Raw genomic sequence first — 59,451 nt, 5'->3', positions numbered from 1 at the left:
CGCCATTGAAACGCCAATGAATTCACTTCGGCCTATCGGATGAAGATAAAAATTGATTCGGTCATATTACGCGTTCTCATTGACTTCGTTCGGTAGCTTATTAACTAAAGTATCGTACTAAACGCATAATTGACTTGTTAACTCTGAGATCATGGATTTATTAGAAGTTTTCTGCTCGATAGGCCCAAAATGGGCGATTAGGCCGAAGTAGTTCTCTACCCTATCAGAGATTTTTTAAGTGTCTCAGAAATTATTGCAAAGCCTTCCGGTGCTCATAGCTGGAGACCTAGTTCTCCAATAACATCTGAGGGTGCTGCAATGATGTGACAATTACCCCATAGATTTCAGAAGTGTTCGGCAATTAATTCGACATATGTTGAGTTATGTTTGACTATTGACGAACATAAATAAGACTATTTATTCTACTAAATAAACCAGCTCTTCAGCTACATAAGTGTTACACAATGATAAAATTTTCAATTAGTCCTGACATTGGTTAAAACGTAAAACAGAAAACAATATTGAACTACCCATTATAGAAAACCAAAACCTTACCATGCGGCTCACACGGTTTCAATGACTCCCCGTTTTTTTTGCCGCTCTTCGCCCGCAATGAACGAAGTTTCCTCGGAGGTGGGACTTAATTCCACGGGTATGGTGATCGTCGTGGAGTTCGAGTTGACGGCTACCACAGTTGGAACGGTGGATTCCTTCGACGTTACGACAGTACTGCTACTACTACTAACAACCGATTGACCGCTAGTGTTGGAAACAACGGCCACAGGCTCTAGGCTCAACCGAGACGGGGTGTGGGACCGTGATGGAACATTCGACGAGTTACGCGAGACGGGACTTGAATTCTGCGAGCGGCGAAAGTCTTCCAGTGGAATCTCCTCCGAACGTGGTCTCGGAATACGTGGGCTAGATTCTCGGGATCTGGGCGTTCCTCCGGCTCGGTTGCGGGAGGTTTCACGAGATTTAGCCACATTGACGGCTATCGGTTGGCTGGACTCCCGATCCCGACGAGCTGTGTTGGAACTTTTCCGACGGGCTCCCGTAGAGTCGCTACAACAATACAACAATTAGCAACATTATTTTATTAATCGGGATTGTTTTTCGTTCAACTTATACAATAAAGGAAATGTCTAGGATAGGTAACTTTCACATCCGGTTGTCCTCGAAGGTCATCATAAAGTACAGTAAATTATTGAGTTCCTCCTGAAGAAAAGAGGGAAAGTACAACTCACTCTATTTAGACTATAGGATTTAGCCGTATTTCTAGAAATGGCAAATTAAGAATGATGTATACAGCTTTTTTGTGGATGTTAAAATTATAATGACGTGTCATATCTTGAACATTTCCATCTGGTAATTATTTCGGGTTCAATTTGATCAGTTGTGTAAAACGGCCTATTTTGTAGATTGCGATTTTACTTATGATTTCAAATAAAAATATAAACTGAAAATTAAATTTACAGTGATCTTTTGCAAAACATTACCCATCAATCGAGCGACTTGCGTTGAGTTGTACTCTGCTAACACTTCCGGAGGGCATGCTGTCCCGTCTCAAGGCAGACGCGACCCCTGGGACGCGGTTCGCCGTCGAAAACAACGGACGATGTTCCCGAGGTTGTCTGGCGCTGTTTGGCCGCAACATTCCACTGGGTCCCGTTGAGCTGGAAGATGTTAGTGACTGAAACGGAGCGTCGTTCAGTTGGCCAGGTATCTCCAACAGCTGCGCGATCTGGAACATTTTCTTTTGCCGTGCCTTACTGCGACCTTTGGTAAGCCTTTGCTTCGCTGCCATACAACGGATGTGGTCATCGAACATGAACTTGGCGGACAGTATCGGTGTACGGTTGTTTGTGGCACCACCACGATGAATGGTGAGATGTAAACTTCTGGAATCCTCCTTATCGCCGTTCACTTCGACGTCCTGCAGGAATCCAACGAATTTGGCTACACCCCATCCTAAACGTTTACTATCCGGCTCTACCAATATCAACTGAAGGATGTCCATAACTAAAAATCGTCGATACTTTGTCGCATCACGCATCACCACGGTACATGCTATCAGGTCACTGTTATCTGAAATGAAAAAAAAAATCTTCACATCTCCTGAACAATAATTCGAGCACAAGAGCATCTTACTCAAATCAAGAGCGTTGTCAATTTGCACACAGTGATTGGGATTCGTAAGGGGCAACAGAAGCTCCTTTTCGCCGCTGATGCTTTGACACATTCGGCGAAGCAAGAAAAACACACGGATGGCACGGCGCGCCTTCTCCACTTCACCGCAAGGCAATCGCCTGTTGAACTTAATTCCAGTCAGCGGAGTCCCCGTTGGTGGCAGCAATATGGTGGAATCGTTGCACAGGAATTCCACGTTCAGAATCGACTTTACCATTTCGTTGTATCTAAGAATTATGAACATTTGAAAACACAAGGCCAATCCGTGTTCGAAGCTCTACTCACTCATCTTCGAACAGGTCCAGGAAGATGTCTTCCGATTTATAGAAATTCCTTAGAACAGTCATACTCTGATTGCGAGCTAACATGATGGAGAGCCTATGTAGTTCATTGATGTTAACGTTGGTGGTGCCAACGCCGACGATTTGGGACAGCAGTTTCAGCGTTAGCTCAATCGTAACCAATCGAATGCGGCAGGCTAAAATAAACGTACAATTCCAACTTAAACATCAACGGACTGATTTATTAATTACGATACTTACAAGGCTGACTGGAGAGCGTGATTATTTGCAAAAGTTTCTCTATAAGTATGATATTGTACTTGGAACATCCCGATGGTGACGAACGATTCAGGACAATCTCCAGCCATTCCGCATTAACTCCTGGAAAAATTTTATCAATTTTAATTTTCATTCTTGATTCGGATTGGAATAAGTTCGACAATATCATTAGTAAACATTATAATAGGACAAAGAGAAATATCAACCAACCATCTACCGTTCGATTGCCCGAAGTTTGAGTTCCATAAAGGGGGTGCATGTTCAGGTTTTGAGCAGACAGTTATGCATAGCAGTGTGGATAGCGTGGATGACAAGCGAGAATGGAATTATTTTTAGCTATATATACTTGATTCATGAGTTTCTATTAGGTATGTTATTAGGAACTGAGTCTAATGATAAAATAGGAATTGGATGATAATGGCACATACCTTTGTTGTTCGCCAAGGCATACAATAAGCAAAGCGCCAAAAGAGCTAGATAGTCATTCTCAGCGCAGTCCAACGATGAAAGAACCATATCCAGGAACGGTCTGTTTGTTTCAGGTGTACGATATGCATTGAGCAGCAGTTTTTCCTTTTCCTCGTCGGTGATGTTGACTTTTTCTATTTCGTCCGACAGCGTTGGAGGGCTTGGTGATTCTGTAAACACATTCAACAGAAGATATGTAGTAGATAACCTTGAAAATCTTCATTATATAATTACCCGAAATTTGTTGATCATGATTGGTGGACGTGCTGCTGCTACTGCCCTCCTCAGCACTGTGATCATAGTGGTAGCTGCTCGAGGACGCCACCGAACTTTCCAGTGCTTCTTCCAAGCTTTCGACGGGTTGACCAAACCCTAGTGCCACTACCTCGCGATTTTCAATGTACGAGTTCAGAATTTGAGCTGCCCCTTCTTTGAACACCGTGTGATCAGCATTCAGAATGACCCAGGTCAGTGCATTGATAAGTGGCCTATGAGTTATCACTAGGAAAACGAGTGAGAGCAGGAATAACGCGACCACGCTGGACACGCGTGGATTGTTCATCTCCTTAATATCGATATCGACAACCTTATTCAGCACAGCCGCCAGGTTTCTGGTCACGACAGCCATCGAAATAGGTGGCGAAGGGGTCAGAGAAAAAATATACAAAGGAACGAGCAATTTGTGAAGCAAATGCTCCGTCAGGACCGCATTCAGATCCGGTATATCCAGGCAAAGAATATCGTTCAGATAGTGCAAATGGTCAAGATGCTCTGCAACTAGATTTGCCAAACGATGCTGAGATTGGTGGCTAAAATAAAGAAATATTTTTTCTTCTTCTGATTGATGCATGCCGACGCAAACTTACTCGGTATCATTCCTCACGCATGAATCCAACTCCAGAATATGCTTCCCAATAAACCAAACCAGATTACTGAAGTAAGGAGCAGCAGTTTTGTCGCGAATAAACTGAAGCATGTTGGGATTCTGCACTCTATACACATTCAAAGTAATCGTGCGAACAGCTATACGCACCATCGACTCAGGATGGTTGAAGAACTTGATTGCTTCGGTATATAGAGGGAAGTCATTCGTATGCTCATTGTAGAAGAAGTGTATCGTGTGCGTGTTCAGCTTCAGGCTAAGCGTCTTGAGGAAAAGTATATAATAACCCATCACATCTTCATCGGAAAAGTCGAATTTGTGGACGATGATTGAGTTCACTAGGTTGTTACTAAGAAGATAATCTGAAAAGACAAATCATTCTCATATTCGGTTTCCCTTTGATAACAATGCCTACTTACAAAGGGACGTTTCATTTCGAATGTTTTCAAAAAGAATATTCAGTGTTTGCAGTAACTGAACGCAGACGAAACTAGATCCACCGCTTTTCTGGCGCATTATGTGTAAGAAATATGAAAGCATATTTTTCTCCAAGAAGAAACTGCAAAGCAATAAAATTTTGCTATCAGCTGAAGGTCACTTGGCTCGATGTTTCCATTCCATATACTTACTCGAACACGGATGAATCATTCTGGTCACCCCAAATGAGGATCTCGGCTATGCATCGAAGAGATTCCACCAGTAAACCGCGATTGTTCTCCGATACGGTAGTGTTCCGCTCCAAAACGCTGTACAAATATTTGAGATGATCCAGTGAGAGGCGATTTTTAGGACGGTTCCAGCCTCCTCCGAACCAACTTCGACTGCGAAACATTTTGCTTTGTTTGGATTTTATCGCTTCCGCGTTTGCATTGACTTTTAAAACAGCGCGCGAACCACAATGATGAACTGTTTTGGACTATTTAATCAACATTAAACATGATTGCTACACTATTTTTTTCCGATTTTAAATATTGTAACTAAATTCTTCCAAATCACAATTTTGCATGAAAATTTACTTCTTGCATTGACATAAGCTGTCATATGGCCTTAAACAACACAATCGGATAGTGGGAGAGTATGTGACAAATGGTAACATTAAATTTTTTTCAAGATTTTAACTAATTTTATTGAATCGTCAGACTATGTGAATCGATTAAATTTCAATATTTAAAAATGCCTTAATATAGATTTCAAAACTTTATATACTAATATGTAAACTATAAATTCACATTGCGTTGCAAAAAAAAAAAAAAACTCTTGATCTTCTCGTCGAAAAATATTAGATCATACGCCCTTTTTGTATAAATGTGAGAGCTATAGCTGGGTAGTGGGTAACGATCGTAACGCTCATATGATAACGCCTTTCTAGCATGCGGATTTTGACATTTCAAAATGTCACATTCTTTTTTGGCTTTATTATTCTTCATTCGCAAATCGTTTATCCCAAACATTCTTTTCCCAATTTTATCAGGTTTAAGATAAATTTAACCATCAAAACACACTTTCATTATGGCTTTGGCAATGCAGAAAAGGAACAATGTAAGTAAAACGGTGTTATAATCATCTAAATATTAATTTCCGACTGATGAATATGGCTCTATCTATTCCATAGGTGCGATTACCTCCTGAGGTGAACCGGGTATTGTATGTGCGTAATCTCCCCTACAAGATCACCTCCGATGAAATGTACGATATTTTCGGGAAATATGGAGCCATTCGGCAGATAAGAGTGTAAGTTAGATTAATTCATTCGGATTGATTCCAACTAAAAATAAAACAAAATGTTTTCAGGGGCAATACACCGGAAACTCGTGGAACTGCCTTCGTCGTTTATGAGGACATCTTCGATGCCAAGAACGCCTGTGACCATTTGTCTGGGTTTAACGTGTGTAACCGGTACCTGGTCGTGCTGTACTACCAATCGACGAAGGCCTTCAAACGATTGGATGTTGACAAGAAGCAAGAGGAACTGGACCAGATGAAGGCTAAGTATAATATCAATTCGGACGATTTGCGGAAATAGATACGTAGCGTAACATATTCTCAACTAAGATAGATATGTGTAAGTTGTATTACAATATAAATTAACTAAAAATACAATATCATTTAAGGAGGTACATTTGCTTGAATAATTATGAACAATCCGAAAGAGTATAGTTCACTAAACTGCAGCTATTTTGTTTAGTTTATTTCTACAAGCTCATCTAACGTAACAGTCTTGAATATTTTTCAAACAAGTTAACTTGAAAATTGAAAGTGATCGACTCAACACATGGTTTTGCAGCTTTTCCCCAGACCCGTCTATTTTGATATTTAAGTTATCTTTATTGAGGATGTCTACAATCGATTTTTCAAAGTTGATATCGATTTTTTATTAATTTAATTCAAGAGATGAACTAGCCTATGGCTAAAAATCTCTATAATAAAGTAAAAAAAAAAAAAAAAATAATTTAATTCTTTTTATAAGGCATTTAAAAAACGGAACGGCTAAATTACCAAAGGAAAAAATAAAATCGCCCAAATCTTTTTATGGTGACGGCGACTTTCTAAATCAGATTAAAAAATGATAAACAAAATAGTATTTCACAATCCCAAAAATATGTCTTTATTTAAACTAAAGCGATTTTAATTCCATCGTCCTCAAATTTTGCTAAACATCCTACCAATCTTGGGCTTTATTTATTTGTTTCTTTTCGCGTTATGTGTACTTTGGACCCATTCCTTCCAATTCATCCAGCTGATTTTGTCTGCAAAAAACCACGCACTGCTTGATGCAAAAAAAGGTGAGTTTTAATACCTGCAGAAGATTTTGAATGCTCAAATATAGAATTGAGGTTGAATAATCTAAATAGTCGCAATAGTTCTTAATAACTTGGTGTCAATATTTAAATAGAGTGCAATTAATTATATGATTTGAGTAGTAGATATACTGAAGATCCGAGAGATGTCGCCCCTTCAGTGGTAGGAAAATCATTTTTGCAGTATGGAGAATATCAGAAAATCCACGATTTGTGACTAAACATGCTTTCACAGAAGGAAACAAATAAACGAGTGTTTACCTTATCACCATAGTAATGTACTCGTGCAATTTTTGTGCATCTAAAACTGCCCATAAAGACGATAATGAATAAAAACTGAAAATTCTCATGCATTTCCAAATGGTTTCCTACCATTCCCATACATTCGAAGTGACTGGCCCTCTGGATGTGGATGATGTCAAAAACAACAAAACATGAACTGGCTTCATACAAATAAAAAAATGCTCACATATACACGGCCAATCATACCAACTAAGCGACTGAGATTAATTGACTCAGAGAATTGTCTTTCCAAACGAAATTTACCTAGTTTTGGGAAAAAAAACTGCAGTTACTCGCAAGCTAAAGGCCCAAGCGCAATGTGGGCGGAAGCGGAACGGAAACGGAAAGTTTGACAGTTGTCACAAATTACCTCAAGATGCCTAACCGAAGTCGATTTGGTTCTAACTAGTTTTCAATCCGACAAGTAGGCTTTCTCAGATCGGGCTTTTCCGCTGCCGCTGCCGTTCCGCTTCCGCTGTCATTGCGCTTGGGCCTTAAGAGTAACTGTAGTTTTTTTTCTCCAAATCTGAGTTATTTCGTACACTCAAAGGTAAATTAAATAAAAAAAAAAGCTTAAAAAGTGTGCAGATTACCGCTTCACCTTATTGAGTCCGAGCCATGATTACTTCGGCAGTAGTCATGCATGATTAAATTCAAAATAATCTTTCCAGCATTAAATTTTATTCTTTTTCAATACTGATATATAATCAAAAAAGATTAAAATTCAATCAAAAATTATTAAAATAGAATCAAAAATGATTAAAATTTATTCAAAAAAAGGTAATCTACAATCTAATCAACCATGATTAAACCGGGATTAATATCAGATGCTTAATTTTTAGAAACATATAATTAATTTGTAATCATTCGATATGATTAAACTGAGTTTAATGTCAAATTGATTAAATTTCAAGCAAAATGTAAATAGTTCAAAAATTATTTATCACTGATAGTTTACATTTGACTACACGCTAAGATAAGATTACCTAAAATTAGGTTTTAATTTTACCTAAAATTAGGTTTTGATACTAATACCCAGAATATAGGTAAAATTTACCGATAAATAACGTTACTTTTTATTTATATTATGAGTAAAGAGCCTTTTCAAATATTTACTTTATTTTTTACCTAAAATTAGGTGAAAATTTAGTCACTATGCAACGAGCAGCAACGCTGATGGCAAGTGTTTGTGTGAATTGTAGTGAAAGTTACCAAAGTAATGTGAAGACGAGTGTGAAGAATTTTTGAATGAAACCGAAAATCAAATAATTCAATTAAATTTCAACGACGACTTATACGAATAGTGAGTATAATTACCTATTAATAATCCTAAGCAAATAACAAAAAAATGACTAGTGCTGCAAACAAAAACTAACCTCACTTATGTGTTCGAACCAGAGTTCGTACGCAAGACTATCAAATCATGGTAAAATATAATTTTTTTGCTTATATTATCCATTTCTAGCTATTAGAGGCCAATCCCACCTCAGCATCCCGCAGGCACCCGTCGTGTCTTCTTGCTGGCATCTCAAGTGCTTGTTCCTGTTCCGGCTGCTGCAATCCTTCCGGAAAGGTACTCGAGTTGTCGACGGCTTGCGGAAACCAGCCAGGAAAGCAGAGTGGTCGATCAGTGATATTCATATCAAACGACCGTCAATCAAAAATCACAATTAAAATGTATTTTGCAACGATTTTGAATATACTTGCGTGTTTTTATAATTCTGAGTGGGTACAAAATGTACCATCAAATCCGAAAAATATCTTAAAAATAGCATCTGCAGCGCTCGCGATAGCATTGCAAAAACCAATAATACAGAAAAAAAAACGTAATTTTCGGTAAAAAGTAACGTTACAAAATAGGTAATTAACGATTCTCAACCATCAATACCTAATTTAAGGTAATCGATGTTTACCGATTATTTAGGTATGTGCACTTTTGTTCGATTATCGTTATTTTTACCGACTTTTAGTATAGTCGCTATATTCATAGTCTGGCGGATAGAATCTCGGGAACCAATTGCGACTATAACTGTTGAGACGCCGCTTGGACACCCCTAGTTAACGAGCATAGCTGCAGCATGACAGCTCGCGCGCTGGAGTGTTAGTAGTAGAAAGTACAAAACAATACAGATGATAGTGGAGATAGTACATAAGGAAAACAAAACAAAACAGATAGAAAAGGATAAGTTCGCCATTGCAACAAAAGTCGGTTGTTTACGGTGCAATTTGTAGCAATTAAATTCAACAGTAAAAGTGGTTTATTGAGTTCAATTTCGCAATTAGCTAACAGATAGTGCAACAAGAATCGGTCGGTTCAAATCGTGGTTCAAAGCTGTAAGTAGTGAGAAGAAGTGAGATTAATTCATTTACTTACCTGATTGTGTTTCTCCCAGAAAACCCACCAAACAGATTACGGTGAGGGTAGCGGTACTCAAGTTCGCCAAATTGAGGGAAATCAGAAAACGGAGTCTAGTGGTAAAGGAAACCACTTTGTTGTGAGTAATTTACTTAATTATTATTATGATTATTTATTGATGATAAATAAATTACAGTTTAAGCGTTGCATCAAAAAAAAAGTTGCTGCTTTAAAAATTTGGTTTCCCTTCGGGAACAATAACTTTTAGGTATTCCTGTCTTAGCATGTACGGCAAAAATAGTTACTTACTCGTGAGTATTTTCTACCCAAAATTAAGTTCAATTGACTCACATTTGAAAATATCTGCTACTCACTACCTAGTAGCTTATTGAACGATAGTCATGAGAAAATCGAATCTCTCGTTCCGTTTTTGACAACACCAAAAAGTGAGAGTGGGAAGTCAAAATACCCAAAATTAAGTTAAAAGAACTTAAATTTAGGGTATTTTTTTTCTATGCAGCATCGATTTATTGTTTCCTCTCCGTTATTTTCTCGCTTTTCGGCAGGCGTTTTGAAAATACTTTAAAAGTGTTACACCCGTTACCACTTTACTAAAGCCCTACAGTAAAAGTATGGACGTCTGTCAAAAGTTGTTCCAATCGAACCGTCAAAATGCACTGCTTTGCTCGATTGGAACAGCTTTTTTCAGTTTTGTGGTGACAGTCGTCCATACTTTTACTGTAGGGCTTTACACTTTACCTTCTCAAACCGTCAAACGCGCCATTTGTCAATCAGTCAAAGCCGGTGGCGTCCACTAAAGTTGGTTCGAGTTCTGTTTAGTAAAAGTATTTTTTTAAGGCAATTATAATAATTGATTGCTGCTAGTGCAAAAGATTTTCCTAAATTTACGAACTCTGTGTGCTTCCTGTCGGTCACCATCACCATTCACCATCGATCGGCCGGTTTTGGTAAGTGCTTGAAATCTGCATTCGCGCTCAAGGCTCAACTCGAAGCGGTGGGATTCATTGTCTCTTGGTTGAAATCGGAAAGTTTTATAAACAATAAATACTTGCATTGAATAGTAGTGATTGTTCGCCGGGTTGTATGCAGTGGAGTAGCGTGAATGGGTGACCCATGGAAGCAGTTATTCTTCAAATGTTTCGCTCGGTTTACAATCAACTGAAATTCGGGAACGTAAGTGGAGGTGGGTCGGCCACACATTCAGAAATTTTAAAGGAGGTGCTGGATTGAAACCCGCCAGACATCGCAGATGATGCAGACCAAGAGGCTCTGCTAATGGCGGCGGAGAAAGTCGACGGGAATTTGGCCTGAGCCCAGGTTCAAGCAAAAGCCAGCAGTCACCCAGGAAGGGAATCTTTCTTGTTTGGTCTCATGCTCCAGTATCCAGTATGAACAGTATGAACATTCTTTAAATGGCCTAAAATAGAGCTATCACCTTCTACTCCAGGTCTAAAAATGTGTGTGTATAACAATACGCAAACAATAACTCACTCACTGATTCATGCATTCAGAACTGAGCATAGTACATTCTCCACTTTCTGTTGATATTGGCTTCTGATTATATCGACGATGGAAATCGGTGTTCGATTATTCATAAGCTATCTACGTAGATCATTTACAGTCCCTGTATTGACAGGCCCTGTATTGAATAAAATAGTAAAATAACTCGACATTCGAAACGGAATTTTTTCCAAAAAAAAAAAGCTGGGACGATTTCTTTCAAATAATACGAAGTAAATATAATAGTAGAGAGATGAAGCAGCCTATGGCTGAAAGTCTCTTTAATAAAAAAAAAAGATAAGGTAAGATAATATGATAGTAGTTTGTCATTTATTTGTATATAATGAATCTTTATGCATTTTGTTTCATTTTGTTAAGGCAAAGCATTTACATAAAATATATTAGTTGTTCTACGATGCAAGATTTTACGAGTGAGTTGCCGTTTTATGATTCAATACTGCAAATTGATCGCATCTGATATATTTGTTGTTGTTGTTGTTGCTTGTTTCGTGTTGATGATATTGATGCATGTGATGAATATTATAATTTTTTTACCTTTCCTTTTCATCAGGGATGTACATATTAGAAGGGAACAAATATTTAGAATATAAAAAAAACAGCAATGAAAGCATTGCAATAAGTCGTATCTTGCGCTTTAATTTTGTGTTATCGTGTTCATCGTTTTTTTTTTTATTTGATACGATTTGCTTTACCGCAAAAAGCTCGCATTGAAACTCACCAGAATTCAATAGCGGTTCTTAAGATGAATTTTGTCAAATAGTGTATAGCGAAAACGATCTATGTAGAGTTTAAGTTTAAGTGTAGTTAAAAGCGGTAAAAGTCTTTTGGTTCTGATTTGTTCTAAAAGGGGAGAAAATGCTCGTTATTTCTTTGTTTTGTTTTGTTTTATTTTGTTATGCACTAAGAGGTGGTACTGAATTCGTTATAGATGGGTATTTTTCAATATGTAGGTGTTATAATTATGAATGGGATATTCAACTACTGAAACTACTGGAGAAAACATAATTTATAGGTTCTTAGACTGCCTAGATTGGTGGAGTACCAAATTCACTAACAAAAATGAACTTTTAAATGCAATAATGGTTTAGCTAGATTGTACGATTTAGAATAACCACACACCGATTTATGTCACGTTGTACACTGCCACTTTGTTGAATTTGAGTTTGAATCATCAAATCATTGCCGACAGGGGGTTGAATCTCATGATCTTGGACAGCAATATCCAGAGGAACGAAGTAAAGGCGCATAGAACCACACCACCCCAGCCTAGATTGAGGCTCCAGGCGGTGACAATGACCCGTGCATTCAGCAATGGTTGCGCGTACATGTAGTCGGGCTTCACAGCGACCACGCCGTCGATGGAGACGCCATAGTCGATCTCAATGAGTGGCCGTCCTTGCTGGCGCTTGAAATGTATAATCATCAACGTGAACAGTGCAAACAGTGCTGGAAGAGGGAGAGAGGAAGAGAAAAACAATCCAGTTAATAGATGCATGTTAGACATTGTGCGCAATCACAAAAATGGAGCAATTTATAGTGCTCCATAAAGATAATGCTAAAGCTCTGCGAGGAGCTTTAGCGAGCAAGAGATTTAGAATGTAACTGCTTGTCTCATCGTGCCTTTATGACATCATTTTACTAGTCCAATTTTCATAAACATGAGCAAGAATACATTTGTTCCGTTCTAGAGCTAGGAATACTGCACACAGCATTATAGAGATTGGCGATATGCTTTTACAGTGTTCCTCCGTTAGAGGCAATGACATTTATATAAGGTCTGGGCCAACAGGCAGCTTGCTGGTGTTAGAAGCAAAAATGTTGTAAACATTGCTGAACATCTGCGAACAGATAGATATACGTCACTGCCAACATACTGAGAACAGATAGATATACGTCACTGCCAACAGCTGTTTCGTGTAAAAAGATAAACATTGCAATATAATACGAACACCACTAACCATTTGCACATTTCACTAACACCAATAAGCCCTTTGGCCCAGACCTTATATAAACGTCATTGCGTTAGAGGAAGCTGTGGTAATGGCGTGTATGTTTGTCTTCAAATCGATGAGAGCCATATTTTGCCGAACACAACAATAGGGGGGATAGGGGTAAGAAGACCATTAATAATAAGAGGGGATAAGAAGACCATTAATAAGAGTTATTAAAACAGCGTTGTTTATGAAATCTTTTAATAATATGATTTTGAAATCATGTTGTAATCAAAATTCCGCTAAATAAGATCCTTAATCGTTGACAATTTGCGGAAAATTTAAACAAACTGGAAATCCGTAAAATTGTTAGAAGCAAAGGTTTGTTAAAAGAGTCCTCATTCATATCACACTTCGCAATTTCACCTTGAGATAAACTAGCCCGTTAGCTAAATATCTCAATAATAAAGTAAAAAAAAAAAAAAAAAAAATTAGAGATGAACTAGCCTAAGGCTAAAAATCTCAAATAAAGAATTAAAAAAAAAAAAAAGTTAAAAAAAATCGCAGTTTCAAAAACAGAATCAAGATTTAGGGGCTTATAGATCTCAAAATTTCAGACAATAGATAGGGCTCCGCGCTAGTCCTTCGTATCTCAGCTTATCTTCGTCGTACACCCCTAAAATCGCTCATTTTACGGGTTATCGGAAATGTTTCATTGTCAATCGTAATTAATCTTGTAAGCAAAGATGTTTGTGCAAAAACATGAGTGAAAACGCTTTGCTATTATAGTTTTAGCACATAGAACGGAAATAGGCGCCATGATACGACAAAATAGCGCGGCTCCCTACTAGCTTCTTTACAGAAAACAATCAGATAAAGATTTCACGGACATTTACAAGAACCTTAATACCTATTTTGGTTTGTGAAATTCCGCATTGCGCGAAGAATGATGGTACAAGGATTCACTATATATTTTTTTATTGAAAATTGTTTTTTAAATACATGGTTTTTAAAACCAGGAAATTTTAAAATCATTGACCAGGAAAGCCAGGAAAAAACCAGGAATTTCAAAATGGAAATTCACTTGCCACAAACATCTAATTGTTCGAATCAAATTGATTTGGTAGTAGGTTCAATGTCACCATTGTAATGATTAATGACAAATTAACTTTTTTTGGAATCATAAGACAACCAAGGCTAAAGCACAGGAAGCTTACTATGCCCCTCCTTCACCTATCGTCAGACCTTGGCAAACGACGAAATCTACATCTACATAAAATGTTTTTTGGAATTATGTTATTTGTGCTTGTCAATAACCGGAAGAGAATGTAAAGTATGTGTTTGATACAATCTGCGATATTATAATTTGTGAGAGCTCACTCTGAGGGAGCGTCCACGAATCTTAAAATCGCTGACTGTGACTCTCTGGAAGTGAAACTATAATAAATAAATAAATCTAAAAGATCATCGTTTTCTGAACACAATGATATTTTGTTCTATCTCATAGACTTTCATCTCGATTTTTAAATCAAGATTTAAAGCAAAATAGTAGCTTCCCTGTTTGCCTAAGGCAACAAATTGACAGCTCGATCCCATACCTAAGTCCCACCGAGGGGCGCTATTATGCGATTTCCTTCAATTGAGACCTGTAGACCTGTACCTGTACAAGGATGGGCATGAATGAATTTGCAAGAAAAACTATCAGCATGGAGAACATGATCAAGCTCGCGTGTGATAATTTTGTTCGGTCAGACATTTTTATAGATGCTGGTATTTTTGAAGATAATTGGAAAAAACTTCCTTTTTGCAAATCATCTTGCTTTCTTCTTCTTCTTCTTCTTCTTCTTCTTCTTCTTCTTCTTCTTCTTCTTCTTCTTCACATTTCAAACTTATTGCATATAGCATATTAGCTTATTGCGTGCTCTCAACTTAGTGTTCTAGATGCACTTCCACAGTTATTAATTGAGAGCTTTCGATGCCTGTACCATTTTTGCATTGGTATAATTGTGTGGCAAGTCCAATCATACTTCTATGCCCAGGGAAGTCGAGAAACCGAAAAATTCCTAGACCGGACCGGGAATTGAACCCAGCCACCTCCAGCATGGTCTTGCTTTGTAGCTGCGCCTTTACCGACTGAGCTACGGGAAGCCCCAAAAATCATCTGGCTTTACCATTTCTGAAAGAAACACTTCCGAACAACACTTCAGTGCCAACATTTCATTAGGGCGAAACTTCCAATCGCCGATTTCTCTCAAATAACAACTAACTTCTGCAAATTAACGAAGCCAGCTGGTAGAGCCATTCTAGATAGAGCTGGAATTAGGGCGTAACAGCTTTTGTAAACAATGACTTCTATCGATGTTTTCTAGGAATTCAAGGCACGAACCATCGGATAATGGAAGTTATTTCCTACCCGATGAGGATGTTGGTTTGCGTGAGCGAGCCTTGAATTTCTAGAAATCATCAAGAAAAGTAATTGCTTACAAAAGCTGTTAGGCCCTAATTCCAGCTCTATCTAGCATTGTTTACCAAAGCAATTTCGCCCTTTTGAAATGTTGGCACTGCATTGATCAACGTGAAGGCTTGAAGTAATTTACAAAGGGCTTTATTGATATCTTCCGTTTGTACAGGGCGGGTAGTAGGTCACTTTTGAGTGACTTGGTCACTATTTTCAAGTCAGTCACTAAAAGGCCACTTTTTTCATCATAAAGTCACTAATGTCACTGTTCCTTAAAACTCAGTCACTAAAGTCACTTTTTTTTACGACCAATGTAGAGAGTAAAGTATTTGAGTTCAAAATCTCACATCAAATCACGGCTTGATTTGGTAACAAATTTGTGTTAGAAAGATTCATTAAAATTCTGTGTGTAAATTCTGATGGACCAGAAGAGTTGCGAACAGACGAAAATGTTTTTTATCTCGAAATTTAACACCATTATTTTTGTCCTTGATTTGTTTTCCGTACTGAGTATTAATTCTACCGATGCCAGAGAAAAAATTGTATTGTATTTTTTTTCCGTTCTAATAATCCGGTAATATGGAAACAAATTTCCAGGTCCAGGTTAAAAAAAATCTCATCATAAAATGTTTTCTATGTTTCAGAAGCATTTAAATTTTTCAAGGACTATAAACGTACATTCTATATGTTTAAAATATAGAACATTATTTCAGGCCGCACAAGTTTTTAAATTGGTTTGTCTTGGAGAGCTCGAATTTTAAAGTCCCAGCAATAAAAAAAATGGTTCAGAAATGTATCCCTAAATCCCTAATTTTTCACGATCGAGATTTCAAGTCTTAGATGCATTCATTTTTTGTTTTATTTCCGTGATCTATCCATCTGAGATAATTTTCCTCGCTCCATAATAATGAGATTTTTTCTTAAACTGCTATCTAGAAAAGTTGTCTAGGTCCCAGAGTTATGATTTTTTTTTTCTATGGTTCTATTCTTGAGAGGAATGGAGACGACCAGTCCGCTATAAAGGCTACAAAGATAAGAACGATTTTTTTTTTATTAAAATACTCATGGCTAACTTAGATCTACATTTAATTCTAGACTGCAGTTATTTACGTTACTATCCTAGTTCTTTCAAGTTGACTGTCCTAAAATTGTCAAAATTTGTCTAAATCTTTGAATTTGAACATTTTAACCTGTGCTTCAATTTTGCGATCCATCACCAATTCGCGATTTGCACCTAATATCATCTTAGTATATTGTTTGTTCCAGTGCGTTGGGGGGGTCATGTCCTTGGGTACGAAAGTGACCCCGTTGGCTTCGTACCACTCCAGGACAACATTTGAATAGTGACACGAACCTATATTCGGCCAGAAGATCGTAGGGCCCTCGTGTTGCTTCAACAGAGGAAGTAGACGCTTCTATAGACACTCCTTGTCCCGGTAGTCACGAACGGCGCACTCCGTTTGCCACATGAGCAGATCGCTTACCAAACCATGTATTTCTTGGCAATCTTTAAAAGTTTCTGCTTCCATACTTACTCCGGAACATTACCAGTTTATTCAAGATTTTGCACTGCTCTATTTCTAAACCCGTCCTCGTAAAATGTTGCTTTAAACAAATAATTACCCGGAAAAACATAAAATTCATTAATACATAATATACATACATGATTATTCAATTTGTGTACCATTAGTGTAAACGGATAAAAATACTCTTATACCTTTTGGAAAATTTATATTGCTAATTATTCATAAAATGTATAAGTCAACTAATAAGCAGACGCCTTGCAAAAAAGTGAATGAAGATTATGTGTCATGTATAAATTGTCCCACATACCGTTTATGCATTTTTATTATACCTATGTAGTTTTTCTTATGACATGCATAAGGCTGATGTTTTTACCAAAATGTATGGGTGAAACACATGAATATAATAATTAATTTTTGTTTCGCGTACAATTTCATCTGTATATGTATTTTCTATAAATGTAATTAATTTTGTTTGGTCTAGAATCTTGAATGAAAATAACTATCCTCACCAGTGCTGATAAAAATCCTTTCTTCTACACTCAATTTAGCTGAATATGAAGAAAACCTTAACAGATAGACCAACTACCTGCATGAATTTGAATTTTGATATAAAGAAGTTCCCTTGATCTAGGCAACCTCTGAGTATCAAAAATAACATTTGTTTTTCTTCATTCGTGGCTGGATTCTCATTATCGCCTCTGTTGTTGTAAATATTGATATTCGTCTTCATCTTGGTCGGGATGAAATTGAGGATCAAATGCAAAATGATTATTTTCATTTTAAACAAATATAGCGCTGAAGAACGTGGTTTTTAGACATAAGTCGACGGCAAATTATTGCCTCAAGCTGAACTGATGATAATATCGATGATTAAGGCAGTGTGGTCGACAATATTCAAAATAATCATCTTGCCCAAAATTTCGTTGATTATTTTGCTTTTGAGGATCACTTCTGATTTTGACAATTTTAGGTTTGATAATCGAGCACTGGTGAATATCAACAAACGCGTATTCGTTGATGTATAATAAACTCATTTGTTCATTTTTCTCGTTTTCGATGTTCAAAACAAACGCAATTCATCGACACTGGGTTGAAGCGCTACTCCTTGCGTGTGATGGTAAATGATAAAAACAGACACTGATCCTCACATCAATGAAACAATTTCTTGATTTCGTTAATAATTAAAGTATATGGCTCAAAACTTCTTATACAAATGTTAAACTTTAACTTTTAATAGCTTTAATTATGATGATGATGGTCCCATCTCTTACCCCTACAAAGGTTTGAGCTGGAGAAGTTGAAAAAATGTCAAGAGAACTTCATTGAAAGCTTCGATCAGCTAGAGCACTGTTGAATAATTCTTGATCATAAAATATCTTAGATAAGTGATTTAAAAATTTGTAAAGTTGGAAATCTTCAAATAATACTTGGTAATGTTAATGTTGGTTCGCTGCCTGCTGTTTCCGTGATTTCCAGGAATAGCGTCCAACCTCGTGCTACCATATGTCATAAACAAGACGTAATCATTTATTACCAGAACATCGGTGGAATGAATTCTGGTGTTAACGACTACCGCTTAGCTGTATCGGACCGTTGCTATGATGTCATCGTTCTAACCGAGACTTGGCTCAATTATCGAACGCTCTCCAGCCAGGCGTTTGGACGCGAGTATGAAGTCTTTCGCTGCAACCGACATCCTAAAAACAGTCGGAAATCTAATGGAGGTGGTGTTCTTGTGGCTGTCCGTTCCGATTTGAATACGAGAGCTTTAGAAAATGACGCGTGGGACTGTGTGGAACAAGCATGGGTACTTATGTGCGGTGTACATTGCTCCTGACCGTGTCCGTAACAACGAACTTATCGAAACCCATTGTCGGTCCGTTTTCGCCGTAATGGAAACTGCAACTCCAGTCGATGAGATAATTGTTCTGGGTGACTTCAATCTAGCTGGTGTTTCGTGGAAACCAACTCACAGTGGCTTTTTCTATCCAGACCCTGTACGCTCTGTATTTCATATAGGATCAGTTAGCCTTCTCGATAGCTATAGTGCAGCAATGCTATCTCAAATCAATGACGTAGTTAACGAGAACAATCGAAGCTTAGACCTCTGTTTCGTTAGCGCTCAGGACACTGCTCCAGTTATCTCCACGGCACCTTCTCCACTAGTAAAGCAAGTTACTCGCCATCCTCCTTTGGTTGTCGCTGTCCAAGATAGTGACGTTCGGGATTTTGAAGACATTTCCACAAACGTGTCATACGATTTTCGGAAAGCTGATCATAGAAGTATGATCGACGTGCTGTCTAGCATAGACTGGGGAAGCGTCCTGGACCCTGATAACGTTGAAACCGCTGCGCAAACTTTTTCACATGGAAATTCACCAATTATCGTACGCTGTCGCTGAAACATCATTACGTTAGGCTCAATCATGAGTTCAAGCGAGTTAGTCATCGATGCTATTCACGATATCAACATGGGATTCAGAGTAAACTCAAGTCACACCCGAAGTCCTTCTGGAATTACGTTAACGAGTAGCGCAAAGCGTCTGGCCTACCATCGTCAATGATGTTCAACGGAGAGGTTGCTTCCACCTCTCAGAAGATCTGTCGCTTGTTTTCAGACAAGTTTGCCAGCGTATTCTCTGATGAGCTATCTAGACCAACAACTGAAACAGGCGGAACAATCAAACGTAAACAATGACTTCAAACGCAAATTCATCGAGAATCAACCCACTCCCACGCAAACTAACCATGCCATGCAAAAAAGAAAGTTGGCTCTATCAGATGGTGGTGTTGCGTTTAAAGCCATAGTTTACGTTTGGTTGTTCCGCCTATTTCAATTGTTAGTCTAGATATTAACCGACGACCACGTTACCCTAGTAATGTACCACTCTCCGGTCAAGCCGTTGGGTGCAATTGACATCGAAGTCGAGATGATTTCCACTACCGCACAACAACTTAAGTCGTCCTTCAACCCAGGACCCGATGGTGTCCCATCAGTATTCCTGAAGAAGCATATCACCAGCTTGCTGACACCGTTGCAGCATCTATTCCGCATGTCCATCTCGAGTGGTATATATAGTGGGAAACAAACGGGACGTGGATAATTACCGTGGAATCACATCGTTGAGCTCAGTTTCGAAGTTATTCGAGTTAGTCATCATGGAGCCCCTGCTCTCTCATTGTAAGCAATATCTAAGTAGTGATCAACATGGCTTCGTTTCCGGTCGTTCTACTACCACTAATCTACTTTGTCTGACATCGTATGTCACGGAAAGCATGACAGAACGGGCTCAAACAGACGTAATTTACACCGACTTGTCGGCTGCATTCGATAAACTGAACCATGCAATTGCGATTGCTAAGTTAGATAGACTCGGGGTAAATGGCAACCTCCTGCGATGGTTTCCCTCTTATTTCAGTGATCGCCAGCTTATGGTAACCGCTGGTGAATGTCAGTCTGTTGCTAACCCAGCCACGTCAGGGATACCGCAAGGAAGCCACCTAGGCCCGTTGATTTTCCTGTTGTTCCTCGTCTATCATATGCAGATAATCTTAAAATCTATATCCGGACCCGTTCTATCGATGACTGTCACTTCCTCCAATGCCAGCTCAAAGCATTTGCTAACTGGTGCAACTTGAACCGAATGGAGGTCAACCCCGCGCAGTGTTCAGTTATCACCTTCTCTCGCAAGAAGGAACCGATCATGTTCAATTATGTACTTCAGGAAACAACTATCAGCCGTGTCAACCACGTAAAAGACCTGGAAGTTATTCTGGATTCCCAGTTAACGTATAAGCAACACATCTCGTTCATTGTCGACAAGGCGTCAAGATCTTTGGGATTCATTTTCAGGATTGCAAAGAATTTTACCGATATACATTGTCTCAAATCGCTATACTGTTCCCTGGTGCGGTACACTCTGGAATATTGCTCTGCAGTATGGAACCCAAGCTATAACAATGGTGCTGAAAGAGTTGAGTCCATTCAGCGTCGATTTCTTCGACGCCCTGCTCATCGTGGATAGTTTACAGGGTAGAATTGATTATTCTACAATCCTGGAGAAGATCAACGTGAACGTCCAACCCCGAGTGCTACGAAATAACGCTATGTTAAGATTGCCTCAGCATCGTACTAACTATACACAGAAAAAAATTCTGAATTTTAACTGTCGCGTAAAATCTCCCTTCGTTTAATTTTGAGCTACGCTTGACATAAACAGCGAAATCGTTTACAAGCTTGCATACAATATTGCTTATTTATGCGATATTGCGCTTAAATTTAAACGAAATATCGCGTAAATTTATGCCAAATCTAGCGTTAATTTTATGTGCGCTATATCTCGCAGAAATTTACATGAATTTTTCGAACGGTGTAGCATGAACGGTGCGATAGACGGCCTTCAACGTGTGTTCAATCGAGTTTCTTCAGTGTTCGATTTCAACCTGACACGAGAGATGCTACGCCGCCGGTTTTCCCTTACTTTCTCTGACGCAGTAAACCGTTGAATGACCATGTATTTTATTGTATTGTGTTTTTTCGTAAGCTGGACTATGTATTTTAATGTTATTCACTTAAACATCATTGTGGCTACAATCAGCCTGTTGATGTAAACTAATAAATAAATTAAAATAAACTAAACAATATGATTAAAACCCTGCTTAATCTAATCTGAAGCCTTGAATGAATATCCAGAGGACTTTAAAAGTTACAGAAGCAGTTGAACAGATGAAAATCTTCAAAATAACATTTGATTAACCTGTACACGGCGAATGAGAACGACCCAAATTTGAGTTTAGTTCACTCATAATCGCCAAAAGTGCAGGAACTCAGCGATGAGTAAAATTTGTCTCATTGGTTCCTGTGGAAAACCTGAAAAATTTGCCGGAAAATGAGGAAATTGACGAAAATTTTATTCAGTCTCGGAGTAGTACCAATAGACTGAGTGAATCCAATCTTTACTTTTCTCAAGTTCGGGAATTTTTCCCTGGAAAATCCTGGGAAAACATGAGGCAAATTTACTCATCGCTGAGTTCCTGCACTTTTGGCGATTATGAGTGAGTTAAACTCAAATTTGGGTCGTTCTCATTCGCCGTGTACTATTGAAAGTATATCCAGAGGACTTAATTGAATTATTCGGCCATTTGGAGGATTTAAGACTACACTGGAGTCGCTTTTTACGCGGTTTTTTTTACACTTTTTTTTTATGCGGATTTCGGAATTTACACAGTTTTTTTACGCGGATTTCGGAATTTACGCGGTTTTTTTACGCGGATTTTGGTTTTTTTACGTGGATTTTAGAATTTGCGCGGTTTATCGTTATACACTAGAGTCGCTTTTTACGCGGTTTTTTACACGGTTTTTTTACACGGTTTTTTTACGCGGGTTTTTTTACGTGGATTTCGGAATTTACGCGGTTTTTTTTCGCGGATTCCGGAATTTACGCGGTTTTTTACGCAGTAAGCGACTCCAGTGTACACAGAAAAAAATTCTGAATTTTAACTGTCGCGTAAAATCTCCCTTCGTTTAATTTTGAGCTACACTTGACATAAACAGCGAAATCGTTTACAAGCTTGCATACAATATTGCTTATTTATGCGATATTGCGCTTAAATTTAAACGAAATATCGCGTACATTTATGCCAAATCTAGCGTTAAATTTATGTGCGCTATATCTCGCAGAAATTTACATGAATTTTTCGAACGGTGTACTTCTTAATTTGAATATCTATACAGTTGGAAATGGTCAGAATAATACCTTGAATTAACATTCAGAATACTATTGATATTAACTATTAAAATCTCTCTATTGTTCGCTTGTTCGATCGACGCTTGAGTATTGTTCAGCGGTTTGGAACCCAAACTACAACAACGGTGCCGAGAGAATTGAACCTAGAACTTCTCCGAACTAGAAGAGGCACAAACAGAGCCCTAACCGTGGCCGATATCCTGCAAGGAAGGACAGATTGCGAGGCTATCCTGAGGCAAATTGCCATTTGCGGAAAAATAGTTAGACTTTTCTGTCCTAGAAAAAAGATTCCAGTTTTTGTCGCACAGTGATATCGTTTTGAAAATTCATCAAAGCTACCAAAACTGACATTTTTTTTCACAGGTAATGACTTACTAATTTATAGCAATCGGTGATGTCGAGTTGCTGTTTTCCAGAAAATAATAGTTTGCTGGATCATTTTCAGTTATCCTTTAGTCTGGAAGAGTTAATCGAAATTTGGCGTGCATTAAGTTTCGAATATCATTTTCCGACATGATGGATGTGGTTCTTGGGCGAGCTCCATCGTCGAGCTTAAAGGATAACCAATTTTATAGGCTGTGTAATTGTAACCATTTTAGACCACCCTAACGAACTAGCATTATTTCCTGGAACATTCCCAACATGCTGATTGTTGCAAAAAACCTGCTGACAGCCTTGTTACAGCTGATGATTTTGTGCAAATTAACTGCAAAAGGATCATCGATTTTATAGGCCAAGTAGAGTAATATAGCATATTGGTATTCTATTTGCATGTTTCGTGCAGTTTGTCTGATGGTTATTTCTACCTGTCATGCTAGAAAGATAGTCCACGCCGGTTGCATGTCAGTCGTATATGTTCGTGTCCTAAATATAAAACTCTGGCCCCGCTTTTCGTATCCTTTTACAAGGTATAGACTCGTCGGTTCTATATTCTATATTGTATTGTCTGTGAGATTTTCTCAGTGCCCAACAGTCTTTGCCATCAGTCATCGTTGTTGGTGAGACAGAAAAAAGGGTGCATGTCAGTTCGCATGTTACAAAAAGGATGTTTGTATTTATTTCACGTGGGCCAGCGCTACTATTTTTAGAGTTGAGTTGATCGCTAGACCACTATATGTGTACTTACCGGCCAACAGGTACATGAAGCCAGTGACCAATACGGCGCTAATCTGTCGTTGACATACGCCGAAGGCCCCAATCAAAGCAGCACTGCCTAGTATGATAAGGCACACCAATGAGCACGAGATCGATAAATTCTGCATTCCTGGATGTTGCGTTGGTTGGCAAAATAGAGAATCATACAGGTTAGACCAAGTTGACTTAGGTTGTGATAATGAAAGCAAAAGTGTGAGAAGGAATAAAAAGGTTACTAGCACTAGTGCACGTGTTGAGGCGGTTGTGAAATGAAATCACATTGTGAGAGTGTAAATTGCAGTGAGCTGGTGGGCTATATTCGTGTTTTTGAGAAAGCGGCATTTTGTTTTTGTAGCTAAATGAAGCAATGGTGGTGATGCCCTATGCCCAATGGATAATGTTGAAGCATTTTGTCGGTCCTATGGCACCGGTAAGCAACACTATTCATCTTTCAATATATATTTGTTGAAAAACTGCTTCAGACGGCAGTTTTGAGTTTTTTACTTTTTGAGAGTGAAGATTGAAAACATGCCTTTTTTCAGCCACGGGCAACTCCAATAAGAAAATTGCAGATTGTAAAATTTTAAGAAACTTCATGAAAAGACAATGATTATCACTTAGAATAAACAGTAGGGTCAATGTGAGTTGATTGCTTGATTGTTTGCAAAGGTCTTGTGTAAGTGACGAACCAGTCTAGGCTGGCTCTAAATCTATCTTATAAAGAAAACTAACTAACTAAGGTTTTGTGTAGCAATAAAGTTCCAATCAATTATCAATAAATATCTAATGCTGTCTGGCATTTTTTTAAAACTTTATTAGTGAGATTTTGAGCTCATTGGCTAGTTCATCTCGTAATGCCTGGTATTTCTTATATTCTACCGATAGCGCAAATGTTACATTTACAGAACAGTGCATTGTTATGTTAATTGATTATTGATTGTGAGTGGGAATGTTTTTTTTTGTTGGCGCGTATGGTTGCAGCTTGATGTACATGCCGTCTGTATAAGCTCTAGATTTGGCGAAGCAAAACTTTACTCTGTGGTACAACGGATGTGAATAAACAGTAATCTCCTCATTGAGAAATATATATGAAAAACCTTGACACTGGCCACTGGCCTTAACGATTTCACACTATATGATAGACAAACATGTACATGTGGTTTCATTTCTCCAAATCTATTGGAGGATTTCAACGGATTAAGTGACAGTGAAGAGAAAAGGAAGGAGAAACATAGTCACTGAGACGATAATATGACAACAGAGATAGTGACAGATTCGAAACAAGTTAACACGTTTTTCACACGCAGTTGTACCTACTTAAATGCGGATGTAATGAGGGCTGGAACTCACTGTGTTGCCATTCAGCACGGGAATTTTCTTCGTTGGCTTGTGAGCTGTCGGTGTTATCAGCGAGATAGTTGACGCACTGATCTACCTGTGGAAAGCCGTCGCTCGACAACGAACGGATTTCCTCCGGTGTGAGATCAATACATAGCGTCCAGATGCCACCATTCATCGGCACCAGAAAAACGTTTGCTCTTTTGTCAATGGATGGTTTGTTGTTTTTCAGTACATAGCGAGGGATATCGAATTCTGGAAATATATTTAGATACCGATTATTCAAGTCTATGTAAAAAAATTCAGAAGATTTAATTTCAAGTATTCTAAATTCGGATGCACTCATTCTGTTGATTATAACTTTAAGATCAGAGAGGTTTCTATAACATTTCCCCCAACGTCAATAGACCGAATGTCACTAACCCGAACGAAACACAAGCCCGAATCGATGGAATTTGAGCCCAGTATTTGTAACTTTGTAGAACGCTCACAAAGTTTCTGAAATGTCTGATATTCTGATTTCCCATCAAACATTCAAATACTAGAATTCAGAAATATTTAAAAGAAGAAGGAAGAATCTTCTCTAAAATTAATTAGATTCTGACTGATTGACTTTTAAATCCCAGATCTCACAAATTCTACCAAAGTTCTTTTGTAAGTTTCGCAGTACAGTAAAACTCGAAAGAACTGTTCTTGTTTTAAATAAGAAAAACCCCCTAAAATTATAATTTTCGGACAAGTTGAATTCGGGTAGGTCTTACATTCGAACTAGTGTCATTCGGGCTTGATCCATTTGTAAAAATAATCTATTTTTGGCGATGTAACCAAATTTTCGAGGACTACAAAAATACAGTGCCTTTCCGCTTTTGGCAACACAGGGTTCTGTCTTCTTTGTTTTCTATACAGATCCATTGTGATTAACTGGACCATTCATTAGCGAATACATTAGCGATGCCTCGTATTTCATTAAAGATTGTCCAGAAGGCACTAGGCCTGATAACGCTGTGCAACCGCTTTTCTCAGACAGATTTATGCAACGATATTTGACTTTCTTATAGTCTTCGGAGTTAAAGTCTAGAGTATGCTTTTGCCGTAACACCTCAGGTTTTTTAGGTACCGTCCTCTGCATAAAACTGAACCGCCCTACAGACGTGTACGACAACAGCGAACTTGCAACCCAGAGGTGCTCCGCATTTTGAAACACATCGCCTGATATTAGAAATATCACCGAAATCGAGATAGCGTTTTCAAATGTTCTTGACAAATATTCCTTGAGTTATTTTCTACAAATGGCCCTAAAACTCTAAGAATTGTTCGAAAACATGTTTAGTACATTAGAACTAATTGGGGGTAGTGATCTGAATTAGAGCGACATTCGTAAAATGGTAATTTCATATTCACAAAAATGACGTTTCTCAAATAGCAGCGCTTGGGTCGGGTGCTACCGTGCTGCTATATTTAGTGACCCGGTGCTAACCGAGAGGCTGATTGCTATTTTACTCACCCGTATAGCATCGCTTGCTTATCGTGTGCTTTGTGAAACATTTCATATTCGTCGTCGCCGTCGGTACCGGGTTTGATAACTCAACCATATATGGTATGATGTGATAGGAGGGGCTCGGGGCCCTTAAAGTGACTGCTTTTTCTTACTGAGAAGAGCATCATGAGCTTAATCTCAAGCCCCTCCACATTCAAGGTTTTTTTTAATTTGTTTTCATTTGCTTTATTTGTTAATATCAATACATGGTTATAACAACAACTCGGTCACAAGTGGTGTGTCGTGATATAAGGAGCTCGTTTAACTAGTGGAAAACGTTTCTGCTTATTAAGAAGAAGACCGATTGTTCAGACATCAATTCAGTTTATCGTTTACCAAAACAAATCCTGCTGCAAACCCAACCCTTTTATCCAACATCCCAGTGTCACGTCAACACCTAGTTTGAGATAATCAGTATTTACCCATTAGGTCGTATGAATAAAAGCGTTTACTTTACTTTTCCCGTAAGAAAAGCACGGGAAAGTAAAGTAAACTCTTTTTATTCATACGGCCCATTGAGGATGAATGCTAGTCCTAGCATTGTCTATTGGTTTTCTGTATAATTACAGCTGATCTATCAATAGTGGAGTATCATCCGCGGGCGGTCAACCATGTTCATTCGAAAAATGGTAATTTTATACTTATCAAAGTAACCCTGCTGGTCTTAAAACAAGAACGAGCAGCAAATAAAAGAAGGAAATATACGACTAGCTCTTATTAAACTCGAAGTATTGCAGATTTCACACCTCTTTAGATTCCTGCGCTAAAAATAAGTAGGGTAAACGCTCCTATAGTTGCGGTACGTCTCCATACACAACTATAGGAACCTAACGCTTCTAACGTTACGCAACTATAGGAGCGTTTCCCCTACACAGGCAATCAAAGTGTTTGTTACTTCATGTGTGAAGTTTACGATTCCAGAGTTGATAGAAAATGCTATACTAATATCAACATGAAGGTTTAGTGTGATAATTGATTAGCTAGAGAAAGTTCTGAAGAGGATAGATTGATAGTTTCGTTAGATTACGGCAGTGTTAAAATTGAACAGAAGTTGAAATTGAGCGAAGGGCCATTGATACGACAATACTAATCGATGGGTGAGGGGACTTGAGGTATTTCCTCAAATCCACAGGCAAAAGAGTGCGCGTTTGACTTGCTCATATACTGTCTGAGGGTTCTGTAGACCATGATTTAGACTTGTTGAATGCTATAAAACCTCAATAAAACTTACAATGTTACTTGGGAATTGAGAGTGCATTTTAACGAGAGTTCTGAGAAGAATTCTATGATGATTGGATGAGTATTCTAGTTCCAATTCTAATAAGAATTCAAAATTAGTTCTGAAATTTTGCTTAAAAGGGGCTCTATTGAAAATTCCATGAAAATCCCGTTAACTCCAAAGATGGTCTCTGCGGATCTGGGGTGATTTCTGACAATACTTCCAAGAAAATTCTAAAGAGTTCGAAATAAATTCCGAGAAGAATTCCAATGGAATCGAATTTTCAGGGTTCAATCTCAAAGGAATTCTGAGAAGAGTTTCAACATTTGTGATTTGAATTTATGAAATTTCTGAGGTTAATTGCATGGAAATTCTTAGGATGGATATATGGAAGGAGCCTTCAGGGAGTTCCTAGATGAATCAATAAATAATCGAAAATCTACTTTAACTAATCATGTGTTATTACTTCATGCGTGAATTAAACGATTTACATAGTCGGAGATACTTAACGTTAAATATCAGACTTAAAGTGGAAATTGTATACGATCAATTATGAGATTCAATTATAGAGTTGATGGTTCCGTTATAGTACGGCAGTGTGAAAATTGTATTTGTATATAGAATGCGAATAAAGGACAATTTTGAGAAAGGTACGAATCGGGTAGTTGTTTACGTCAGGTGGCGACTTGAGCGTGAAACAATCGATAGAACTGTTTCCGCACATCAGAGGTACATGAGCAAATCGGCGATCATCCCTTTTGTCAGTGGTGGCAAGGGTGAAACACCCCTCACCATCCCTCATTAACGGATGAGCTTGGTAAAGGAGATGCTCTACCCTATTCGTACCTTCCTCAAAATTGTCCTTTGTTCACTTTCTTCTTTATGTATACAAATTTCACACTGCCACACTATAACGGAACTATAAACTCTTTACTTTCATCTCCTCATCTATCGTATAAAATGTCCACATTAATTCTGATATTTGATGTTAAGTATTTCCAACTACGAAAATAATCTATTTCCAAGAATTTTGTTGATTGTTCTGCAAAGAATTTCAAGAATGCAATCTTATGTTTGTAAAAGCTAATTTGCCTCTAAGTTAAGAGAAAGGGAATCATTCTAAAAAAGTTCTTGAGATCATTCTGTGAAAAGTTCATAGCAAATTATCAAAGTTATCTACCTAGACATATAAAATATTTAAAGATTTCGAACGCAGAATCAAATTAAAGATCATAAAATGGGAATTACTATTTGCTAGTCATCATGTACAACGTAAGCAAAAGTAAATTATTCAAATCACTTCAAATGCTCTTCACAGGAAATTCCGTTGTGAGATTCGATTAAATTAGAGGAATTTATGAAATTTGATTTTAAGTTCCATGACATATCAAACCGTATTTAAATTTCTAAGTTACCATATTAATGGTTGCTTATTTAGTATTTACAAGTCACTATTTGGTCACTATTTCCGTAATTTTAGTCACTAAAATCACTACTATTATATCACATCAGCACTACCAGCCCTGCACATATTTACACCGAAAATGGTGACAAAATCACGAAACAGTACACTGTGGCAAATAAACTTAAGAATTCCATAAGGCATGACTTATGAACCTGGACAATTTTGATTTCATAAGACGCTTATGAATTCCATATACACGACTTGAATGATTATCGTAGTACATTAGGTGGTTTTTATACATCCTTATAAGGCTATAGCCATCCTTATACTTCCCAGACAACCAGAAATCGTATAACAATGTACACACAGTATCGTAAATTGCTACAGTTTAAGTCAAAATCGCATATAAGTATGGCATACCTCGCATTATGTTTAACTTAAATCGTATAGAATGCAAATTTCCGACCTATATGCGATGACTCATTTTTCCGTCGTACTGTATCCCAAATTAAATCGGATTACATCGTAAGACTTTTCAAAATGAATTTGTTATTACAGATTAAATCGTGTATGATGTTAAATCAACTCGTTTAAAATTAATTTAAAATATGCACGTATATGGCCTCCACTTTTGTACGTATAAGCCATTTATTTGCATTCTATACGAATTGTTCGTTTGTATATATGTTTGTATATCACGAAAACAACTTTGAATATACGTGCATTCTGGTTGTCTGGGTTATGTTTCTATAATAAATCCTAATAAATCTTTATGTCGAAAAATCATAAGTGGTTCTTACGGTATTGTTAAATTTATTTACCTCAGTGTGAAACTTAAAAGAACGCTCCGCAGCTAGGGGGCAAAACTTTGGATTCAACTTCCTGACTTTTGACGCTTCTTATGCAAGCGTTTTGCCGGCTTTCAACTTACTGTTCTTTGAAGAACTTCCACAGTTATTATCTGAGAGCTTTCTATGCCAATCAATGCACGCATTTGTATATTTTGTGGCAAGTGCAAAATGGTATCATTGCAGGGAAGTCAAGAAATTTTCCAATCCGAAAGATTTCCAAAAACTGAATTAACTGCGAAGACTAAAGAGCCAACATTAGGTGCCCGAGCTAACTTTAAAATTATTAAATCGAAATCGGTTTCATTATGTTATTTTCACTAGAATCAGTTATGTCACTTCCATGGTATAAACTAAGTGTTTCAATTTTTGGTCGTTTTATTTCCATTTTCGAAACAAAGCAGGTGATTTATGAGTCCGGTACCCTAACAAAATATTTCCGTAAATCTTGCGTAGCATCCTGTATTCGCTTTAGTTTTGGAAATTCAAGTAATATAAGAACTAGAAAATGTGTCCTTGTGCTACTCAACTCACCTCTGCTTCTTGCATCTCCCGTCTTCCGGTGCATATCGGACACGGAAAACTTGGCCGCTCGTCCGTCGAGATACCACTGCAGCTCGATCGAAGACTTGTTACTAAGCCTGTCTAGCTGTTCCCGATTCCAGGACACGTGTTCCCAGTGATCGGTCATGATGGCGGCACACAGCATTGCCGTCGCGCTGGATGTCATCAGCAGTGTGAGGAAAAGAAATAGAACCGGTGGTGGCATCATACAACAGGTGGGGCTGGTTTGGGTCTGATGTGCGGTGGAAGTGATGGTGGCGCCGCCCTGTCCTGCAGTTGTGGCCATCGTGGTGGTCGATTGATGCATACTGGGCCTATAGTGCTGATAATAATAGCTATCGATGCTAGGGGATTTATCGTAACTGCTACTGACTAGATAATCTTCGTTTGCGTTGTAGTTGATGTTGTTGTTGGTATCATTTGAGGGACAGTTTATTCCGGTTAGGGCATCGTAGTCATACTGATAATACTGATGTGACTGCTGCCGTCGATGATTGTGCGCCGTCGGTTGAAGCTGATATCGGTACGAGTTGTTCCGGTGTATTACCGGCCAACTGCGTGTGGTTGATTTGTTCCTAACGTAGTCTGTCGGTTGTCGGTCCACGGTGGCTGTTGTGTCGGGATTCGTGGTGTAGATATCAATACCGGAGTCGTTGGTTGAGCTATGATGATGGCTGTTGCTATGGTCCAAATTGCCGGTATTATCGATTCGGGTGGCAGTTTCGGAATAGATGTGTTGTTGCTGGTTATGGTGCTTAATGTTGGATGTGGTTTCGTTTCCTGCGCCAAGTTCGAACGTGACCGTTGGTTCGTGGGTCGGCGTTGGTGGTTGGGGAGGTGTGATAATCGGTGGCGCTAGGTTGTATGTTGTTACGGTTGAAGCAGCGGGTAGACAACGAGTAGTCACCTTTATTTTACAGCCACCCGATCTGGTTTTTATGAGTCATAAATCGGTATCGCGTTTCTTCATTTTGTTCGCGGCGTTGTCTATAGTTGTCTCTAAATTTGCGACAAGTCGAGAGTCAAACTTTTCGTCTGGTTCCTTCTGCAGCTTAGATCACTGCGTTCAATCTAAATGGAAAAACGATAGAACAGATTATTGAAATACATACAAACTTAAGTTCCAGTCATGAGGATGTGCATATATAGGAAAAATGTACACATGGAAGACAACAGTCCTTAAACCTTAAAAATGCCGGTATGTCGTTATTCCAAACGCCTTTGTTTGTTTGAGTCATCCCTGCTCATTTCGTAGGGATGAGTGCTAGTAGACTCGCGTTTGTGTTGGGGATTTTTTTTTTCTTGTGCATAATTAATGTCTAGCGTTTAGAATCTAATGGGCCTAACTGCAATGATCGTTTCTCGTCATAAATTTTCTATATTTTCAATAGCTCGGCTTACCAGTTTTAGATTCTATTACAACCTTTTTCTTCATCGCATTGATTTTTTTTTAAATAAATTGATAATTCAAAGAGAAAATTGATGAAAAGAACGATAATCGAAGTTAGGCCCTTATAATTATGAACAACGCTAGATATTATGCTATTAACAGAAATTGCTTCATCGAATTGCATAAGGTACTAGTCAAGTAAGGTGGGGTAAGATGGGTCAGCTAGTTCATTAATTAATTTATTTGTTTGTCAATATCAACACTGTTCTATTGGGTTGTATGATGATTTGCTTTTTTAAACCAGCATTGAATCTGTTGATGCTGGCAAACTTTAAAATATATAATACAAGCAGATGAACCATCTTGTCCCGTGAGCTATCTTGCCTCACCTTACATTTATTTCGAATTGATTGTCATGCTGTGGATATAATCTTCAATAGTAAGGTAAATAACGTTTGTTTTTGTGCTTATTCCAACAGGGAGTTTTCTCAAATCGCAATTGTGATTGTATGTTTCGAGGAAGACCTTTGTAATAACTTAAAAAAGAAGATAGTGGTTTTTTTCTGTAGAATAATAATTTTAATTGGGTCGACACAAAAAAAAACAATATAATGCAAAAAACCTTAAAAATAATGTAACGATATAAACCAAAAAGTGTGTGTAATCTTCATCTTTAATTAACGGCATTATTTGGTTGATTTATTTTATTGATTTGTAGGAAATTATTGTTTTGTATAAATGTATGCATCTTTCTTGTGATTGACTAAGCTAAAAGAGAATCGTCAACCGTTAATTGCTATGTCAATATTTAGAGAACCTAAATCCAGACAGACAGACTCATGTTGAAATAGCTCTTGTTTATTTGGTATCCGGATATTCGTGTGAATGACAATGGATTCATATCTTATCGATGCTTTCATATACGCGAATCGTGTGTGGATTTTCACCCAATTCTTGATTGATTGTCTAGTTGCGCGGGTAGGCTGATAATAACATACAATCTAATTTTGGCATCCCAAGTAATCCATCCTGCACATCCAGGACACAACTGCATAGTGACCAGGAGGGCCCACACTGTAGAAAGTTGCCAGAGCCTCAGATTAAATCCCATTATAAAGGTCATTTGCATTTCCTAATTTGTTTTTTTTTATCAATATCATCTAAACCTCATTAAAACTGTTTAAAAACAATTGTGTTCATATTAAAATCCACCAAAACGCTTTTTGGATGAGTTCAACAATTCGAAAGAGATTTTGTTTTCTTTTTGATGATTTGAAAACTTTATTGCTGTTGAGAGTATGAGATAAATAGTTTCCACCAGAGATGGATCGCTATTTTGGGAGTTTTCAATGCGTTAAATCCAATTAAATTTTCAGCTAACCCATCTTAAATAGATAGTTTAATGCTACTGATCTCCCTATCAAAATCCAAAATTTGTATACTGAAAAGGCAATCCAGTTTCCTACAACTTTGTCTCAGACGTCATTTAGGTTAGATGCGCCGTTTTAGTGATACGATTTATTGAACAATATCGAATAAGCCATTAAAAAAAATAGGCGAGTGTCATAATGGTCGAATTTTAGCACAAACTTGGTTCATTGCCCCTAGTGAAGAATTATGCGAAGTTTCATGGAATTCTGAGAGGTAAAATCTAAAACCGTCACGTTGTCGAAAATAACGTCACGACCTTATTATACGCCCTTTAATTGTTGATAAACTAGGTATACAAAACAAAAGTAGACATTGATTATAACCTTAGCAGCATCTGTCTACTTGCCTGTAGAACAGTGTAGCTAGTGAGATAGTTACGCATTTAGTAGACTGTTTATACAAACACCAATATTTTTAAAACGATTTCAAAGTTCAATCTTTCACTTTTCATAATACATCCTAATGACCAATTTGGCTGAATGGCTTCCGGTCTAAAGACGTTCAGAGCAAAATGTTTAGATTCTGTGACGTAGAGAACTTTGAGTTCCGAAACAATGACCACATGGTTTAGATCATGGGTTTAGCAACTTTGACAAAGACATTTTATGTTGAGCTCTTCATTTGATTGAGTTTAATCAATTATTTAGTTTCAGCTAAGGTGATCCTAGAAAATATTTTTTTTTTGCATTGTATCTTTTTTGTATCACGTTTCTGGTGGTGTAAGAGAGAGTTATAGAGCTAGATGTTGTCTGCAGGCAAAATTGTAGGAAATAACAATTTTGCCTGTAGACAACATGTTGTTATATTCATGAGTTTCACGTTACTTTCGAACAATTTTTAATTTTTTTAAAAATTAGTTAACTCAATTTAAAATGAAATGTTGCATTTTGTGTGACCTTTTAGTTGCCGTTGCAAGAAAAATATCTATTCGACGTCTTGAGATAATAAAACTAAAAAACTGCTTACATTTTGGGTTAAAATTACCCATAAGTTTTGCGACAAAAATAGAAAAGAAATTTGAACAGCAAATAAAATGGAAAACTTAATTCAGTCACATGTACCAATTATCGCTCACGCTTTGATGAGCTGTTCCAATTAACGCTCATTTTTATTTGATTCGAATTGTATTTATTGATATTGTTTAGAATGGAAGAACAATTAACATGAAGTAATGAAATTGTTTTGTTAGCGGAATGCTTAAATAAAACAGCAAAAAAGGTTATCTTCCATTTAATTCCACTTAATTAATTTTGGTATCCATGACAGATACGTATTTCGACTACAATGTGCAGTCTTCATCAGTGTCATTCCCACTAAAGAACTTATCAAAATCTAACCCCCTTAAGTACTCATCCCCTAGGTATAAAAGTCAAGATAATAGGTATAAAAATGAAACTACAATGTGTTGAATCGGGACCTAACTAACTTATAAAAACCAAAGATTTAAGTAAACTAAAGGAGAAAAATCTATTCAACTCTCTAAAAAGAAAAATCCCAAAGGCTTGGTAGCCATCATAATGTTTTAATTAACAATTAACATGTTCTATAACAGTTAATTTTATTATATTAACGTAACATTATCGATTCAATTGTCCTTTTAATAGCTATTTGTTCGAAATTTGTTGTTTTTTTTTCGGAATTTTTAATTGTATTTTACGAACAATGTTCAGTTTAACATGCTTAACTGTGCAAATGCACAGTTCGAAAAGAAGTGTAAATTTCTGTTCAATATGATGCACACAAATGGAGCATCATATATCATATAAGTTTACATTATATATCATGTAAAGTTCTAGCACAATTCATGCAATGTAGCAAATATTGTATACAAAAGCCCATCTTTGTAAACAACATTGTTTACAAGTTGCTCGGTTGTGTGAAATTAAATTTAAGTTTACGTGAATGAATGTTTACATCACAATTAAAATTCAGAATTTTTATCTGTGTGGCATGATTCATCCAATCCATAATCCAAACTTCTTCATCTGTATATATGTATGTAAGTAGTCACCATCCTAGCTTCGGTCTTGCCCTGCAAGCGGCTCTACTCAACAGCAAGATCAAATCTCGTCATTCTGAATTCAACATACTGTTGTATAAATGGACCAAAAAGGGTTGGACGAGCCCGTAAGCAGAGACACTTACGAGAAACCCGGGGGAATAAGAGAATCTCCTTCCAACAATATGATCCAACAAAACGAATAACGAAATTCGCAATACATTTTAAGCTTTCCACGGGATGGTTTGTTTTAGAAGAGCGCGTCAAATTCATTGCACTGTTGAAGTGAAATGAAACTATCTAAAATGACAGTACACATTCCCACCTAGACTACGGTTGGCACTCCACTCCATTGTCCAGTTACAAATTCAATGATGCCCTGATGCTCCCCCCCAACCCAGCAAAAAAAATATAAATAATTATGCAATATATAATGGTATATATTTTATATTGCAAAATATTAAAAATAAATATGTATTACAAAATACAAATAACCAAGATTTTAATATATTGCAATTAACCTTTTTTTAATCCATCATATTTTATTGGAACTTATTCACTTATACACACATTTTTTTGTAATGTGCCATAATGACATAACGCATCATAGAATATTTTGAAAATATAAGACTGAAGTAATGAAGCGTTTGTTTATTTTTGTGGTCACAAAAATTACATGATATTTTCGACAGAGGCGTCGCGTGCCTCGTTTGTTTACCTATGAACCAAACTTTGTTCGTTATAGCTTACCGCCATATATTAGTTTTTGTTTTAATTTTGAATGCTCCATGAATTTGAGGGACACATTCTCAATTACTATATTAATCACTACCTAACGTAACATTTGAAGGGCCTATCATGTTGCGTAAAGAAAACTTGTATGGCCCTTTTCGCGCTAACCGAAGTAGGAGGAATTGAAAAACTTAATTATTTCTCGTTTTTATCATAAGGCTAACTCTTTCGACTGAAGTGTTATTAAGAATATCCGTCAAACACTTCCGAAAACATTTTTTGACACAAAACAGTGTCAAAATCTAGAGAAAATTCATGAAGTCTCCTGGGTAGCCAACTTGAATTAATCAACTCTTTATTCATCAGAACAACACTATCAGAATGAACCAGGGGAAGCTCATAAGTTTTGACAGGCGCACCGGCGCAACCATCGTTAATTGAGAGATTTAAAACTGACAAGAGAGTGAAAGCGAGCTTTTGCGCTCTCTTTCTCCATTACTCTATTGCCTGCAATCAGATATCAAAGTGCAAAGTGAGAAATGCACGCTTTACCCGAGCAAAGCTTGAGATCAAATTGAAATCAAATTTTGCTGTTTTGATGTAACTTATTTTGAATACTCCAGTTGATCTCATTTTGGTTGACTTAACGGTTAACACAGCAAAAATGAGAGCAGAATTTTACACTGTTGAATCAAACGGAAAACTAATCCTGCTTTCAATAAAATCAATTTGATTTCTGATTTTGCATTCATAATGTTTAACTGAACACAGGCCTGGCGTAAATGGTATGCATCCATGCTTCTCATGCTGAAAGACTTGAACTTAAATCTCACCCGGGCAAGTTTCGAATGACCTAAAATGTATTAAACAAAACAAATAAACAATAATCGTTAGTTCAACGACAGATGAACATAAATTAACTTTTAAACAAGACGTGAACACTCGGAAAAAATCCGTTCCCGAAAACGGGAACGGACCGCGAACAAAAAATCACGGCCAGCTACAAACAAACAAAATTTTCTCAAATATACACCGTGAACTATGGTTCACGGCTGTGGTTCACGAATATGGGAACTCTTTTTTTTCCCGTGCAGCAGAACTTAAAGTTAAGTTGCTTTCATTTAAAAAGGCTTGACTGCATAATGAAAGCACAATATGATATCAGACTTATGTCTTGACAATTGAAATCAAAATAAGTTTTCATTATGATAGGAACTGCAAACTTTAATATCGATTTGCTTTCATTTTGTTAACTGACTTTGCTCGGGTAAGCACCCATACATCACAAATGTTCTTCTAATTTAAACTCACACATTCAAACCGGTCTGCAAGTATGATAACGTCCAAGCGTACCAGACTGCTGTTTCCGTGTTGCTCCCGTTTGGCGCGTGACTGCTGAATGTTTCAATTACAACTAGCGGTGCAAACCGCCATATATTGTGGAAAATTTGTGGTATGTTTCAAGAGATGATAGAAGGTCTGCTTGGCTTACATCAGGCATTTGACCATTCACAAACATGCCACCCGCCACCCAAAAAAGCTCGCTTTTAGTTACACTATTTAACGAGTGTTGTCTTGGTAGTGATATCGACATGCATAGAAATCAATGCATTTGGGATTTGGCAGACCATCCGAATTTAATCCTTTTTAAGGCAAAACAAGGTCGAAGATTTAATTGAGCCATACTATAAAATAGTATATTCACTTGTGGTCTGGAGTAAACAAGTACAGCTATAATGTGACCATAAAATCTATAAATATTTTTTAAATTATTTACACCTGTGTCGTGCACAGGTTGCACATGTATAAACAAATATTAATATATAAACAAACAATATTACAAAGCCATAACTTTTGGCAATCGAGCGTACACACGCTCGAACATGAAACCATGAAATCACAAGTCACAACATTAAACCTAGGGGGCAGCCAGTATTTATGTCTATGCAAAAATGACGTGATTAAAAAGAAATCAATTTTTTATTGAAATACCAGTAATACCAGAAATACCTACCGAAAAAATCACGATTCCCAATTCTAATGAAGCTAGTCCGATTTCCTAAGGAACAGCTATTATGGTGTGTTCCAATTGGAATCCCATATGCCATAATTGTAACACACCGTAATAGGCACGTATAACTGAAGCATCTACCATAAATATAAAATTTCCTATTAAATTTTAAATATTTCATTCCCGAAAATTTTACTCTGTGTAGAACTATCAATAAATTAGAAGACATTTCCAGTGAAAGCTGATAGACACTTTTTGGAGAGATTCAAAATAACTTCCAGGGAAGTCCGAAAAAACTTCCGGGCAAATTTTCAGAGGAAGTTGACTCACATCCAGGATGGAAGGCATTTTTTGGGGAAGTCGGAAGAAACTTTCAGAGGAAAAAGAATATTGGTTTTCGCGCGTGCATAAGTGAAAATAAGATTCATCACGTTTCAATAACCCTTTAAGGAATATTGTAAGTAATTTGAAAATTCTGGTACAAGAATTTAGTCCAAGTAGTTGTGTTCCTGTAGCATCGCAATCGCGTTAGTCGGATTATGCTTTGGTCGCTCGGTTTGCCAAGACAACATAATAATCTGTATTTCTTCATATTTTCCAGAGCTTTTTTAAACAAGAATCTTAACTCTTAGATCACATATTTCTAGGTTTAACACAGATTATACAGATTTTTTTTATTTATGAGTTGAAGCTATAAATTATAGTTAAACATATAAAAAAGGATGCTTAATTTGTTAAATAGTAGAAATGGATGTAATGTCGGCCTCATTGCCCCTAATTTGGGCCCATACATAAATTAAGCAAATTAAATCAAATTGATAAATAGTAGATTTTTAGCGATGGGCCCAATCTTAGATCCATAGGCCAACATTAGAGTTGTACTTCTTTTTTTTATAGTCACTTTAACGCTCTTAGGTAATTTGTGACTTGTCCGGGGGTGAGATTTGAACTCGTGACTTTGGCGTGAGAGGTATGAGTGCTAACCACTACGCCGGCGTCGCCCCCTCAAGTGTTGTACTTTCATTCGTACGACAATAGCAATTTTATAGAATCTAACTAAAATGTGAGAAAGTAAACATGTTCCTAAAACGCAACGCATCGTCACTCGTGACAATCAACAATAGAATATTCCTTTTGGATGCACTGATCCCATGTAGCCGTCATGTCCTTGGTGAAAGGGAAAGGAGTAATGAAATATGTGAAAGCGTGTGTAATGAAGAATCCATCCGTAGTAACAGCAGCTTGTGCAATACGCTTGCAGTGAATGAAAATCTTACCTGATTAGCTTTACTGGTCTAGATGTAGTAGTGTTTGAGCTTTTGTTACGTGCATTTAATCCTTTTCTTTTGAAGAAAATCAGAATCTTTGTTGTTACGTCGTTCTAAAGGAAGTGGCTAGGTGTGATTTTTTTCTAATGCAGCATAAATTGAGTACCAATAATAAGAACACTTTTTCTTTTTAATAGCTTTTTGTGGTGATGTGAAACTGGTTGTTGCTTTGATATTTTCTACGCTATACGAATTTTATGTTTAACCATGCAAAGCACACAACACACGATACGGCAGCGATAATTTCGTGGTAGTAGAAAAACTTTGAAACTTAAATTTATAGGCAGCTAATTTCAGCGATTTTTGTTGGTATTGCACTTTTTCGACAACAAGGAACGTGAAAAACTTTTTCGCTTTTACCCTACGTCGACTGCGCTTCAATTGGTAGATCCCTGTTGAAGAGCTCTGACAAACTTTCTCATATCCTTTCTTCTCACGGTTTTCCTTTTTCTCGATCACATTTAGCCAAATAAACGCTCCGATAGATGAAAATACTAGAAGGCAAAGCGGTACCAAGTTTAGAAAAACAAATACTAGTTCCCACTTTTCTTTGGATCCTTAAATTTTCAACCCTGTTTTTTTCTTTTCTTTTCAATGCTGTTCTACCGTAACAGGACGGACTATATAGATTGTAAGTCCTTTCGTGCCGAGTGCTCGCGATACTATAGTCCGTGTTGGGCGAAATAGCTCCCTCCGAGACCGTGGAAAATTGGTTTTCGCCCTGTGTTTACAGAGAGGTTTTCCCGCACTCACACACACGGTAGCGGGTGTCTGGTCCAAAAGCGTGCGCACTAAGAATGGAGCGAAAAATCAATAGCACGAACTGTTTATTGTTTTGTGTCATTTTTCGACCGGCAATCTATCTCCACAGCGTGTTAAGTGTGCTTCTAGTTCAGGCTAACCAATATGTGATAATTACGCGTATGGTGTGTCCTTCCTGTGTACTAGTTCTGTGACCATCTTTCCGAGAAGGTACATATTCATTATTTTTTATAGTAGTGGCTTGTTTCGATTAGTTCCCAAACATCAACTAGGATACAATCGGTTGATGCCTATTTGACGCTTGATACAAACAAATTGTCTGCGGGTCTGTGTACATATATTGAAACTTCCTTTCTTATTGACTAACAAAGGTCACCGTGCACAGTTGCCAGAGTCGTCAAGTTTAGTGAACTCGGTGATAAATTGTTGTCCTATTCATAATTTATGAGCTTTGTGTACAGGCTTACCGATGCAAAGTCTAAAAGGCTGTTTCTCTGCATTGGAATATCGTAGAGCATATTTTATTATCGGTGTGGAATTGTGGCTCATGTCATGTCTTTGTTGAAAACAGTGTTGTGACCCTTTTTATCCAAAGCAAGAGAAGATGTAGATATAATTTAATCAAATTCTTCACTTTACGTGACACACAGGAATCCTCCGAATAGCACGGTGTGTGTGGTGCCGTTCACCCATCGCAATTTTTCGGCTGTCCTTCATCCAATTGAGCGGTTTTTTTTTGTGCGGGACAACCATAAACTTGCGACCTACAGAAAATCAGCTCAATTGGTTGGAAGATAGCTGAGAAATTGCGGTGGGTGGACGGCACCACACACACCGCGCTATTCGGGGAAATTCCTGTAAACATATATCTACAATTGTATATTTTACTGTCTATTTTTTGGAGCTTTCGAAGCTTTTAGACTTGAATAATTGATAAAATGTGTAATACTAGCTTCATTGAACAGTGGGTAAGAATGAAAACTAGCAGAACTAAATTTAAAAATCCTGGGATAGCATCCAATTAAATTAACGTCTTCAACAATGTTTCTGCGCTTAGTTTGGGCTATAATTGGAAGGATAAAAATAGTTAATTTTTTGCCGTATATATGACGCTGTGACCTAATTTTTTTTATTATTTAGCGCTCTAGATTTGCCGCCTACAGTTACATCCAACTGCCTTAAATTCTTCAGTACTTTAAAAAAGTTTTCTGGAAAACAAAATTACCATCTGGATGTTATAGATGAACATTGATAAAAGTATTCATTAAAATAAATTCATAGAAACTTACTGTACTATAACTGTGAATTTCAAATGAATTTTACGAAACTCCTATACCTTAGTTATTATAAATTATCAAATGGTTCTGGCCATGGTAATGCTCCACCTATATGACTAAGGGCTGTTCATAGTGGGCAGCTTACGACTTCAACGGCCCATACAAATTTTTCAAAAGTATGTTTGAACAACTGTCTAGCAAGGGGTTATCAAAATCGCCAAAAAAATCGTCTACGTAGTTTAAGAACAGCCCCTTATGGCTTCTCTATTCGTTATGTCATGAAAGTTTAATGGATTCCAGAATGTTCGGTTAGGCCGTTCGTAGCGGCTATAATAGGGGCTCGGTGGCCAAGTGGCGACCGTTTTGATTACTGACCAGAAGATCATGGGTTAAAGTCCTAGCTCCTTTTTACCGTGAAGGTAATTAATTCTCCGCACTTAACAAGAGAATAAAGTCTTTCTCTCAAAAGAAAATTTGGGTTCAACATAAAATATCTCGAAATCCTTGCCATATGGTCTTCAGCTAAGTTGTTCAGATAACCATGGTCTTACGGATGGTGTTCATATTAGCTCAGAACTCTCTCACTTTGTGGCACTAGCGTGCATGTGGACTTTCTGAATATGCTGTGCCCCATATACACCCAACCGCGGGGTTGTAAGACCGCATGAACCAAGGATGCGATATACCTAGCTGCGATCCGATGCAATAATGGAAAAAGAAAAATGTGCAGTGTTTAGTGAGTGAAATGAATCATGTCGAAAAAAAAAGGCTGCCGAACTGAGGGACTCAAACCACGAACGTTGCTATTATCATACTTGTGCTTTCTCCATTGCTCTCTCCACGCTTCTGAATATGGATAGCCTAAAAGCAAACAAGAAGCGCTCATTTCCTCTCATACTCGACTTCGTATGCTTTTTCTGTTGGAGAGATTCGAGGCAAGTGTGTGCGTCGTTCTACAATGTTACAAATAAAAAGCTTACTGGTAAAGGGTGATACGGTCAAAATTTGGTCAATATCAACTTGACGTATTTCTTTCAATTTTGCATTTAAAAAACCTGAACACCCCTCATTTTGAAGGTGTGTGTGTGTAGAATGTTGCTCCTATTTTGATTTTGGAATTCACTCTTCAGTTGTCAAAATGCCGTCCTAACAAGAAGAGCAGCGTATCAAAATTTTGCTCGCGCATCGCGAAAATCCGAGCTACTCGCACGCAAAGTTGGCAAAATCGCTAAAAGTTGCCAAATCAACCGTTACAAATGTAATTAAAGTGTTTGGGGAACGTTTGTCGACAGCCAGGAAGTCTGGATCGGGGGAAAATCGAAAACCGGAAGCCGCTGAGACGACAAAGAGAGTTGCCGGTAGTTTCAAGCGAAACCCTAACCTCTCTCTCCGAGATGCCGCAAATAAGCTGGGTGTATCGTCTACAACCGTGCATCGAGCAAAAAAACGAGCCGGACTATCGACTTACAAGAAGGTAGTGACTCCAAATCGCGATGATAAACAAAATACGACGGCCAAAGCGCGATCCCGGAGGCTGTACACGACGATGCTGACGAAGTTTGACTGCGTGGTAATGGACGACGAAACCTACGTCAAAGCCGACTACAAGCAGCTTCCGGGACAGGAGTTTTATACGGCAAAAGGAAGGGGAAAGGTAGCAGATGTTTTCAAGCACATGAAACTGTCAAAGTTCGCAAAGAAATATCTGGTTTGGCAAGCCATCTGTACCTGTGGCTTGAAAAGCAGCATTTTCATAGCTTCCGGGACTGTCAACCAAGAAATTTACGTGAAAGAGTGTTTGAATAAACGTCTGCTGCCTTTCCTGAAGAAACACGGTTGTTCCGTACTGTTTTGGCCGGATTTGGCATCTTGCCATTACGGTAAAAAGGCCATGGAGTGGTACGCCGCCAACAACGTGCAGGTGGTTCCCAAGGACAAGAACCCTCCCAACACGCCAGAGCTCCGCCCAATTGAGAAATACTGGGCTATTGTCAAGCGGAACCTAAAGAAGACCAAAAAAACTGCTAAGGGCGAGCAGCAGTTCAAGGCAAACTGGCTTTCTGCGGCGAAGAAGATGGACAAGGTGGCTGTACAAAATCTGATGGCAGGGGTCAAGCGTAAGACCCGGCAATTCGGATTTGGAAAAGCGGAAGCCTAACTGAATATTTTTCCTGAATTTTATACTAATTGAACTTGAAAAAGAAATTTAATTTGATTTTTTAAATAAACGATTTCAACGATTTACACGCGTTTTCCCTTGACCAAATTTTGACCGTATCACCCTTTAGGTATAGTCGAAAGCGTAGATAGAACACGAAATAAAAAAAGATAAAAAACCATTACATCGCTTGTTAGGTCAACTTCTAACATTCGCTGCAATGTTCATGAATAGAGGATGATAGGAAATGGAATTAACATTCTTTTTATTTGTAATAAATTTTTGGTTTGCGTATAGTATGTGAGTATTTTCGGAACAGGGGTGACGTTTAGAGGCCGAAAAATTTTGAAATCCAAGATGACGGATATCTGTTTTAGAAAAACAGTCAAATATCTTTCAATATGGTCATTTTCCAAACGGTATAGAGATTGAAAATCGTTGTTGGGTCCCATTATGCAGGTTGGCAAGTGAACCAGGAAAACCGGGAAAAAGTCGGGAATTTATTTTCACCAGGAAAAACCGGGAAAACCCAGTCCACCAGGAAAATAATCTTGTTTGTATAATTTAAATAGGTTTTAAATTGTATGTATGTCAAAGTTTCTTTTTATAATCAGGTCAAAACTAACCATTTTGTTCTAGCTAAATCTTTCACACAACTAAACATTGATGAACAAAATTTACCCTGAGAATTTAGTAAATATATTTAGTATTTATTTTTAATTTAATTTTTTTCTCGAATCAATTGCATGTATGATTTGTGCTTAATTGATAGCAGACTTAAGCAGTGCCGACGCGTAACTACTTTGAAGTACCTGTTCAACATGTTCAATAAAAAAGTTCTATTTCTAAAAACTTCAGATAAGGCCTTCGAACTTCATGCAAGTTCTACAAAATTCGGGAAAGTCTTACAAGTTGCAGGAAAATCCTGTGAACTACTGTGATGACCTACGACGGTCAGGAAATCTCTCCGAACCTTCAGCGAAGTTCTACAAATTTCAGAGAAGTCTTACGAACTTCAGGGAAGTCCTTTAATCTTTAGGGAATAACTACGAATTTTACAGAATTTTCTACAGATTTAATGTAACTTCTACGACATTTAGCAATTGCTTAAAACTTAAGGATAATCTTATGACACTTATGGATTTTTTCCGAGCTTCAGAGAAGTCTTCAATACTCTTGGGAAGTCGTCTGAACTTAACATAGTTCTCCAAGCTCAAAAAAGTTCCTAGAACTTCCGAGAAGTCGATTGAACTACAGGTAGTCCTACGAAATTCATGGGAGCTCTCCAAACATCAGGGAATTTCCAAGAAATTAAGGAAAGACCCACAAAGTTTTGGAAAACCCTTCGATATTCAAAGCCTTATGAACTTCAGGGGAGCTCTTCTAAATGTAGGGTCCTCATATATTCAGTTAAGTCCTTCAAACTTCAGGGATTCCTACGAACTTCGTGGTACTTCTACGATATTTAAGAAATTCCCATGAATTAAAAAAAAAAAACTCCGAACTTCAGGGAAGTCCTAAGATCTTAAAAAAAAAGTCCTTCGAACTTCGGGGAAGTCCCATGAAATTCAGGCAATACAAACTTCAATGAACCCTTCAGGAAAGACCTTAACGCTTCAGGGGAGTTCTACGAACTTTAGGGACTTTCTGCGAACTTCAACAGTCAGTCTTTTTAATAATAAGGGTTATCAAACCAGCGTTGTTTACGAAATCTTTTAATAATATGATTTTGAAATCATGTTGTAATCAAAATTCCGCTAAATAAGATCCTTAATCGTTGACAATTTGCGGAAAATTTAAATTAACTGGAAATCCAAAAAAATTGTTAGAAGCAAAGGTTTGTTTAAAGAGTCCTCATTCATATCACACTTCGCAATTTCACCTTGAGATAAACTAGCCCGTTGGCTAAAAATCTCAATAATAAAGTTAAAAAATCGCATTTTCAAAAACAGAAATCTCAAGATTTAGGTGCTTATAGATCTCAAAATTTCAGACATTAGATAGGGCTCCGTGCTAGTCCGTCGTATCTCAGCTTTTCTTCGTCATACACCCCTAAAGTCGTTCATTTTACGGGTTATCGGAAATGTTTCAGTGTCAATCGTAATTAATCTTGTAAGCAAAAATGTTTTTGCAAAAACATGAGTGAAAACGCTTTGCTATTATAATTTTAGCACATAGAACGGAAATAGGCGCCATAATACGACGAAGTAGCGCGGCTCCCTACTAGCTTCTTTACAGCAAACAATCAGATAAAGAATTCACGGGCATTCACAAGAACCTTAATACCTATTTTGGTTTGTGAAATTCCGCATTGCGCGAAGAATGATGGTGCAAGGATTCACTTTATTTTTTTTAATTAAAAATTGTTTTTTTTAAGTAGGGGAAATGACGGCTTTGACATGACAGACTATTTTCGGCAACCCAAATTGAAACACTATTTTCACTGGATTTTCTTACGAAAACACTTCGCTGAATGCATGCAAACGATTCTTTATGCTTTCACCTTCAAATTGACTATATTTTTACCACTGAGAAAAAGCAATCTAGCAAGGTTTTCTTGAAATGCAACACACGCACTACAAATTGTAGCTGATTTCGAGTTGCCGATAATAGAACAGCAGATTTACATGCAGTTCAAATGGAACGGTTGCCGAAGAAAAACTGGTTGCCGACAATACTCGCTCTCACTAGAGAAGATTGGAGCTTTGTAAAAGCGTTTCAAAACAGTTTTTGACAATTCTTTCGACTGAAATTGTTAGAGCACCTGGCAGCAAAAGATTGTAAACAAACCAATACTGCATATGTGTGCGTTCCTTAGAGAAAAAGGCTATAGAAAGAAGGTCGCTGCTTAGGTTGCCGAGAATACGTAAATTCCCCTACATGGTTTTTAAAACCAGAACATTTTTAAATCATTGACCAGGGAAACCAGGGAAAAACCAGGAATTTCAAAATGGAAATTCACTTGCCACCCTGATTATGGAATTCAAGATGGCTGTCGGGTGCCTTCCATTCATTTTGGCTAAGAAAATGTTTTAAGAAATTATGGAATAATAAGATATTATGAAAATATTTTGTTTGTGTAAGCAACAACAAAATATTGTGAAGTTTGTGTCTGACGCATAATACCTGCCAATTTTGCTACATTAGCGTCGCAATAAGCGATTTTGTCATTTATCTCACCCACTCTTCGCTCTTCACTCTTCGCGAAGAGGCGATCAGAAAATCGCTCATTGTGACTCTGTTAAAGCAAAATTTGCATGTTTTGTGTGTCAAACATAAACTTTACAATACATATTTTCTTGTTACTTACACATACAAAATATTATCATAATATCTTATTATTCCATAATTTCATAAAACATGTTTTTCGCCAAAATGAATGGAAGGCCCAGATGACTGTCATTGGTTTTAGAAATACTGCTAAACAGTGCTGATAAAAATCATTTCTTCTACACTCAAATTAGCTGAAAATGAAGATATCCATAACAGATAGACTAACTACCTGTATGAATTTGTATTTTGACGTAACAACATTCTCTTGATCAAGGCAACCTCTGAGTATCGAATTCAACATTTGTTTTTCTTCATTCGTGACTGGATTTTAATTACCGCTTGTTGTCAATCTTAATGTTCGTCTTCATCTTGGTGGGGATGATTTTGAGGATCAAATGCAAAACGATTATTTTCATCATCAAATATTGCGCTGAAGAACGTGTCGTGTTGGTTTTTATACACAGATCGATGGCAAATTCTTGCCTTATGCTGAATTGATGATCATTTTGCCCAAAATTAATCTAATTATTTTGCTTTTGAGGATCGATTCTGATTTTGATAATTTTGGATTGGATAATCAAGCACTGGAGAATTCAACAAACGCGCATTCATTGACGTATAATGAACTCAATTGTTTATTTCGCGTGAAGATTATCAAATCAAACGCAAACAGTGGGTTGAACCGCTACTCCTTGCGTGTGGAATGATTAAAACAGACACTGCTGTCAAATACTCAACAATATGGGTATTTTCGGAACGTGGACGACGTGTAGATGTCAACATTTCATGTCCACCGCCATTTTGGAATCCAAGATCGTGTCCATCGGTTTTTGAAAAATAAACTCAAATTCTACAATGTGGGTATGTTAGTGGCGTCAGTGGTGTAGTGGTAAGCATGGCTTCCTCTCACTCCAAAGGGCCTGGGTTCTATTGCAGTCGGCGCCGTCGGGATTTTAGGTATAAAATCTCTGATCACGTCTTCCTTCGGAAAGGAAGAAAAGCCGTTGGTCCCCGGTCTATGAGTTGATGGGTCGATAGGTAGGGTCCACGTGTGGCAGCTGTCTCCCTGGCGTCGGTACACACTACGAAAATGTCATGTACATTTCGGTTCCCTGAGACCGACACATGTAAGCGGCATAAGAATCAGTTGAAAGAAACTGGAAAATCAATGCAATGAAACGTTCTATTCGTCGATTTGCTTATGTTTCGGTTTAAGAACACTTAATTTTACATGAAATGTTTGTTTACGTTCCACGATTTACGTCCAATATGGATTACGTCTCGTGTAAAATTATTTATTTCTAAGTGTGTAGCATTGGTACTCAGTACGGAAAACAAGATCGATGGGAAAAAATATGGGTATTTTTAGAACGGGGACGACGTGTATATGTACAACATCCATGTCCATCGCAAATATGGCGGAGATCGGTCAAATACCCTACAATATGGGAACGAAGACAACGTAGAGATTTCAACATTCGATGTCCGCCATTCCATTCCATCCAAAATGCCGATGGCCGCCGAAAAAAAAACTGTCAAATATCTTACAATATGGGTATTATCCGTACGAGGACAACGAGTAGTAGTAGTATATCAATATGTGCCACCATTTTGGAATCTAAGGTGGAGGCCATCGATTTAAGAGAAAAAAAATACAAGTGCCTTGCAATATGAGTGTTTTCAGAACGGGACTTAGTTATTTTGCAAGGATTTTTTTTAATTGCAATTCAATTATTTCGCAGTTTGTATCCAATTATTGAACACCCATAAAATAAGGCTAAATGAATCTTAGAATCACATCACCTCAGAACATCCCGGCGGCGCCGACTAGGATTGAACCCAGGCCTGCTGGGGTGAGAGGTAATCACGATCACCACTACACCTTCGGCGCCGCCCTGAGTCCACGTATTATTTTAAATGAGTTTGGGAACCACTGCTGTTTTCACTTTGTTGAACATAAGCATTATTTAATCCCACCCAAAACAAACACCGTCTAGCTGTTTGTTTTCTTTTAACCATCCCGTTATGGTAAGTATGTAGTAATTTTAAAATTGAATTCCTGAGGTATACTGGAATAAACACTCTATCTTGGTATAAAATGCAACCTTCTACCACCTCTAAGCTGTAACGCAAGGAAAATACAGACTACCAGGCTTTGTCAATCCTGTTTGGTCATCCATCTTACATTATTAACCAAGGTTCTGTCATCGCTAGTACGATGTTATGATTTGCAATTGTAAAATATAACGCTGTATTTGATTTATATTTTATTGTTATTGTATTGAGCGAAAGCAAATCTGAGTCTTAGCGCAAGAGTTTATTTTGGTGCAAAATGTGCAATAAACTATTTATAAAGATTGATAATTTGCACTTTAAAAATAATGACTTATGCAAAATATATATATATTTTTAAAAAAAACTAACGTTTATTTTCCTATGTTCTTATGAGTTTTATTCACATTTGCCCAGGCTAAAAACTTATGGTTGCGGGATGCAAAAATTTAAATTTCACTGCAGGATTGGCTGCGATTTGGCTAAAATGGCACTGCAGTGTAACATATTAAGGTGCCAGTTGAGATGTAAATGATCCAACAGGTGCTATTTGGCAAATATCCAGCTAGAGAAGCAAAGCAACCATCACTAGTGAGCAGTAGCACCAAGTTCTGCAGTACGTACTTATATTCAAAACTCAGGATGTAAACATGATTTTTTATGTGGTACATGATAATATTTGGATGCTGCCAGCAGTAGGTGTTTACATATATTTCGCTGGATCTATGTCAAGGCAAAGTTACCTCAATACATTTCTTCATTTGAATTTGTTTACTGCTTAGAAAATACCTTTAAGAAAAAGGCTTCGATGTTATATATCTTCAAGAAACGAGGATGGATTTGTTTATATTAAGACGTTTAAAGTTCAAAGCTCTGATAATTAATTCATTACTATCATTCTCTACTTTTCTTCAGATAAATTCAGAAATAAAAACGAAAAATGGCAGAAAAATCGGAAACTCTCGTGACGAAGGAAGAGAAGGTGGCAGAAGCGAAAGAGCTGTTTGGCCGTGGAAGTCGAAACTATTGCATGAAACAGTACTCAGAGGCTGCCGACGATCTTAGCGCTTGTTGCACCATCTACTCGGAGTTGTATGGTCCGACGGCGGACGAATGTGGTTCAGTCTATTTGTTGTACGCCAAGTCCTTGATTGCTTTAGGCAAAGACGAGAACAATTTGATTGTACCGGGCGAAGGAGAAGAGGAGGAAGATGATGGAGATGAAGAGGGCGAAGACGGTGAAGAAGGTGATGAGGAGGGAGATGGCGAGGATGACGGGGAAGGAAAGGTTCCGGAAGGAGAGAAAGAAGACAAATCAGACAACAACAGCGAAGAGACAGCTGAGGCAGAGAAAGTTGAAAATAAAGAATCCAAAATAGATGACACAGCAGCAGCAGAATCCTCATCGAAAATGGAAGAAGAACCACAGCCTGGACCATCGACATCAAATGGTGAACAACAGCAAAATGAAGAAACGGAAGAAGATGAAGAGGAGAAGTGCGAGGGTAACTTGGAAGTGGCTTGGGAAATTTTGGAACTGGCGGTAAAAATCTTCGAAGGGCAAGGAGAATCATCTTTGGATAACTTGTCTGAATGTTACGCCGAATTGGCAAGCATTTCTTTGGAGAACGGAAATTTTGCTCTTGCTATCAGTGATTACAGTAAGCCACAGAATTTATGTTTTTAACGTATATTTCTCATAAGATAGTTGTAACAACATATTTCAGACAAAGCTCTGGCGGTGTATGATAAAACGGGCAAGTCTGACCGACGAGTCATTGCCGAAATTCACTATAAAATTGGTCTTTGCCATTTGATGCAAAATGAATATGACGACTCGATTAAGGCTTTCCGTGAGGCATGCAGCGAAATGGATAATGTCGTTCTGCAGGAAAAAGCTAAGGAACAGGACGACAAAACTGAGGCTGCAATTAAAAATCTTGAGGAAACCAAGCAGGAAGTTATGGAGAAAATAGCGGAAGTTGAAGATACTAAGAAGACGGTAAGTACTATGTTACTAGAGATGGTTGGTTACGGGTATTTTTACCCGACCCGTACCCGTACCAAATTTTTGGGTTTGGGTCGGGTTCCGGGTAACAACAAAAGTGGAATAGTCGGGTACGGGTATATCTTGTTTATTATCCAAAAATACTAATTTTTACTTTTTGGCCAATTTTTTCAACAAATTACACTATTATTCATGTGCCTTCACGAAAACAGAAACCATACAAAATAAGTATATGTGTTAATTGAACTGTAGATGATCAGGAACGGGTTTGTTTACCCAAAACGGTACGGGTAGAAAACTAAATTTTCGGTTTCGGGTCGGGTACGGGTATTTCAAAAATTACATTTGGGTTTCGGGTCGGGTACTGGTTCTTGAAAATTTTATGATTCGGGTACGGATTGGGTTCGGGTATTTTAAATTGCATACTCGATCATCTCTTATGGTACCACCTTGGAGTGTCCCAGGGAAGTATATTAGAGCCCCTTTTATTTATTGTGTATATTAATGACTTGCGACGTTTTTTACGATTTTGTGACATTCATCTTTTTGGAGATGATACTGTGTTATTCATTGCAGCTAAGGATATGTATGATGCCGTTTTACACTTGAATGAAGATTTACATTCTCTAAGCAGATGGTTGAAGTATAAGCAATTGAAATTGAATACAAGTAAAACTACATTTATGGTAATTTCGCGGAATGGAGTAAATGAGAACGTCTCTGTTGTAATTGATGATGAGACTATTGATCGCGTTCGCGAAATTAAATATCTTGGCGTGATTATTGATGACAAATTTAAGTTCAACTCTCACATTGACAATGTCATCATCAGTGTTGGAAAAGTTCGCGATATTTCACGAAGTTCTCCAAAGGAAAAGTTCGCGAGTCATAGTGATTTTTTGCGAACTTTTCCATCACTGGTCATCATGAACATTGCCAAGAAGTATGGAATTCTATGTCGATTAAAAAACGATTTAAATATTACCAGTCAAATACAGCTATACAAATCAATCAAATGAAACACAAATATTGAGATTACAGCGATTGCAGTGTAATATAATACGTTGATTTTGAGATGTAATAGATTCATTTCCTCAACTTTGATGCTAGACGCTTTGAAATGGTTGTCGGTGGAGCAGTGAATTGTATATTTAACTATGGTATTCACTACTACTAACATACACTAAAAGTTAACGATTTGCTGTGATCGAATTGAAAGAGGAAGTGACTCTCATAGATATAATGCTAGAAACGCGGATGAATAAGAACACCGCATTTATTGACCTGTGCTTTACAAAATTCATTGTATTTTAAAGGAATAAATGTTTTCAATTCGATGCCTAGACACATTAACTACACTTACAGAATTTAAGAGGCATGGCATTCAAAACGTAAAAGCTGTCTTTAACAATTATCTAATGAATTTATTTTTATTAATTAATCCTTATTCTAATGGGAGAGCAGTTCCACGTCAAATGACACATCGGAAAAACACGACCTTCTCCGATTTGCATAACATTTTGCAATCATTCACAGTTTTTTTTTTATGACTTGGGATTTTTGTTAAGGAAGCAATAGAAACGCAATATTTAAACGAAGAAATGCTTCATAAATCTTGGAAAAAATGCTCCTTTACTGCGTATGTACTCAACGGCAGAACCGTGTTCTTTTTAGTCAGAGGAGCGGAGCGACGGGCAATTATATTTTGCTGAAAAATCTCCTTTTAGAAGCTTATCCTAGACTGAGTCCTAGACCTTATCCTGTCTCCTTTTAGAAGCTTATCGTGCCAGTCGCTTCGCTCATCTGACTAAAAAACATGGGCAGGACAGTAAATCTTATTAGCTACGCAGTAAAGGTGCATTTTTCCAAGGTATATGAAGCATTTAATCGTTTTAATGTTACAAAACCCATTCTACCTTTGTGTTAATGTTCTGTTGTTGAAATATCCAATGAAAAACGAAATAAAAAAAGTGGTAAAAGTGCAACTATAGAGCATGACCATGCTGGAGGCAGCTGGGTTCGATCTCGGTTCGGTCTAGACATCGGGTTATTGGCAAATTTGTCGACCTCCCTGGACACACAATATATACTAATGCATAAATAATAATACCGGCTTAAAAAGCTCTCAATTAACAACTCTGTCGCAATTCGCATAACAGTCCCATGTGTCATTTTGGTGCTTTTGAGTTATCCTCAAAACTGTGATCCATTTATCATTGTCTTTAAAAATACTAAATGAAAAGTAGGGTTTGTTGCTGAAAACTGCGAAAAACAAATTCACTCGTATTGTCCTTCGTTCAAATTATTGGCATAATACTGCACGTTCACATCCTCAAATAAGTTCGCTTGGGGATTGTTTTTAAATCAATGTTAGGAAATATTTCTTTTAAAGACGTTCTCTAAAATAATATTTTCATTATTTTATTGAAATTTCAGACATGGGACGGTGGAGATTCGCGGTAGAAACTACCTGTTCCTCTCTTCATAATCTAATGTACAATGAGAAAATAAGGGACGGGATGTGCTCGCCACGATTTCCACTGTCCCTAATAATTACCTAATTCTATTCAAAACTAGACCATGCTGAACGCCTCTTCGGCGTTCGGCATAATGTCGTTTGGTATAATGGCCATTTGGCATAACGGTCCTAGTGACATAGGAATCATTCTTAACTCTGCTTTATCATTCAAGCCTCATTACTTCGACATCATTGAAAACGCTAACAGGCAACTCGGTTTCATCTTCAAGATTCCCGACGAGTTCCGTGATCCTGTCTACCTCAAAGCTGTATACCTTCGATCTTGGAATTTGGTGCCCATATCAAGCAGTATGGGTAGCGAGGATTGAGCATTTCCAAAAGTAATTCGTTCGTCATCACCTCCGGTCACCTTGCCTGGAATGATCCAATGAACCCTCCACACTACGAGGAGCTCCTGGGAAACCCTTGAACGTAGGCGGACGATTAGCCAGGCAGGGTTTGCAGCAATAGACAAAATCGATTCTCCAGGAGTTTTAGCTGAATTTAAAATTTATGCACCTAAACGAGTTCTTGGATCGAGGAGTTTCCTATATCTTGGACCCCGTGCTGCAAACTACGGCTTGCATGTTCCCGTCGGCTCGTTTTAAAAAGTTCTACCTGTATTTTGATTTCAACTGCACAGCAGCAACCTTTCGTCACCGGAACCAACGTAGACTGTTTAATAGGTGATAGTACCATAGACTAACACTAAGACCACGGGGTTCCAAAGAAACATGCTCAATCTTTTAGCTCAGGAAGTACCAAACCTTTAGTTTCAAGCTAATTGAAGCACCCCTTGAAACGTAGGAAAATCTACGAACTCTTTATTACATTCTGTCAAATTTATAAGGCGAATCTAAACAAACACAATTCTAGTACGAGAATGAGATACACTCAAGTAATGAGCCAGTTTAAAATCGTTAGTTTCGTATTTCAATGCTCGACATATGCTGCTGCGGTACTTCTTGGAAAACGTTTTTATTAGTCAGACCTGAAATTGTATTTTGATTTTTTTCTATTTAGTATTGTTTTTCATGCTAGTTTTTCGAAAGGTTGTGGGGTTTTTACGTCAATTTGTGCAAATCTTACATGCTAGTATAATATATAATATGCTTTTCCCCATCAGGAAAGCAGGGAAAAATCATATTAATTATTATAGTAGCATGTAAGATTTGCACAAATAGGGGTAACAACTCCATATCTTTTCGTAAAACTAGCATGAAAAACAATACCAAATAGGACAAAAGAAATATAACAAATACAACATACAATTTCTGGTCTGAATAATAAAAACGTTTCCAAGAAGTACCGCAGCAGCAGTGCGCAAAACATTCAGGTTCAATTAGTCATTTTCACATATATTTGAACAGCCATCCGCCTCATCATTCACTGCCTCGTGAGAGTCTGAATGATTGGGAAGTAAACGAGTCACTGACAGCAGAGCACTCAGTCAGTAGCTCAGTCAGCACGTTTATTCTTCCGTGATGGTACCCAATCCTTACTGTCAATGACTGAGCTTACATTTTCTATGGAAAAATGCCTCAAGTACATGCTGTGTGAGCAAAGGCAAGTGGTGTGAGTCGCCTGTTCGTGAGTGACTGAATGTTTTGTTGGATCTTTCATTGCCTCGTCCTTCACCGTTTGTTACATACGGTCTGGATACCCTAATAAACAAATACCATAAACGAACTGTATCACGGATGGGTAAACTATCCCACAAATGGATTGGATAATACCCCGAACACGTTGTTAAGCTCTCTTTTATGGTTATTTTTATTCGGGTAGAGCAATGAATTGAATAGAGCAGTGCTTTCACACTCAGCCTAAGCAGGCAAACATTTTATGCTCTGATTTAAATAACTTAAGTCAGATGAAGAAAATCAATAAATAAAAGTATTTTTTTTTTAAATCCTTATTGTATAATCAATGTTTGCTGCATGTTGAATATGCGTAAATCGAATATTGTATTCTGTATGCTGGAGCCATGCTAGGCTTCGAAACCTCTCAATGAATAACTCTGGAAATGCCTCAATATTCACAATCAAATCATTCAAATCTGCTCAAAACATGGCTCAAAACAACTCGTGCGCAGAAAGTAATCAACCAATTTGTCTAAAATTTTAAGTGGCCTCCCTTAGCTAAATCGGAAAATGTGCAGCTACAAACCAAGACCATGCGGAGGTGGCTGGGTTCGATGCCCGGTCCGGTCTAGGAATTGTTCGGGTTGAAAAAAAGCTAATATGCGATAAGCTTGAAATGCGAAGAAGAAGAAGAATAAGTTGTCTTCCATTTTAAATTTTAGAATATCTGCTCAGAGTAGTGATGCCACAAATACAGGTTCTGTGTTTTTTTTACACGAAAAATGTTGGTACCCGAGCAAAGTCGGATATCAAAATACTATCAAAATAGTAGGCTTTGGAGTTTTGACGTATTTAGAAGAGTTGTTTATTTTATCAAGATAAACAACTTTATCTAAGACGTCATGTCTTCAAAACGCCATTTCAATGCATTGTAAAAAGTTATAGAAAAAAAGCATATTCCACTAAAATGAAGAAATCTCAAAAACACCCAAATATACCTCTCTTCAATTTTAATATTTTCTTTATCGAGCATTGCTTAGTTGTTGCTGAAAATATCAGGTTGCAATTTTTTGGGCTTTGGTAAAAATTGCTTTTTTTTCGTGTTTTTGTTCAACAATATCTTTAAAATTTGAAGCTTAAGCTACTATGATTGTTGACAAAAGTTATTTATTTATTGCATTTGCATAAGAGAAAAATATAACATTATATGGTAGTATAATAAAAAAAAACATGCTTTCACAATTTTTTTTCTTTAACTCTATATAACTCGAAACCATAACTTTGAAACCAGGCTGTGGAAATTTTACGTCTTCAAAAGAGTTGTTTATTTTGTCAAGATAAACAACTTTGCCGGAGACATCAAGTCTCCAAAACTTCAGAGAAAGAAGTTAGATTGTGGCGTCATCTCTGCGGAAGAGTTTTGAACTATTTATTTATTTCAATAGATGGTCCTTATTATGATGCGAAACTTTGCCGAATACACCAAGTCGCGAAAATGCTTCGTTTCGGTGTTATTAATTTTGCTCCGCTAGATTGCATTCACAACTTTTTTCGTATGCCAAAATCTGTATTTGTGGCATCACAGATTCAGAGTCCTTTAGACCAGCAGATTTTCAAGCCACATTGGGTGCACAGAAGTGCAGAAGTGTCCCTGAAAGAAGTAACTTCTAACTTTTATTTAGTATGCAAGGCCATAGTCCTATAAAACATCGTCATATCCAAAACGTCAATCCCAAAAAACCAAAGCACCACCATGCTCATATAATTTCTTATCTTCTTGATTCTAATTGCAGTCGATCGAGGTAGTCAAACGTGAATTGTCCAAAATCATTGTCAAATGTGATAGCACGAACGGCTTTGATGGTGCCGGCCCTTCTTCATCTTCTTCTGCGACCAACGGAACTTCCTCCAGTGCAAAAAGTACCGAAAAACCCACCGACATCACTCACCTAATCAAACGTAAGAAACCGGACTCGGCCACCACCGAGATTGAAGGTTCTCCCGCTAAGAAGACGGCAGTTGAGGCAGACAAGAGCAGCGACTAAATTCGACGTATTCCGTTTCCTTCTTTTTGAATATTTACGTTTCTTTCTCTATCCTGTTATTCGCGATACTCCCAGTGAACAGTTTACCACTGTGAATTTTAAGTTATTTTTACCATCTTTCCTTTTTAAATAAGAAAATAGTTGTGATTGCAAGGTTAAATAATCGAAAATAAATTCATGTCTATGTATAAAACTGTTTGCCTTTTCGTCCCTTTTAAAACGTTTCATCGTTATATGAATCGGTGGGTATATTTGCCAAAAACTCGACAATCCTAGGTGTTTTTCGCCATGCCACATAACTGAAGAACCAACGGTACTACAGAGGGCAACTTTCGCTGCGACTTTCTTCCTGTCGACCCGCGTGTTTTCGCTAATTTGGATCATTATCTTATTAAGCCACATTAGTGTCGTTTCAAGGTTCGCATGAAGGTAGGTATGTAGAGTAACTTAAACTTACACTTAGCCGAGAAAAAAAATCCTACAGCGAAAGAAGTTTGAACATCAAATAATGCCACATTCACCTAACAGGTGATGTGTGTCACTATACTCTCGCTCTCATCTCAATTAGCGGTCACGCAAAGTGCGCCATGTCGGTACGAATTATCGGTTGGTAAGTAGTCGCAATGTTAAAACATTTACGCGCAAAGAGTGATGTTTTGTTACCCTTTCTTGTTTCTTGCTTGTTGCAGCCGGTATCTAATGTATTGCAGCTTTTGTACTAGTCTTTCCTCTTTGAAAGCGAAAGTCTTTCAAAGTCACATAGCTATGAGTGATAAGTGGAAATTCATTTCCGTTTATTTCCGTCCATTGATGCACCTTCAACAGTTGAAGCACGAAATGCTTTCCAGAGAGGAAGTCGCATGTTGTCTGCTAGGTATGTGGACAATGCCACGATAATGACGATGTGCTACGGTTCACATGTTACTCATTTTTTTCCTGCGTATCAAAAGACAGCAATCGTGTCGCTAAACGTCGTGAATGATTTAATGGGCAATATGTTTTGTTGCAATTGCGATTCAAAAATAAATAAATAAATAAATGTAGCATGAAAAGGCATTGTGAACCCCAAAACAGGTTCTGATGAAGGCTTAACCGACGGCATGAATGGATATTATTGTTGTGACTACGCAGTTGCATTTATGTCCTCAGGATTCACTCTCTACGATATCCATATGAGCTGGATTTGGCAGACAGATTCTTATAACGTTTGAAAGGTTTGACGGTAGGTACCGTAAAACGGGGTATCTTTGATAATACGGGTAACTTTGATAGTATAATGTAAAGATTAAATTTAGTCGTTGCGCTTTTTCCAAATTAGAAACATTGGTTCCATATTGTAGCATAGGGTATTTCCGTTGATATCGTATATTGATTTTTAATGTAGTATGTGCTACTTATTTATTTTTTTTGCCTTTGGTTTGTTTTTTCCGTCGATCTTGTTTTCCGTGCTGAGCACCAATGCTACCGACGTGCCAGGAAGGCAGCTCCTACACCTGGACCCTACCTATCGACCCATCAACTCATGAACCGGGGACCAACGGCTTTACTTCCCATCTGACGGAAGGCGTGATCAGAGATGTTATGCCTCAGAACATCCCGGCGGCGCCGACTGGGATTGAACCCAGGTCTGCTGGGGTGAGAGGTAATCACGCTTACCACTACACCACCGGCGCCGGTTTTACTTATTTTACAAACATATTAAAAAACAATTTTCCTGTTTTTCGCCTGTTTGAAATAGCACCCAAACCATCACTTATGAAATGTATCTCCGATATAGCCATCACATTCAATGTTGTATTATTATTGCTTATGATGTTTTCTGATTATATGCTCATTCAAAGTTTCATATTTAAAGAACTAAATTGATTTAGTTTCACACATTTTTTTCTACATTCATCGAGCATTATCAAAGTAACCCAAAAAAAAACTGCAGTTCGGTCACAAAACTAAAAAATAGTGCAAAGGCTTTAATTTCCGTTAAACATATTACTAACGAATTGACTCTTGGATCTTCAGTTCAGGTTGGCAAGTGAACCAGGAAAACCAGGAAAACCCGGAAAACCGGGAAAAAGTCGGGAATCCATTTTCACCAGGAAAAACC

General features: G+C 37.6%; 4 protein-coding genes across 6 annotated transcripts; 2 read left to right on the top strand and 2 right to left on the bottom strand.

Annotated features, from left to right (window-relative positions):
• Window positions 1-381: 381 nt before the first annotated feature.
• Window positions 382-5,123, bottom strand: ema (C-type lectin domain containing ema). Its single transcript, XM_065229193.1, has 10 exons — window positions 4,731-5,123; window positions 4,521-4,660; window positions 4,085-4,463; window positions 3,453-4,027; window positions 3,179-3,388; window positions 2,733-2,852; window positions 2,476-2,668; window positions 2,152-2,417; window positions 1,500-2,088; window positions 382-1,065 (listed from the first exon to the last, which is right to left on the bottom strand). The coding sequence occupies exons 1-10, from the start codon at window positions 4,931-4,933 to the stop codon at window positions 564-566; spliced, it is 3,177 nt and encodes a 1,058-aa protein (XP_065085265.1). The 5' UTR covers window positions 4,934-5,123; the 3' UTR covers window positions 382-563.
• Window positions 5,124-5,516: 393 nt separating this feature from the next.
• Sf3b6 (splicing factor 3b subunit 6) lies at window positions 5,517-6,214 on the top strand. The gene is made up of 3 exons (XM_065229213.1): window positions 5,517-5,640; window positions 5,714-5,832; window positions 5,893-6,214. Exons 1-3 carry the CDS (start codon window positions 5,611-5,613, stop codon window positions 6,122-6,124), a joined length of 381 nt encoding a protein of 126 aa, XP_065085285.1. The 5' UTR covers window positions 5,517-5,610; the 3' UTR covers window positions 6,125-6,214.
• Window positions 6,215-10,352: 4,138 nt separating this feature from the next.
• On the top strand, window positions 10,353-57,539 carry Nasp (Nuclear autoantigenic sperm protein). 2 transcript variants are annotated; one of them, XM_065229201.1, is made up of 4 exons: window positions 10,353-10,505; window positions 50,115-50,860; window positions 50,927-51,201; window positions 57,099-57,539. In XM_065229201.1, exons 2-4 carry the CDS (start codon window positions 50,140-50,142, stop codon window positions 57,348-57,350), a joined length of 1,248 nt encoding a protein of 415 aa, XP_065085273.1. In that variant the 5' UTR covers window positions 10,353-10,505; window positions 50,115-50,139; the 3' UTR covers window positions 57,351-57,539. The 2 variants fall into 2 exon arrangements, with proteins under 2 accessions (XP_065085273.1, XP_065085274.1); XM_065229202.1 differs by lacking the exon at window positions 10,353-10,505 and adding an exon at window positions 40,629-40,649.
• LOC135707389 (uncharacterized) lies at window positions 11,394-31,718 on the bottom strand. Of its 2 annotated transcripts, none has more exons than XM_065229205.1 (4): window positions 30,757-31,718; window positions 25,193-25,468; window positions 23,868-24,005; window positions 11,394-12,525 (listed from the first exon to the last, which is right to left on the bottom strand). In XM_065229205.1, exons 1-4 carry the CDS (start codon window positions 31,091-31,093, stop codon window positions 12,251-12,253), a joined length of 1,026 nt encoding a protein of 341 aa, XP_065085277.1. In that variant the 5' UTR covers window positions 31,094-31,718; the 3' UTR covers window positions 11,394-12,250. The 2 variants fall into 2 exon arrangements, with proteins under 2 accessions (XP_065085277.1, XP_065085278.1); XM_065229206.1 differs by having other exon boundaries at window positions 25,226-25,468.
• Window positions 57,540-59,451: the final 1,912 nt, after the last annotated feature.

The sequence above is a fragment of the Ochlerotatus camptorhynchus genome, unplaced genomic scaffold, assembly GCF_037179485.1.
Source record: "Ochlerotatus camptorhynchus isolate MF236.1 unplaced genomic scaffold, CSIRO-AGI_Acam_v1.1 ptg000309l, whole genome shotgun sequence".
Classification (NCBI taxonomy): Eukaryota; Metazoa; Arthropoda; class Insecta; order Diptera; family Culicidae; genus Ochlerotatus; species Ochlerotatus camptorhynchus.
This window is presented reverse-complemented; position numbering and strand designations above follow the sequence as displayed.

Excerpts from the sequence above, each read along its gene's own strand:
- ema (XM_065229193.1), bottom strand. The coding sequence starts at position 4,933 with ATGTTTCGCAGTCGAAGTTGGTTCGGAGGAGGCTGGAACCGTCCTAAA. Across the intron at positions 2,853-3,178 it reads TGCCTTGGCGAACAACAAAG|GAGTTAATGCGGAATGGCTG; the intron begins GTATGTGCCATT and ends AAATTTTTCCAG. Across the intron at positions 2,669-2,732 it reads CACGCTCTCCAGTCAGCCTT|CCTGCCGCATTCGATTGGTT; the intron begins GTAAGTATCGTA and ends CGTTTATTTTAG.
- Sf3b6 (XM_065229213.1), top strand. The coding sequence starts at position 5,611 with ATGGCTTTGGCAATGCAGAAAAGGAACAAT. Across the intron at positions 5,641-5,713 it reads CAATGCAGAAAAGGAACAAT|GTGCGATTACCTCCTGAGGT; the intron begins GTAAGTAAAACG and ends TCTATTCCATAG. Across the intron at positions 5,833-5,892 it reads GCCATTCGGCAGATAAGAGT|GGGCAATACACCGGAAACTC; the intron begins GTAAGTTAGATT and ends AAATGTTTTCAG.
- LOC135707389 (XM_065229205.1), bottom strand. The coding sequence starts at position 31,093 with ATGCATCAATCGACCACCACGATGGCCACAACTGCAGGACAGGGCGGC. Across the intron at positions 25,469-30,756 it reads GGGAGATGCAAGAAGCAGAG|AATTCGATATCCCTCGCTAT; the intron begins GTGAGTTGAGTA and ends ATATATTTCCAG. Across the intron at positions 24,006-25,192 it reads CTCATTACATCCGCATTTAA|GAATGCAGAATTTATCGATC; the intron begins GTAGGTACAACT and ends CGCAACATCCAG.
- Nasp (XM_065229201.1), top strand. The coding sequence starts at position 50,140 with ATGGCAGAAAAATCGGAAACTCTCGTGACGAAGGAAGAGAAGGTGGCA. Across the intron at positions 50,861-50,926 it reads TCTTGCTATCAGTGATTACA|ACAAAGCTCTGGCGGTGTAT; the intron begins GTAAGCCACAGA and ends AACATATTTCAG. Across the intron at positions 51,202-57,098 it reads TTGAAGATACTAAGAAGACG|TCGATCGAGGTAGTCAAACG; the intron begins GTAAGTACTATG and ends TTCTAATTGCAG.